The sequence below is a fragment of the Quercus lobata genome, chromosome 7 (genome assembly GCF_001633185.2).
Source record: "Quercus lobata isolate SW786 chromosome 7, ValleyOak3.0 Primary Assembly, whole genome shotgun sequence".
Taxonomy (NCBI): Eukaryota; Viridiplantae; Streptophyta; class Magnoliopsida; order Fagales; family Fagaceae; genus Quercus; species Quercus lobata.
The window spans coordinates 45,201,663-45,265,187 of NC_044910.1; the positions used below are offsets into that span (position 1 = coordinate 45,201,663).

Genomic DNA, 63,525 nt, shown 5'->3' on the forward strand with positions numbered 1-63,525 from the left:
TTCATTCTGTCTTGCAATGCATTTTTTTCCTTTTCCTTTTATTATGCTTCTTTGAGATTTTGTGTGTAGATTTTTCTGTTTTGGATAATGGGTTTTGCTAATTTTGTTTAAAAAATATTGCAACTTCAACGTATGAGCGATACAGTATTTTGATTGAAAGCTGTTAGACATGTTGAATTTGGATTCTTTTCCTTTTGCTTGTTGAGAAAAATGTGAGAAGAGAAAATATAGAAAGGGAATGTGTGGTAGATTTAGTGTCATTTCTAGAATAGAAAAACGCCTTAAACGGTCAAACCTTTGTCTGACTGTGCTAAATTAACTTTTTTACCTTAGTGGAGTGGAAATTTAATGTTATGGTGAATCGACTCAATTTAGAAAATAAGATTCATGAAATTGTTGTCCTTTTCTTCTAAGATTTAGAGTTTTTTTTCTTTTTGTTTCGTCTAGATTTCTATTCATTAATTTGAATTCAAGTGTTGCTTATTTGGAAGGATTGTGTCTTAGGCCACTCTTTCCTTACTCTCTTAGATTTTACATATCCAAAAAATGACATTCATCGTGCTTTGGAATTTGTTAAATTACTTATCCAAAAGGGAATTTAATTGCCTTTAAAATTTTCAAACTTTTGAATGGTTTACATGAAGGATTGAATTAAGGAATGATAAGAAGATGGGAAGGAAGGGAAATTGGTTTTCTTCTGTAAAGAAAGCTCTCAGCCCAGAGTCCAAGGAGAAGACAGGCCAGGTTTGGAGAAATCCCATTATAGTCAATTTGATTTTCTGGAAATTTTGTAAAATTAATTGGGTTTCTCATAGTGTCAATGACTGTTTTGCAGAAATCAAATAAATCAAAGAAGAAATGGTTTGGAAAGCAAAAACACTTGGGTTTAGAATCTACCTCTTCAGAAACTGTCACAGTCCCCACTCTTCCTCAGCAAGAAGAGGTGAACTTAAACAATGTGGAGAATGAACAGAGCGAACATGCTTACTCTGTTGCGGTAGCCACTGCTGTGGCTGCTGAGGCTGCTGGGGCCGCTGTTGCTGCTGCTCCTGTTGCTGCTGCTCATGCAGCTGCCGAGGTTGTTCAACTCCCTACAGTTACTCGGTTTGCTGGCAAATCGAAGGAGGAAGTGGCAGCAATCAAGATTCAAACAGCATTTCGAGGATACCTGGTATGTGTTACCCTGATTTTTTGTCTTTCTTTTTTCTCTCTCTCTCTTTCTTTTATTGTTGCAGCTGTTTGGTTCAATACAAGCTAAATCTTTAAAAGAGCTCCAATATAAGTGGATTTTTCATGCAATGTCCACCAGTGGCAAACCTAGTGGTTTTCTCAAGATGTGCTTGCACTTTTGATTGATTATTTTCAGGCAAGAAGGGCATTGCGGGCATTAAGGGGGCTAGTCAGGCTGAAATCATTGATGGAAGGACCTGTTGTGAAACGCCAAGCTGCAAAAACCCTCAGATGTATGCAAACTCTAGCTCGTGTGCAATGTCAGATCCGTTCCAGGAGGGTCAAGATGTCAGAGGAGAATCAGGCTCTCCAGAGACAACTCCTACAGAAACAAGCAAAAGAGCTAGAGTGCTTGCGGGTCTCTATTGCTTCTCTTTAATTTTGTTGAACTCTAGAAATTTTACTAATCACTTATAGCATATTTCATCATCTAATTTATTGCCACTGAATTCAGTAATTATATTTGTATGGACATGAAAATCTCAGGGGTTCTTATTGAGATTAGAAATCTGGAAGATAGGTTTACTTTGGGCCCATATCCCTGAAAACTTGTTCTATATATTAACAATTGAGGGTAGGTTCAAAATTATCTGCAAAAAGAACATCAAAAGCATGTGGAATTTCATTCCGGTGCTGACATAGACTGTACTAATGGGGCTTTACCTCTTATGTATTATAGCTCTGTTTCCTCAATGAATCCTTCTTTTTATTGTTATGTGAATACATTTTTGTTGTAGAAATACCTCATTTAGCTGCCTTTAACTTCTTTAGATATTATAACAGATTGGAGAGGAATGGGATGACAGCATACAGTCAAAGGAACAAATTGAAGCAGGTCTACTTAGCAAGCATGAGGCAACTATAAGGAGAGAAAGAGCACTGGCTTATGCTTTCTCTCATCAGGTGATCTATGTCTCTTATTACATTACATACTTCAGCTCCCCTGAAAGATGATATAAATATAAAATGAAAGGACAATGATCATAAAATGCATGGTGTAAGGCAAGAAGAAGAATGAGAGGGAATTAATTTATTCATTTGATTTGCAAGTAATGTTTTAAAAGTGGCTAATGAGACATGGCTCAAATGACACTTCATTCTCTCACAAGCATGGGCGGAGAGTGAGGCTGTGGGTTGTGGGTTCAAAACCCATTAAGTGCATATATGACTTACCAATAATATCTATATTACGTCTTAGTGACCAATATTGCTTTTTATTTCATATTGTAATAGATTCTTGAGGCCTCTTGTATTATGAAGCCTTAGAAGACACCTGGCTACAGTTTTTTGTGAGAGGTTCTAGTTCATAGAGTGAATAAAGCGAACATTGATGGCATTATATTGCATAAATATTTTTATAGAACACTGTCAGGACTCAGAATGCATGAAGGTCTTTACCATATATTTTCTTTTTATCCTTCCTCTTTGTGTTTGTGGATGGATAGAGATGCAAGTTTGGTTAGTTCACAAGCTTTTCTGATTTAGTGCATGTTCAATTGGATAACTTGGTGACTTGTAATTGAGGTTGAATGTTCTAACTTGATGTCTATAAAGTCAAAATGATAGCTGATCTAGGCAGAAAAACACTAGTTGGGGACCTTTTGCATGTTTTTCCGGCCCAGTTAGTAAAATTGAGCTGGAATTAGTTGTCAGTAATATATTTGCAGATTATTAACCTTATTTGAAAACACTATGATGCATATCACCTATTATGTACTATACCTTCGCATGTGATCTGTGCTTACTATTTTCTAGTCCAATAGTCTTTTGAGCTCCAACTTAAGTTTTCTGAATGTTGAATGAACCAATATCTGAGTCTTGACCCCTGCAATGAATCACTCAACAGCAAACCTTGAAGAATTCTTCAAAATCTGTAAACCCAATGTTTATGGATCCAAGCAATCCCTCCTGGGGTTGGAGCTGGTTGGAACGATGGATGGCAGCCCGCCCGTGGGAAAATCGTGGTTTGATGGAGAAGGAATTGAACAATGACCACTCATCTGTAAAGAGCGCAAGCCACAGCCTTATTGGTGGAGAAATCAGTAAGTCTTATGCTCGCTACCAGCTCAATGCTGAGAATAATTCCCCAACAGCCAGACAAAACCCAGGCCATCCTAGCTTCCAGTCCCCTTCAACTCCTTCTAAGTCAGCTTCTTCAAAAGTAGCTAAAAAAGTGAAGGCAGCTAGCCCAATGGGTGGCTGGGCCCTGGAAGATGACTCGAAAAGCATAGTCAGTTTGCAGTCAGAGCAGCAGTTCCGAAGGCATAGTATTGCTGGATCATCAGTGAGAGATGATGAGAGCCTGGCAAGCTCTCCAGCAGTTCCAAGTTATATGGTGCCCACTAAGTCTGCAAGAGCTAAGTCCAGGGGGCAAAGTCCATTGGGGGTGGAGAAGAACGGGACGCCAGAAAAGGGGTCTTCAGGGCCTACAAAGAAACGGCTATCATTCCCACCCTCACCAGCCAAGCCAAGGCGACATTCAGGTCCACCAAAGGTGGACATCAGTCTTAAATCAGAAAACAACACAAGCAATGGGGTGGCTGGTTGATCATTTCTAGTCCATGAGGAATCAAGGGAAAGAAATCAAAATGGATTTGGACAGTTTCTGGAGGAAAGGAAAAATAAAGGGTCTATTTGATTTGTGAATTCACTATGTTCTTAAAAGCTTTAATTCATTATTGCTTTGTAGGTGCTCCAATGGGGTTGATATTCATCTCCATTGGCAGTCATGCATTTTATTCATTCCTAAATTTTTTATTTTTTTAAATTTATTTTATTGGATTCTCTATGTAGTGATGATAACAAAACCTATCTGAACCCAACTCTGCCTCTTGAATATTTTCTTCATGAAAAACGATTGATGGTCTGTTAAATTTATTGATTCCACGAATTGATGTAATGGATATTCAATTTCTTATTTGCTCAATTGTTGGTGCTTAGAGATGCTGTCTTTATTGATTTATTTCTTTGTTGTAAATTTAGAGCTAAATAAACCAGAAGTTACCATTGATGACTAATTTCTCCAAATGTATCTCCTAGTTACCACCATAACATCTTAAAAGCACAATTTATTAGTGGCAATTTTTTTTAAGAGTTTTATCATATAGTACTTGTTCCTGATGATATCATTGGATTAAGATACCAATCAGTTTTTAGTATAGGCGGGTATTGAATACTAGATCTCTTATACAACTATTAGAAACTTTACTAATTGAATTAAATGGAACCCACTTATTTGTGCTTATTATGAATGTACATGATGTGGATAATCTCTTTGTACTCTTCTTTTTTTTCTTTTCTTTTTTCTTTTGAAGGAAGAAAGAATGAGATTCAACTCAATGTAAATGTGAGATTTGTGAAGATTTATAACTAAAATAAGGGAATTAGGGCTATTAGCCTATTACAAGAACATATTTCTTCATGCCCATATTATCTTCCCCTTCACTAAGAATTATGTGGCTGTAGGAAAAATTAATTTCTGGCATCTGTCAATTACGCTGACACACCATCTCATTTTTTATATGCATAAGTGCGTAAATTTATTCTCTCAAAAAAAAAAAAAAACGTAAATTTATATATAATGCTGAAGTTTGAATATGAGAACTTCAATAAACCCTGTTCTCACAATAGTCTGGGAAGAAGAATAAATTTTCTTTTTTGGCTGGAAAATAAATAGATTGCTTCATATATATATTTACTGAAATATCTATTATTAATTTAATTATAGATTAGAATAAAAAATAAGTATATAAAATCATAAACCCTAAACACTGACAATTACCTCCCCATGCTCAAGTGCAAGGGTGAACGTACAAGCCTCGGATTGAGCTTGGGGAAGGTTGGAATATTTATGTAGTATATTTAACCAATACAAAAATAAAAAAGTAAAATCTAACAAGTATTTCACTCGACTTGGTGCATAGACCAAAGTACTGTTTTTTAATATATAAAAAAATTATCTTATGAGACAGTTTTATGAGACATTTCTCTCACAATATGCGTGGGTCTCATATGTTATTATTATTAGTAATATTTTGTATGAATAAAGATAATTATATAGATAGAAAACAAAGAAATGATCCAATCCATCTCAATCTTCTGAAGGGAAAAAAAAAAAAGAAAAAAAGAAGTGAGGGTAGTAATTCATAAAAAAGTGAGGGAGATGGTGGGGATAAATGGCTCAAATAAGGGTATTGGGCCATGGGCCGTGCCCAAGGACATCAAAAAGCCCGAGGACAAACCAGTATTAGTGAAGGAAAGTAGGTTATCAAGTTGAGGACGAGAGCTGGTCACGACAAGCAGGTGATATTGTTTGAGGAGACAAACCTCCTTGGAAAGCAGGGTGGAAACCTGAAGCCTGACTACCCAACAAGTACTAGGAAGTGGACAACCATGCTTGGAAGAAGGATACGCCTTGGAGAGAGGAGAGTCAACAGAGAATTGAGAAATATCTAGGAAGAAAGCTACTACAATCACATTGAATGCTTTCCACCTAACCAACTGGCCGCATTAATGTGGAGATGATACCTGAACAGTGATTTCTAACCTTACAATTACCTACAAAGACTTCAGGAAGGTGTTGATGGGACAAGTATTAAGGAGATTAGTAATCTGATCTACATGTGAAAGACTAAGATGAAAATAGGGGAGTATAAAAGGAGAAGGATTCCATACAAAAGAGGGCATCAGAAACAAGAAAGAAAACCATTTTGTAACCAAGAACTTGAACATTTGTATAAGTCTGAGATATATATATATATATATATATATAAGAACATATCATCCTCGGACTTGACCAAGGAGTGTTTTTCTTTTCAACTTATTTGTCTTAGTCATTCCAGCACCAACTAACCTATTGTGATTTACATTTTGACTCATTGAATGTTCAAAACAAACCTACTCTCTAACAAATTTATTGTTGTGGGCTCATTGGGCCATTGTCCAAATCTTTTGGACTATGGATCAAACCGTGTCCTTACAGAGATAATAAGACTTTTATTCCAATAAAACAAAACTATAGAGAATGTATAACTTAAAGAACCGTAATTAAAAAAAATTAAAAAATAAAAAGAAAAAAGGAAAAAGGAGTGGGAGTAGTGATTCATAAAAAAGTGAGAGATAATAAGACTTTTATTCCTATTAGCCTTTAAGCACGCGCTTATGTTTATGCTCATGCTTAAAGACTCTTCTATTTAAAATTGTTGGGTAAAAGTTTGGAGTTATGTGTACGATGAAAATGTGGGTGTAAGGAATTATTTTTTTTGGTTGCAATAATGGCAGATGTATTTTTACAAGCAAACGAGCAATTTGAAAACCAGGAGAGTGGTCTTGTTTTGTAGACAATGTTTCAGTGGGAGTTAAAAATATATTTTTAACGGGTTGTTTTTTAGTTTTGTTTCTACTTAAATCTAAGGATATAGGGGTATTTTGGAAGAAAAAAAATACCTAGTCCAAATAGGAGAATTTTTATTTTTTTGAGGGAACGTAATGAACTTTATCAAACAAAAACCAGCAATATCAACTAGAACAACAAGAAATAAAGATGGTAAAACATCTTCCATTCACATTACAAAATTTGAAATACTTAATGCAAAATGAGCTAATTTGTGGGGAACTACTAAAAGTCCCTTAAATAATAATATAGATAAAATAAAAATATAGAGCATGTATAACTCTTTTTTTTGAGATCCAAGTATGTATAACTCAACTTTTCAAAAAAAAAAAAAAAAAAGTATGTATAACTCAAAGAACCGTAAATACTAAATGTATCTATAAAAGTATATAGTACGAAGAATTGGCCAATTTTGTGGGCGGTGCTTTACTTTAGTTTCTGGACCGGACTGGAATCTCTGAGAAGTCACAAAACCAAAAACCCTATAAAGCAAGTGCTCACATTTTAACATAATAATAACAATCAAATCACCCTGCGATTCTTCATTTCTGCTTCTCACTCTTTTTTACATCACACCAAAAATGGTGAGTCCTCTCTCTCTCTCTCTCTCCTTTTATCTGCTTTATTTATTTACATATTTTGCGTAATTAATTTTAATTTTAATTTTTTTATTATTGGTTTTTTTTGGGCAAATGGAAATTACCAGTATACTAATTTCTTAGGGCAAACGATAAGGATTCCGATTTTTAAGTTTTTGGGTACGATTCCGAGATCAGGGTTTTTGTTTTTTTCTCTTGCCTTAGGGTTTAGGGTTTTAGCTTAACCCTCCGTTTGGGTTCCGAGAAACGATTTAGTTTGGACTCAGCTAACAGAATGGTTGTCTAAACTATTATGCCTGATGTGTTGAAAGCTCTTTTATTTATTCATTAAATTTATTCAAAATTTTTTTTTTCTTTCTTTCTTTGTTTGTTTATTGGATTAAGAAATTGAGGTCTGACTATCAAAATTATATGAAAAGTTGAAAACTAATGAAGCCCAAGTGTTCAAAAACGTAGGATCTAGACTCGCATTTTAAGGGTTTCCTGTTTTTGGAACTCTTTTATAAGTTTGTAATATACGAGTATACTGATATTTTGGGTTCATTTAAGGGATCATAAAGTTTAAGAGTGATTTTGATTGAATATGACCATTTTTCATTGATGCTTAAAATGTCCTCGGACTTCGAATTCTGTTACATTGAGGGATGTGGGCTATTAAAGCAACGAAAAGAGAGGAAGAGTTATGTTTCTTGTTCGTTTTGACAATGATACTTCAATCCTGTGAAGTTCCCCAATGTTGCACTGTCTCTGTTGCTTGCTTCCAAGGCAATATTTATAGCTTCATAGAAAAAAAAAATTATTTTGTGGCCAAAACTGCTCGGTCTGCATCTTTCCAACATTCTTGACCCGCTCTTATGATTTTGATTGGTGTAATTACCTTAGCTTCCATTAATTACTTAGCTGTTCCCCCACATTCCTATGCAAAATCTGAGCCTCTCTATTATTATGCCACTTTGCAACATCTTGGAGACCACTAATCTATCCTTGTTTCGAAGAAAATCTAGAGGCCACAACCCTACATTTGACCCACATATATGTGCCTCATTTGTTAAACAACCCAAGTAGCTTTAAGATTTGTTAAGAGTTCTCAAGTGCTCTGCCTTCCCTCTAGACCCCAATCCTCCCACCTTTGTTATTGTTGCCGTGTGATGTGTTTGGAAATTCTGGAAAAACAAAGATTCCCACTTAGGCAAGATATGATTGATTTATTATGCTTTTTCTATGAAGAGTTTCCTGTTTTATGCTAATATTATCCATCACACATGTTGCCTAGCCTTCATGATTTACATTTGGCACTTTAAACTCTCGACTAAAAAGCCTAAATATAAAATCTGCATAGGCTGTTCCATTTGTAGCTGGACTTGCAGTTGCAGCTGCTGCTTATGCTGGTAGATATGGAATTGTAGCTTGGCAGGCATTCAAGGCAAGGCCACCAAGACCTAAATTTCGCAAATTTTATGATGGTGGTTTTCAGTCTACTATGACTAGGAGGGAAGCAGCTCTAATTCTTGGAGTCAGGTATATGTTATTTATTTTTCTCCAATGTATGTTCTGTGTCATGTTTGATGAGTTGACATATTTATTGAAATAGAGTATAAACTGAAAGTCCATGTTTCTTGATGAGCTTTAAAGCACATATGATGTTATACCTTTCTTTTAGCTTTTGTGTTATCTTTTATATTGTCTTTCTCTAATAGAGTGAATAATAATGGTCCTTCCTTGGGGTGAGAAACTCATTGAACCTCATTTTAGGATGGTAAATAGCAATGGTTGGGGCTAAATTGTGGTGGTTGTTCATTGCAGTCTCAAGTAGAGCTGCATACAAGCAAGTTTACCAAGCATTCAGTTGTCTAGTGTGGACTTCAGTTATGTCTGATGGTTTTCCAGCTCAGCTCAAGCTCAAGCTCAAGTGATGCTTGAGTTGAAATTGCTAGGCTGTCTTGACTCTTGTGTTCTCTCTGCCTGATTACTTCTACAAATCAAAGCACACAATAATCTTATTTCACTTTCTCATCTACAGTAGTCTTTGAGCTTACCATTACCTCATTTACTGAAATCATTCATGAGAGTGATTCTTAAGAAGAATGAACACTTAGAAAAGTATTTTGAAAAAGGGCGAAATTAGCTACTAATAAACAGAACTTGAGTATCATTTCACTGACCTCTTGAAGCGCACTAGGGGAGCTACTTTTACTATTTTTAGGTAATCTGATTCTAGTTTTCATGTTATGAGGTGGATTACTCCCCTCCCCTCTATTCCACTCGTGCGCGCACACACAAAAACCCCCACCCTTGGCTTTTTCCCCTTAATAACTCTAACATCACTTTGGCCTTGCCTCTTGTCTCGCTGGTCACTAATTATTCAGGAAGTTCATTCCTTGGAAGTTTGAAGGTTGTATGGATTTGATTCACTAAAGAATATTAATATACACACCACTTTGTCCAAAACACGAGGTGTGAGCACTGAACATGTTGAGGAATGGAAAGTCAACTACTGGTTTTCACAAATTTCTAGACCATAACGTAATTAGTGATGTAAACATGTGGTTCTTTCTCCCCTATACGTTTAACATGAGGGCATTATCAGTTCTTTTGTATTTGTTATTGTTGATCCTCTCTACCTATTTGTTTCACAGGGAAGGTACTCCACTAGACAAGGTTAAGGAAGCACATAGGAGGGTAATGGTAGCAAATCACCCAGATGCTGGTGGTAGCCATTATCTTGCGTCTAAAATTAATGAAGCAAAAGATATGATGCTTGGAAAAATCAAGAGTGGTGGCTCGGCATTTTGATGGCACAACCCCTTTCCATATATACAAGTCATTCTTAAAAAGTTCTGGTGAGTTTTAAGAGTCGTACATGCTCCAATTAGACAGTGTTACATGTTTTTGCAGATGACCCTCTTGGTTCTATAGTATTCATGCAAGACATATAGAGTACAAAAATCAGAATATTGAGGATCTTTTCTTAGTTGATTCTTGATAGCCCTCTAGTTGCGCACAATTTGAAAAAATTGTAATACATTTTGTTATATGAATCCAGCGATTACAAGGGAAATGCTATTTGCAATTCAGCTTGGGTGTCCATGGTATATTTATACTGATGGCAATAATTATGCCGTCAACACCTAATTATGGAACATGGCTCACCTTTTGTTATGATCAGAAAATTTGCCCACCAGATGTTGAGGCAACCGTACTCTTAGGATTCTCTCCTCTCCCGTGATATGTTTTTACTGCAAAAAGAAATAGCTAGTTATGCTAATGGGTGTTGCGATCACGATGAAGAAATGTATGACAATTGGCAGTCCTGTAGTTGAGTAGCCTTGTAGGTCTGGAATTGACACATTTACATACGACATCTACAATGGAAATGGCTGGCTTACACTTCCGGTAGCACCAAACCACCTAGTAATTGACTCGGTAGCTTTCTTCACTTTGACATTCAGTTCTGCCATGGCTGCAAAACTCTCTGTTCAGGGATCTGACATGCAGAATTTTCACTACCACCAACACACTCTTTTCTATTCCCTCTCTACAGAACACAATATCGATATTTGCTTGGCGGCAAGAAACCTTCTGGAACGTGTTGGCAAAAGTATGGACTTCCATACCTTTGCAGAATGATGCAGGCTTCTAATGAAAACAAAATTTATCGAGATGGGGTTTTAGAAATTGTAAATTGAGTTTGGACAACATTTAAGGAAATTTTCTCTACGAAATCACCTTTAAATAAATTCCACACCACAAAATACTCTCAATGACAACTTTTCTCTCTTTGCTTTCTCTCTTCACAAACCAATTACTCTTAAATTTTAACATAATTTCTGATTTGGGTCCATTCTCCATGTGAAACTCACATTTGATGTAAAAGTAAGTTTTCTTTCTTCTTCTCTCACCTAATCATTTGGGGTGTATTGAATGAGAATTTTGTTCATGATTTTTGGGTGTGAATCAAATAAAAGTTACCGTTTTCTAACTCATTATTTGGGGTGCAATCATATGGAACAGTAGTATATCTAAGTTGCTCGTGTATACGGCAAAATGATTCCTTCCAACCCCACATTTGAATATGGAACAGAGTTTCCCATTTGGCTGTCGACAGAGTACGAAACCAGAAGAACAAACGTACTCCTTCAACACACAATTTTGGGCCCTCTAGTGCTTTGTTCATTTTACCTAAAAAACCCATTCCTTTCGGTCATTCCAGGTACAATTGTTAATGGCCCACACCCCACATGATACGTTAAGATCAATTATCTCAGAAGCTCACTTCTGCCTCTGGACAAGGTAATGTAGCCACTGTTCTCCGGACCAGCCTAAAACATGTACCCACTTCAGATGGATTGAGTATTAGTTTAAACTGATTATAGGACCAACCCCAAAGGACAACAATCAGATGGTGGGGGCCAATTTTGGTTGATTGTTTGCTACTCAGTTCAAGGTTAAAGATAATTTAACTGAGAAATTGTTACAACTAATTAAAATGACAATGCCACTTTTACAGCAGAAAACAATAGGATTTTAGTAAAATTGCTGCCATCATGCGTTTCGACATCTCTCATCACAAGTGCTTATGGTCAAATTACAAATTGGGAAAGTAACTAAAATCTCTTCTTTCATGATCCATGAGCAGTGCAGCTAGGTATGGTATTTACACCAGAACTTCGGGAAAAAAAATATATATATTGCTAATAAGATATCATTAATAACCATACCACTACAGCAGAAAGCAAAAGGATTTCAGTAAAATGGCTGCCTCTGTGCTTTTCTAAACCTCATATCGTGTAAGTGTTTATCGTCAAATGGGATGAGATCTAAAATCTCTTTCTTTCATGCTCTCCCTGAGCAGAGGAGCAAGCTGTGGTATATACACCAGAATTTATTGTAAAATCTAATATATTAGTTATTTTGTGATAAGGTATCATCACTAATCATTCTGTTGTAGAACCAGCTACGGTTGACACCACTTCTGTATCTCCATTAAATGGAGTTTGATCCATTTCGACCTTCCTGTCAATTGGACCTTTAGAGACTCCAAAAAGAGTGGAAAATATCCGTCTATGACATTCATCACAGAAAAAGAAATAGGAAAAATGGCCTTCGTTTGGGAGCTTATGCATAATGGCCCCTGGTAAAATCCGGCCTATATAGTCCGTCATTGACGGTGGGACTGCCTGATCATCCATTCCCTACTCAGCATTCATAAACAAAACAAAATCAATCAAAATCTTAAAGCAAGAAGTATAAGAATTTAAATAGCTAAGCAAGTAATCTTAAAAAAAAACAAAAACAAAAACAAACAAGTTATGTAAGTATTCTTTTGATATAAATTAAACTTTAGCAAATGTCTTATCCTGGCTACTTTTACAATAAATCAACGGTGGAAAACCAGTCAGTAAAACCACTTGGAGAGAGGAATTGAATGTTTTATATTATTCTTTCGTGGAATTTCCAGAACACGATTTTGGCTGTTTAGGTATCTCTTTAAAGAAAAGGGCACAGTTCCTGATTCATTATCATCAGATCCCTTAAAAGAAACGTTACAAAGTGTTTGGCATTATTGAATTGAATTGCTTTGTTCCAAATGGCTGTGCAATGATGTGTTTAAAATTTTTGTTAACCTTCTGAATAGATCCATAGACTGTTGGGACAGCCAAGACATAATACATACATGTCTATTATTTGTGTAGTACTTATTCTCAGTGTCCTTATGAAGAAGGTCAACCAAAATTAGATTATAATTGATTTTCAAAACCAAAGAGTTATACTAAAAGGATCAAAGTATTTTGTTTAAAAAAAATTAACCAAAATTGAAGCAGAAACAAAGCAACTAAAAAGCAAGAGGTAAACCTGCCATATGTGTATTGGGCCTAGGAACCCTGCCAATTCACACTCTGCCTCACTGTACAAGGACTTGAGCCAAGAAAGAACACCTTTTCTCTTACACTTTTTGTGCACCTGAAGATCTGCTAATCTAAAACCCCAATCTGATACCTGTAGCACAGCTTCCTCTATGAATGGTTTTGTAGTTCCCTGGCGGATTGACTCCTCCACATCCCTATGCCAAAATTCTTCAAATTTTGGCTCTTCAATCAAAATTTCATCCTGTACACATCAAGATTTTGTCACACAAACCATCAAAAAAAATATCAAACCCTGCTTTACAATAGGAACTATAGCTTATGAAGGTTGCCACTTGACATTGTCAAATATAGAAATATTGTTTTGAGTTGTCTCTAAAATTTTTAATTGAAACAGGACTAAGTCATTCATTTTATAATTTTACAAAAAGTTCAGTTTTGGGAGACACTGTTAATAAATTCATGGAGCATGCTAAGATGAAGGCAAAATTTGTGTGTACCAGCAACAAGCATGGATCCCACCCCAATTCCTTACATATATATTTTTAAGTTCACATTTGTGGACATGTGAAGTTCTACAGATTTAATCAAAGATGATGACTCACCTTCTTTCCTAGTGACAGAAACAATCTATTATCAATTCGATCATGCTTTCCAGAAAGAAAGCTTCGGCGATAGAAATAGGAGAGAAACTTCGGAAATCTATGAGCTAAGAAATACAATAATCTTCTTCTTGGCACCCACTTTTCCCAAATTCTTTTTATCTCTTCTTTTGTCATGCCTGGCGCATATGGGTTAATCATTGGGGTCAACATGGCCGCACCTGCATATTCAGTGATGACGAATCACAAGTCAAATTATATTTGATTTTACCTACTTATTGTGTTTCCATTAAAAAAAACGGACAAGTGCTAATATAAGAGGGTAGACAACAAATATTATCAAGTTGAATGCCAATTATTTGTTAAAACATATCGATTGGTAGAACCGTTAATACTCTACACTTCAATGCATAACCTCCATCAAACAATCAATTCATATGCATGGACAAAAGTGAACTATAAGTTTATTGGCATAATAATATTACTATAACCAAATCACAGACACAGATAATTCAAATATATAAATTCAGTATGCCATAAGCCCAGAAACCTTGCCATAAGAGTTGGACTATAAACCAATGATCCCTGAGGACTAAATCTGCCATTCATGTAATTTTGGGGCAAGGGTTGGAAAAGGCCTCTGTGCATACTTCAAGCAATGTGTCCATGCTGTTCAGAAATTTTTTTGTAACTATAAAAAAAAACACTAGGCTTCATCATGATTGTCATATAGCGCAGACCACATCAGCTTTATGCACGTGTCCTTACTGGATACACAAGTTTAACTAGACATTCATTTCTTGATATATGTCAAACATGAACAAACAATCCTAAGGGAAAAGTTTTACCATAATCATCAGCATATGAAGGGTAAGGACATAAACTTCAAATTGTAAGAATCAATAATAAAATTGAATTCACCAATATCACAAAACCAAACAGAATTAAAACATAATGATAAATGTAATCAAGAAAGGGTTGATATACCTGCAATTCTATCTGGAATGTATCTGAGAGCAGCCCAAGCATGCATGGATCCACTTGAGTGACCCAGCACCCAGAACTTGCCACTAATACCAACTGCATTAGCTAGGTGCAACATATCGAATGCTGATGAGTTCAGATTTCTGTTGGGATGAGGATCACTCTCCCCAAAACCAGGAAGATCATATGAGACCAAGCGAACACCAAACTCTTCAAGCAATGACATTTTAACTCCCGGTATACCTTTCATACATAAATTATTTAGAAAATAAATGTCAAGTTTCCATTAGTTTGGAACCCACCTCGGCAGATAAAAGATTTATTAGTCTTTTACCTGCAAGTCGTGAGGAAAGAAAAGAATGTGGAGCAATTAGGGAAAATCTAGCTCTGTCAGCTGGGACACCTTGCTCACAATAAGCCATGTGTCTACCATCTGGAAGTAGTATGCGGTTAGCACTAGGAGGATGTATTAGCACCATCTTTACTGGTGTGACCAAGCTGTCATTGTTGGTATTTAAACCTATAGCTGCACATGGTTTTAACAATGTCAATTAATAAACTTTACCTATCATATACCACAAAAGAAAAAAGAACAGAAATAAGATTGAATGCACAATTGGGGCATTCAAGTTCTCATTTCTTAAAAGTTTTATACTTTGTAAGAACGGTAATTAGTAATTCTGGAAAAACTTTGTAGGACCATTGAGAATAGAAAACAGAGAAATGAATAGAGCATTACAGACAAGGGATAAACATAGGATGCAGAGCCATCAACTTAGGCTAAATTCCACCACATACGTAACTCCAACACATAGTTAGCCACATAAAGCACATATGATCCAAATGAATTCAGTGATGAACCAACTTTATGGATGCCATCACTGCCACATTTCTTCACATATGCATATATCCAAGGATGTCATTATGATTACACATAAAGTTATCTTATCTACAGTTGCTACTATGGCACCAGAATGTAGTACTTAGATTTCAAGATAAACAGTGACAGAGCGACTAATTGAGAAACATAATCACAACCATCACACTTTCATGGAGCACATATGAATTAAGTACAAAAACCTTATCGACAAATAGAATGGAGTCTTCCCGCTAATATGCCCGAAAAACAAAATCCAATTTTAATATTGGTTATTGAACATATAGTAGAAATTGTAATTTTTGATCAGGGATTGTATTCCAAATCAGATTTCTCTCTACACATTTTCCATGTGCCTTCTATAATTAGTTAGTTTGTTAACCAGTTGGTTAGTCTTGTACTCTTGTTTAGTTAGTTTTAGTTGTGTAATTAACACACAATCAATAATACCAAGAAGTTTATTTATCACTCTCTCTATCTTTCAAGAACATAATTGATCGAAATCATGAATCCTCAAACTGACAAATAAGGCAAGTGATTTTTCACAAAATTTGACCAACATAAACAACAATAAACAACCAAATTACATACAGATCTTAATAATTAGCACTACACTAAACTCAGGAAACACCTAAATTTGATTAACAAATCACATAGCATTGAAATTCATGTCACCTGCAAGTGCAACAACAAAAACGAAGAATATGACCGACCACGAGTGAACCGGGTCGCGATCCTCGGGCAAAAACTCATTCAAGTACTTCAACCTGTTGGAGACCTTAGCGCACGGCTTCTGAAGCTTCCGACCAACGTAGGAATCCTCACTCAGAAGGCTCTGCTGAACAATGTCCTTACACCCTCTTCCCAATTCCACCACTATTTCCCCCCAAGCCATAGCGAACCCCTTCACCTGATCCTTCAAGCTCTCCGGCTCCACCGCACGGCTCCGAGACTCGCCGGACACGACGTACGCCGACGAAACCCCGATCGGCTCTCCGGCGTACCGTATCCCCGTGTCGTCCACCAAGCTCGCCAGCTCTTCATGCCACGTGTTCGATCCTCTCATTTCTGACATTTTCGCTGAAAAAAAAAACACACACACACACACTCTCTCTCTCTCTCACTCTCACACTTCAGAGTTCACACCCATATATATCAGAGAGAGAGAGAGAGAAAGAGAGTCTGAGTAATAATGACTGAGGTAGAAGAAAACAGAGCACGAAGTTCAACTTTCTAAGCGTGAAATTCAAGCTTGATTTGTTAAATCCAAAAAGAGATAAAACCCTAACCGACCACCGTTCAAAACCAAACAGAAACTGTCGAAAAAGAAAGTTTATAGTACTAACCAAAAAATAAAACACTTACAAATACAAAGTAGACAAAAGGAAAAAGCAGCACTTGCTATATAATCATTTTTTCTTTCACTTTAAGACACTGAAACCGTTGGGTCTGAGTGTGCAAAACTTAGCATTTTATGATGTTTATGGTTTGTACAAACTTATATAGGAATTTGACTAATCCTCTTCGCCATTATTGGACTTTACCAACTCAGTAGTGAGCTGGGAGTTTATATGTTTTTTTTTTTTGGGTTTGGGTTGGTACGAGAGAGACTTGACGATGAGTGGTAGCCGTGGATGAGGTCATGTTTGAACGGTTTGGATGGGAGCCACGTGGATCTACTACTTCTCAGCCGTGCAATAAACGGCTTGAGGCGGTGCGTGACGTACATTGTTGCTGACGAGGATCTTTGTCAGTGATATGCGGTGCGGCGCATGTGACTTGCGAATGTTCTTTTTTTTTTTTTCTTTTCTTTTTTTCGTTTTTTTGAGAAGAATCTATTTTTGGGTTTTTTAAATGGGATTTGACGTGGTTTTGTTTATTAACTTTATTTTACACTTTTCAAAAGAATCCAAAACATACAAGCTTATCTACGGTACAGCTTTAACTATATTCAACTAATTTAAAATGCATAATTTAGATGATTAATATAATAATTTTACATAATTTAAAATATAAATAAATTTTAAATTTGATTAATTAAATTTAATATTTTTTTTTTATTATACAACTACCAATACGGTGTCATGGCAAGTGCTGTAAAGAGTGGATGTTCTTGGATCTTGAACGTTGTTATTGACAAGGTTGAGAGTTGGATCCGGATTTGTAGTGTAATCGTACGGTTGTTATTTTATGGAAAAAGGTGATTGCGAGTGAGAAGAGAAGATGATTTGCACTTTGCTAAAACAGTGAAAGGAAAAGTAGGAATGATGATGCGGTGAAAGAGTTGCTGGTGAGAGAGCGAGAGAGAGAAATTGGTTGGCTTCGTCGGCAACTGCCCTCTCTTCACTATCACTCTTTCCATATCATAAAAAAGACATTTACAAAATTGCAACGTTATCTACACCCCTTTTTCAACCTTCTTTTCTTTTCTTTACCAAAGAAAAACATTGAAATTTCAATATTTTTTTAGCAAAAATTAGAGATTTTTATTCGGCTCAAACTAATCACAGTTCATTAGCTGCAAATGTGGATGTGAATCTTCCAATCATACAGATACTTGCATTTTCATAATATACAAAATCGAAGAATCCTTTAAAAAAAATTATCGTTTGTTTTCTTTAAAAATTTCATTTTAATAATATTGTATACAATTGTAATGAACATGACACACCCTCACATGTGCAATAACTTCCCATTTGGTGGATGATGTTACTTTATAGATGTAGGGACTTGAGTTTGTTGAGAGAGAAGTTGTATAAATTGTGTAATTTGTCCAAATAATTTGTCTTAGGGTATTTATACAAGTATGCTCCCCTTGGTAAAATACATGTTTGTTGTGAATATGTATATCAATTCTAAGAGTCACACCCTTCAACAATGGTGGCTCTAGAAATTTTTCTTAGATGTTCCTTAAGAAGTATAAATTACACAATCTAATAAAAGAGATTGATCTTGGGTTTTTGTTCCTGGGGTCTATTTCGCATTTGGGCTTGCTATGGTATAATTTTTTTTTTTTTTTTTCAGATTTTTGTTCAATTTTTTTTTGGGCTTCTTTTTGCTTGAAAGCCCTAATATATTGTTCAGTAGAATAAATTATGGAGCAAAATTTAATTTTATTGGCATAAAAAAAAAAAAAACTAAAGTGTTCCCAAATTTTTTCAAAAGGTAGACAAATATAAAAATTTAAATTATTATATATAATAAAAAAAATTTCAAGTCAAGGTGGTCCTATGACCACCCGGCCTTCAAGTGACACCACCCCTGCCCTTCAACTAATACATTTCTAAATAAACAAATTTTATGTCTTGTGAAGCAACATCTTCTACCAAATGGGAAGTAATTGCACATGTGAGGGTGTACCATGTAGTAGGAATCGAAAAAGTAGGTAGAAGTACAATTATTGTCACTCTTCACCTCACCCACCTTAAGATTTTTTAAAAACTTTTGGGACCCCACAACTATTCTATAAAGGAAATAACATAAACTAAAAAAATTGAAAGTCTTATGCTTTAATATTATATTTCCTATATTTTTTTTACTTAAAAAACCAATTAGTACACAAAAAAAGAAAAGAAGAAGAAGTAAAACATAATAATAATAATAATAATAATAATAATAATAATAAAAGCATCCAAGCAATCCTTTAAGTCTAGTTAGACACACAACATCACTCAAAACTCGAAGTCTCAAACTTTTAACTATGAATTTCAAATATAAAACACTCAAATTATAATGACAAATAGTATTTTTTAGATTATTTTACATAAACATTAGTTTGTCATGGTTTTAAGTTTTAGAAGGGTTAAATATAAAATTTTTTAAATCCAAACTTAAAACAATTTTTACATATACTAGTAATATTAATATTGTGGGGCCCAAATAATTTATGGGCTAGGCCCATTTACCCATGGGGAGTCCAAAGGCCTAAGCCGAGGAGGGTTATAGCCCAAGCTCGATAGTATAAAACCCAAGATAGCCTTGGGGTACAGCCGAGGACAGTTCAGTCCTCGGCATACCCAAAATCCCACCAGAAAGAGGGGTAAAAATGGTATAGGATTAAAACTTGGAAGAAAAATCTAAAATATCTAGGGAAAGCTGCCCTTACTGCCATTCAATACTCTGAACCTGACAGAGCCGCATTCTTTGGCTTTTACAACCACCCCCAACGACTTTGGGTATGGACTGATGGGACAAGTATCAGCCTTGGAAAGGTTGACCCTATACGTGGACGAAGGACAGTGAACGCAGACGAGTATAAAAGGAAAAATAAGTAACCTAGAGAAGGGACTGGGAAAAATGGCCAAAAACCAGAGTCTCCCAGCCCACCTCCAGGAGAAAGATTCCGGGGGTGAAGAAAACTTAACCACGAATGAACACCACGAAAAACCCACCACCTAGTGACTAAGGCCTAGCCTTTCAAACCCACGCTCTGCAAATGATATTGTTTGGGCATTTTTACGTGCGAACCCAACACTGCTACGGTTCGTTACGAATCGTGTCCTTACAAATATTTTTAAAAAATAATGTTTCAGGGGTTCATGGTCCCCTTGGTCTAAACAACTCCCCTTGGGTTGCATCACATTACTTGGGTTGAAATCTTTTTCAATTCAATTCAAGATATAAAAGAAAAGAGGAAAAAATAAATAAATAAACCTAGTCTAACCCGGCCCGTTAAATTATGAAAAGCCAACATAAGACATTCAATTGGGTTGGTAGGTTAAATGCAAACTCTTGGTTCTCGTAGAGCGAATCCAAATAGATCTTTAATTACATTATTATTTTTTTTCAAATTATCTCATTTGAACATATATTTAAATAAGTAAATATAAAAATAATTTTGATAAAGTTAGCAAACTAGTACTTATAAATAAGTTATTGAACCAAGTCCAAGACATCTTCACAAACAAGCATTAGAATTGGACTAGCCAGTTAGTCCAGCTAAAAATTTGAGTGAAAACCCAATAGATGAGCCCATTGGACATTTGGACTAGTAACTACAGATCCAAAAGAACCGCCAATCCTCAAAGCATGCAGAGAAGTTGTGGAAACCAGTGACACTACAATCTTATAATCATGTCAAATTCAAATAGAATGGTATACTTGAAAACATTCAGCAAATAAAACAAGATATATTAGGGGTATTACAACTATTTTACTACAAGAGGTTTATAAACTGGCGTGTGATTCCTAGAAGTTTATCGTTTTTTTCTTTTCCATTCTTAACTTCTTAGCAATGAAAAACTTTTTTGTCGAATAATGAGAAATTATAAAGCTAATAGGGACATGCCTACTTCAAGTCGCCAGCCTTGGATAATAATAAGACAATTAATTATTATTAACCATCTTTCATAATTACAAGTTTGATTAGAAAAGGGAATGACACATAAACAATGTGTACAAACCCTCTTCAAAGAATACAAATCACATAAAAAGGGAGTAACAAACATCAACAAAAGGCATGGAAAGGACGCTGCCGAAGTCACGCATCCAATCAAACAATGAAATAATAAAGCAGATAGGAATGCCTACTTCAAATGACCAGCCTTGGACGATAATAGGACAATGAAATTATTACTGACCATCTCCTTTTTTGATAAGTAAAAGTTTTATTAGAAAAGGAAGTGGGAAGATACAGAAAATGATGTGTACAACTTCAAAGAATACAAATAAAAAATAAAGGGAGTAAAAAAAATCAACAAAAGACATGGAAAGGACACCGCCTAAGGCAAGCATCCAATCAAACAAAGTGTGCAAAATATGCTCTTGAGTACATAAGGACGCTCCTCCATCAAAGACCCACTTGTTCCTCTCAAGCCATAGATTCCACATGATGCATAAGGGCAAAGCTTGCTGCACCTTAGCTGCTCTATAGTGCTGATTCCGCTGAAACTAACCTTGCCAAAATTGCAGCAGCTCTCAACTACAGATTTGGGCATCACCTGACTTAGCTCAAACAGAGGGAGGACACAAGATCAAATGTCCGATGCCACACAGCAATGAAGAAGCAGGTGATCAATAAATTCCCCACTATGCTTGCACATACAACACCAATCAACTATCAATTTATACCTCTTAGAAGGTTGTCAACAGTTGGGATTTTTCCAAGAGCTGTGTAGTCCACCCGAAGAACACCACCCTCCATGGACCTTGGCCCTTCAGATGCTCTTCCAAGGAAGGGTGCAAATTCCTGTATAATTCCTAAGGGCATCATAGTGCAATCAAACCTTAAATACTCCATTTCTTTACTGGCATCTACACTGCTCTATCCGGACCAGAAAAGGAAGGCAGGTTAAGATAAAGAATCTCAAATTCTGGAAAGGCTGAAGGAATTGAGGATTCCAATGTCTACCCTCATTATTGACCATCTATTTGAAAATCCAATTTGGACGTTTTGAACCATATTGGGGTCACTGTGGAACATTCAGTAAACACCTCCCCCCCCCCCCCCCCACCCCCCACCCCTACACCTCTTTTTTTGGGTTGGCGGAATTCTCATGATTGCCTACATGCAAGAAGGAAACAACAAAGCATGCAGAGAAGTTGTGGAAACCAGTGAAACTACAATCTTCGCTTCGCTGACAGGTCAAACAAGAAAAAGATTGAGTATGTTACATGCTATATCGTTGCATGGCCCATTACTTATATACTATGAGTTTTGGTATGTAACAGAAACCATTAAGTGAACAATAATGAGGAACCAAACCTGGAGCTTGTTGACAGCAGTAGTATCATGATATAGGAGTACACATGCATTTCTCCAGCAACTTAACACCATCCTCAAAGCCCAAGTTATCATGCCACTCATCACGAAGAATTGGCCTTGCAAGGTGATTCCCAAATCCAGTGGCCACATGGTTGTCCTCAAAATTTACGCCTATCATGCTGACCTGGATAAGAATCACAAATTACAGATTGATTAATATCCTTAAATGCAAATTGCTTACAGTTCTGCAACAAATAAAAGGTATAGTTGAGGTTTACCATGCCAAGGTATTTCTGTCCATTTTTCACTCCACCAAGTATAAGTGAATTCCATAGTGGATTGAACTTGTTACGCCTATTATACATCACTCGGGTTAAATAGCTGTGCACCTCTTTAGGACCTAAAGAGTTCCTGTCATCCCACATGTTGTCATATAGATTGCAAAAATAATCCCGATACCAACAATCACTTAGCAAGAAGTTAAAAACAATACAAGCAAACACAAATACCCAGAAAAGATAACAAGGAAGGGACAAAAATTGTGATGTTCCAGCTTTTGCTACTTTCCAAGTACTTTTTTCCTCTTAAAACAACCTGCTTACATTAGCTCATCAAGATAACGGAGAATCTCCTGAAAATCACTAATTTCTCCGCTTGCACCAAGAAGAGAATGTTTTGCAACTGGCTTCAATCGCTCAACACTCTTGTATCGCAGGGTATATCCATAAGAACCTGCCAATTAATCCATACATGATAATGAAAAACCAATAGAAAAGTATCTCGCTGTTATAGATGAGCAAGAAAAAGTGCATATCCTCAAATGTTTCTAATGAGTCATGACATCCAAAATCAGAAGTTCTGGAACAAGTTAATAGCAATTCCGGGTCAGGAGAAATACAATATATCTCACAAATAAAGATGCACCTCAGGCAGTATAGAAAAACCAAAACAGAAAGAAAAGAGTTGATGGTAGATGATGGTAACAATGGGTGATAGAACACATCTAGTCACAACTCTAACAAGTAAACAAATTGCCATATGATTCAGACAGAAAATAAATTGCCATGTGCATATCTGGGATCTAAGGCAGAAGAATCAATTGCCCTCAAATCAGCAAACACAATGTACAACCACCCTAACCCTGACTCCAAAATGAATTACTGAAACTTTGGAGTATGTGCTACATTGCCACTCCTTTGAAGTTATTTGTTGCACACTACGCATACCATAGATGATAGTATTTACAAAACTGGAAAGAAAGCACTAAATAATAATAATAAAATCCACCAATATGGAATGGTCAGCCACAAGGTATAAAAAAAAAAAACCATGGTTGAACAGGGAAATCAAAGACTTAATAAATTCAAGAAACATAACTTCATTAAAAAAGGACCAAAAGGGGCACGTCTCCAAAGTACACCATGATTATACAAGAGGGATGCTTAAAAATTAGCAGAAAACTTATCTTCCAAGAGAAGCAATTAATGGAAATCTTTAATAAAATAAAATAAAAATAAAAAAGTCCCAGTGAAGGAAAGTGAGAAATCAGCCACTTAGCAAAATGTAACCATCTTTGGCTAGCATTCATTCTTTGATTTGACATGTTTCACGCATTTTGCAAGTGCCACGGACTGAATGTGTCCAAGCATTTGAAATTAAAGTATATCATAGAGAAAAACACTAGTAGAATATGCATTAACCATGTCAAAAATAGAAGATAAATAGCAAATTTGCCTTTGTGAATATAAAACCAAAACCAAAATTATATTCTTGTTATTTTTTTTTTCTTTTTCTTAAATTTCTCAGCAGCCAAAGGGGTCTAGGAACGATATCAATCAAGTCATAAAGAGAAGAAAAAAAAAATGAATATATGAAATTGCAATTAATTATGAACTGATTTAGTATCTAACCTCCCATGTCAGCAGCCATAAGAATTCCATCCTTGTATTTGATAGCAACTATAGATGTACCAGTGACATATGGATTCCTAAACAAACAAAAAGGGGTTAAAAACCTTTTTTTTTAACATAAAATTTATGTTGTTAAAGATAACAAGCCCAATCCAAGTCAAGGCCCCAATCCTACTTCTACTTGATGTGCAAGCAAAGTATTATACTTGTAAAGCAAGTCTTGTAACCATGGTGAAATGTATGATTAGTCTAGGGTTTAGCCTCCTCTAAATATTCCACATTTAGAGGTAGAGCCTCTTTTACAAATTGAATTTGCCATAACACTGCTTATTCAGAGTTGTAAAAACTCAAAGCTTTTAAAGATGAAGAAAACTAAATAGAACTTAGTTTTCTTATTGATGAGTAAAAGTGATTACAAGCAACTAAGAATTGATAGAAAAAATCTAATCCCTTATATACAAAATATGGAAAAGAAATAAGCAAAACTAACTAACTTCCTTGATTAAGCAGGAAAACTATTTTAATCTAACCACTAATTACAAGCTAACATGTGGACTTAATTCATAACAGAAATTAGAACTAATTTGTCTAAGTGTTTCACTAAAACAATTACTAAAGAGATTGCAAAACACAGTTGTGTCACTAAGTGTCATCAGGTCCTCATTTACACAAAACGACCTCGTTTATTCTTCAGTCTCACTCAGTCTTCTTTTGCGCTTTGTACTCTGGACTTGTATCTTCATTTCAACAGTAGTTAATATGCCAAAGTTGGTTTCCAAATTTTTTTGAGTCTTCTTTTGCACGCACACCTCTCCAAGCAAAAAACAGAAGTCGGCTAGATCCAATAGAGATACACGTAGCTTTAAAACAATGGCCTTTAATGCTTCCAAATCATATCAGGATTAGCATTCACAACAACTGCCCTCCCAAGTACGGAATGTGATCCAATGAACAATATCTACATGGAAAAAAAAAAAAAAGGTTAAGAAAAAATTAAGATATCCAGGCCAACAATTTAAGTAAACTAACAAGTAATAACACCAATAGTGACACCAAGGAATTGTAAAAGGTAATAAAAACTTAAAAGCCATTTCAAGGAAAGACCCTTCACATAAGTTCATGATATTTGCAAACAATTTAAAGCACACAATTCCAGGAAGATAAGGACATGCCTGGTCCTTCTCATATACTATAGCCTACTCTCTTGACATATAAAATAAACATATTGCAGGAACATATTTGCAAGAAAATGTTTCCCGAACAGCCTATTCACTGGGAATGTGACAAGGCTTTTCTAATATTTTTAATTCCTCCTTTACTCTATATTCCCTTTTTTTTAGGAAATATTTGAAAACAGAAAATGACCACTCTAAAATTAAAAATGCAAAGGGAGTTCAAATCTCAAAAATTCTTGAACGCGGCGAATAACAGATTGGAAGAACATTGTAATCATAGAAAACTGAACTAGATGATCATAAGATTGAATGCCTGTTAGATTGGGAAGATTATTTAACATCTTATGAACTCAACTTACTGTCTTCCCGTTACTAGTTTGAATCTCAGCTTCCTTTCCATTTACATTTATTATTTATCCATCAATCCAAACTAATTCTGGATCTCCAACCCAAACGTGAGAGCCAATAACAATGTTCTTTGGCATGCCCTGCAGCAGTTGGAAATTTACAATATTATACATGCTTAAGATCAAAGCTGATACACAAATATAAATTTTCTCATCATTTTTTTCAGGTAAAATAGAACACACACACACTTAAGTAACATAATAGAAATTTGTTATATGCATATACAAATGCTAGCATTGGTGTGTACCACAACAGACATTGATGTTTACATTCAATAAAAAGGAAGCTCAAGAGGGATTTCATGTTTTAGCTCATAAATTTCCAGACAAAGAAACCATGCAGATAGAGATCTCAATGGGTATTAACACACTTAGATATAGTTCATTCAAGATTTTATAGCAAAAGTTTAATCCTTTAGTTGAAAAATAGCCGAGCATAGATATCATTACGATCATTTTTTATTTATAACATTATCAATCTACCGAGAAATGAGAACCATATGGACATCCCTACTACAATTGGCACTATTGTCAGCTGGCCCCAATATATTAATTTGAATTCAGATGATGTATATATTTCAAATATTTCACACGCACACTCTACTGGTACTGGGCTTCATACCCATTATGAAAATCTCAAAAACATTCAACAATAAATGAATCAGATTAAAAAAAAAAAAAAAAAAAGCAATGAAAGAAAGAAATAATTTTTAGTGCTATAAATGAAACAAAGGGATGATCTTTGGCAAAGAAATCACACAAAGAAAAAAAAAAATTCATAAAATTGATTACCATATCTAATCACATTTGGGTGGGTAGCTGAAACACTGTTGATTCCCATTCATTCTGAGGCATGTTCGGCTGGAAGAGAGAGAGTCAGAGAGAGTTTCTGAAATTTTTGAATAGGGGTAATGAGGGCTCACACGGATCGCTGACGTGTCTAATTAAGCTGTCCAATTCTTGAGCATTAGATCAATTGAATGGCTAGGATTAAAGCATTAGATCAGTGTCAGTCTCAGTTCTCAGCTTCAACTTCAAAAGCCATGAAAGCTTTATCACTATCAACCTCATCGACTCCACAAAATGAGGTATTTACGATTCATTTCACACATTCACAAATCTCTCCCCCAAAACCCTAGCCCCAATTTCTTCCACACAACTCAAAACCCTAATCCTAACCTCTTAGCCCTAATCCAATCCAAGCTCCCATCTTTCAAATCCTCTTCTGCTCAGCCACCAGCTCCATCAGAGCAAGTCTCGGCGATCGTCGATGAGCTCTCGGGTCTCACTCTCCTCGAGGTCTCGGACCTCGTCGAAGCTCTTCGCGATAGATTGGGGACCACTGAGATGCCGCCGACGATGATGGTGATGATGCCAGGGATGGTCCCTGGAGGACTGAAGGGGAAGGGCGGTGGTGCGGCGAAGAAGGTGGAGGAGAAGGCGGAGAAGACCGTACTCGATGTGAAGCTCGAAGGGTTCGATGCCGCGGCCAAGATCAAGGTAATCAAGGAAGTGAGAAAGGCGTGACTAAGGAGGAGGCCGAGTCGATTATTGCTAAGATGAAGGAGGTTGGCGCCAAAGTTTCAATGGAATGAGGTAATGTTGTAATGTAATGTAGTCTTGCCTTTTCTGTAAATTTCTGTGTTTTTGTATGTTGGTATGTGAAATGTGATTGAATTGGTTTCGTAAAAATGTTGGTGTTAACTTATGCTTGATATGTTTTTTGGAGATCAGTGGTGCTAAGATATTAATGCTTGAATGAAAGAGTTCTTAGAGATTATGGATAGTGTGTAGTAGTACGGTTTCCAGACTTTTAATATTTTTTCTCCTTTTTTGTTATTATACTAAAAAAACCATCCTTAATTCATAATAATTAAAATAAGAAAAGAAATGTTTGGTTTCAGAAAAAATCAACAAAATATTAAATTTTGAGTGTTTCTTTTATTTATTATTATTTTTTTAACATTTTTTTTAATTTTTTATCTTACTTACATGAATTTAATTTTTTGAGAATTTGGAGAAGAATTGAGACCAAAAAAAAAAAAATTAGGGAGAGCGACTCTATGAATTAACTCAAAAAATAGAGTCCTACTATGTAATTTAAATTCAAGTGTTTGCCCACTTACCATCCAGAAAAGGAAGCAAACCAAAACAAATGACAATAATTTCTCAATAAAATGCAGAATTTCACACACTGATAATTTTTTTTCATGACCATACTTATCCGTTTAGGAAGCAATGCCACTTTTAATCATGTCGTGAGATACTGGAATTTGCCGAGCCCATTGAGAATGCCTTGTCCATCTAATTTGCCAAACATAGAACCAATGCCACTCTCACTATCTAAAGTTGAGGACTGATCTTCACACTGGTCACAACTATTTTGTTTGTGATCTGAATTTGTAATATACAAATACTTTCTACTTGGCAACCGCAATCCCCATTGAACCACAGAGATCTGCCGCACCAAAGACCTCTCAGATTCTTTTTTATCTGGCAGAATAGAACGACGAAGTAACGGCCAGCCGGGTTTTGATTCTGCTAATTCTTTTATCAACACAGAAATTGAACTAGACGCTGCTTCTTCCTTCTGTGCTGGCATTATAGCCAAAGAATTGTCTTGGAATACCTGTCTAATCAAGAATGGAATTTTCATTACTGAGGTGCAATGGATAATGATGTTTATGGCAACAGAGGACAGACAGGGATGTAAGTGAATCTTGATTGGTAGTGATCATCTTCTCTTCCTATTCAAAGAAAATTTTGTTTTCCGTATTCATATGGCCAAAAACAGTGTGAAGCAACTCTTCTGGCCTTCTTTTTCTTCTGCAGATTAGGGTTTTAAGCGTGAAAATGTTGGAATTGAGTAGAGAAAGCCATAGAGAAATGAGAAGAAGGATGTTAACTTTTAAATTGATTTAGATGATTGTTCCCTAAACATGTAATGGGCAGGGGGGTACTAGACAGTCAGTGGAAATTGGGCAATTACAACGTCATTAACTTGCATTTCAATTGTTGAGTTGCACTAATGATCTGCATGCTCCATCTAGTATGAAATAGACTGCTTCTCATATGGCAACCGGCAGAAAATACATGTCAGTTATTTTAAACCTGGACGATATGTTTAGATGTATCACATAAACAGCCTAATGTTCCAAGGCAACAATGTTAAACATTTATTATCAATGCAATGTTACTGAACTACTATACTGGTAAAATAATGCTTGACAATTTCAATACCTGATCTTTGGTTTTTATTTTTGGTTTAGACTTGCTGGGGGTAATGAGGACGAAGAACAAGAAGTGCGAGGCTTTCTTGTATGGATTGTCAACATCAAGGGCGGCTGATGTTAATGCATCTCACTTGAATTACTTTTGGCAAGTTATAGAGATTAGTTTAGGTTTCTTCATAGTGCAGGCATTCTTTGTTATAACAGCTTTCCTTATTTTCTTTAACTTGCAAGAAATGCATTCAAGCAAAGTTACACTCAGTTGTCCCTACCTTGCTTCTCTTTTGAGTAAAAATTTCTTTTTGACTCTTAAGACCTATTGTGAAACTAGTTTTTGAGGATGAATTCATTCATCTCATGGACTATTTAAGAATTGTACCCTGCATCTATTTCCAGTGGCTTGTTTCTGCTGCCAGAAATAACCTCACCACTTGACATACCTGAATAAAAGGATGCCTAAAAGCTTGAAGAGGACTGGAATGGGTGTGTTTTTGTGTGTATGGGCTGTCTCATTGCCTGTTTATCTTCTAATGAACTATTGTTCATTACCGCCTCTTGAAGTTACATGTTTTTGGTCTAAATCTTATGTGAGTTAAGTACGGGTGATGCCACCCCACTCGGCCAAGTCAATAATTATTTGTTCAGATTAAAGTCCTTTAGTCACTAGAGGATGAAGGTCTTGGTTGTGCCATTTTTTAATGTGACTCACGCAAACTGTACTTGACCGTTTGATTAGGGTTGTGGTGGCTTGAAGTCAGTATTAGTGCATTGGTTTAATGTTTTCCTTTGCCACTTAAGACTGCAGGGACTTTTTGGGCACACGAATAAATGTTAAGGACTAAAATGAAACATTTGTAAAAATAACATACCATTCTGAAATTTGGGGCAAGGTTGAGTACCATAAGTGTAATTTAAACTTTCAAGTTTCTACTCAAGCGTCTTCTTTCAAATTATAGTGTGAAACAATTTAATGTTTCATGCTAATTGATTGTAATATGTGGTGCAAAGAAATCCGCAAATACTAGAAAAAGTACCAAGTTTCTAACTAGGAAGCTCCCAAAGTTCCCATTCCTGAGGCTAAACTATAAATGTTATGCATTTTTGGAAAAATCTTGATGGATTTTAGGATGGTTGACATGTAATGTAATATGGATAGTATGATTTGTATTTTTTTTTTTTTTTTTTTGGTAGTTTGAATAAATTGTGAGAATAACTAGTATCCACAGCAGTGGAGCTATTTTAACTTTTAACACAATAAAATAATATAAACACTACAATAAAATAACATTTCATTCAACCCCTAACACACCACCACAACCACCATCAAACTCATAAAAATCACTGCACAACCACAACCCCGCTGTGCCCATCAAAACCAGTGAAGAAAAACAAAAAAAGAAAGCAAAAAAATCAACACAGCCAAATTGAAACACAAGCACAACCTAATCCCAACCGTCTGATCTGGACTCTAATCGGAGTTCTTTTTATATGTCTGGAGGTGATGATCAAATGGGCCGCAGCCCAGCCCAGACTCGTACCAGTACGCAATCCGTCAATGGTGATAATTGTGGTGGTGCTGATCGCCGCTCTTTTCTTCATGGGCTTTTTCTCGATCTATATCCGCCACTACTCTTAAGGCCTGGCCAATTCGAACAGCGTCCGAATGAGAGGCCTCTCTCGACGCGCGACCGCAGCTGGACTCGTGCAGATTGGTGATGGATCTGTGGAGGAAGAAAGAAGGGTTTGGAGGAACAAAGAAGAGATGGAGAGGCAATGAGGAGAGAGAGACGGAGAAAGGAGAATGAAAGAATGAAAAATAAAAAAAGTAGTGTGAACATAGAATAAAAAATTATTTTTCTTTTTAGCTTTCAAATAGATGTGCACTATAGCAAAAAGGTAAAAAATTTTAAATATAGCTCCACTGTTACAGCCCTTTTTTTTGTGTTTTGGTGTAGCTAAAATAGCAATATAACTATTTAGTTACATTGCTGCAAACGCTCACGGGGGATCTTTCATGAAGAGTACAAAAGTTCTTTTGTAAATAAAACTCTTTTTTGGGGTACAAAAATAAAACTTTTTAAACATTTGGAAAAATGATTAACTTTTAGTATTGTTCACATCCACTATTATATAAATATATTAATCCTATTCTATGAAAATGTAGAATCTAGGCTATCTAGCAATGAGGAGTTCACCATGTCATATCCTATTCTTTCATTTCTATGCGGAGATGGGTCTTAACATGGATGATTGATGTGACAATTTTTGGTTGGCAGGCAGCTGAGACAGTTTTGGTTTTACATTTTAGACAGAAAAATATGACAGGAAGGACAAACCTATCTTCAAGGTGATTCCACTGCCAGGTGGTCTATCCTGTTCTTTCATTTCTTTGTTGTGCTTGACAGTACAAAATAGGCATGAGAAATGCTGTTTATGATCGGTCTGGAAAAACTTACGTAACTTGTAATATTTATTTATCTTTATATTTAAGTGATTTTAAAGGATGTGTTTTTGATCAAGTATTAATCCTTAGTTTCGGTTAAAAATAGCAACTCTCTTCCTCTAGTTTTTGATTTATAGAATGCTGCTTTTTACATCTGAAGAAGGCTATGGTAATGCATAGCTCCCTAGTCCTGGATTTATACTAGGATGCATATCTGGATGTTGTTATTGAGAGCTGCAGATGCTATAGGGCCCCCACAGTAGAAAAAGGCCATCACTTAGTGCTGGTCCCTCAAGGTGGGTTGGGTGGTGGCAAAGGCCCCAGTCATGGTTTTGTTAGATTTTCTGTTGCATAGTTAGTGAGTGGCATATAGTGCACTGAAAAATTGATTTTCAAATGCCAACAAGCTCTGCTATGCAGATGCTAGAAACCCCAAGTCTGGTCCCTCATGGTGGGTGGTGGCAAAGGCCCCAGTCATGGTTATAATAGATTTTCTGTTGCATAGTTAGTGAGTGACCAATAGTGCATTGAAAAATTGATTGTCATGGACAAAGTTTGGCTCCAATCCATATTGGAGCTATATTTTGATTATTTTCCAATACTTTATGTAGTGATTTGTAAGATTATTCATGTGTATTATTTAAAAGAGTCACATGACTCATTAAAAAAATTATGTAACTAAAAATACACATAAATGGTCTTTTCAATTGTCACATAGTAGGTTAGAGGGAAATAACTCCAAACCGAGCTAGAGCCAAACTTTTTTCCAATTGTCAAATGCCAATAGACAAAAGGGTACAGAGACTTTTACTAATTGTTGTGTTTTGCACTTGCGCATCTTTTTTTTCTCTCTTTCATTTTCCACTTAAATTTGGAGGGAAAAAAAGTCTTTTTGTTAAAAAAAAAAAAAAAAAAATTATACTTGCCTTTTTTCAGATAAACTCCAACAGACTATCTTTCTCTATTCCATTGAAATATTAATTCATCATCATTTCTGCATTCTTTCCCAATGGACACAAACACCCAATTAGAGAGAAATTATTTGATTTGGATTAATAAAATAATGGGTTAGAGAGCTGCCGTGCTCTCCAGGTGTGTAGAGTCACTATAGATCTCTTCCCCCCCCCCCCCCTTCTTTTTAATTTTCCAAAAAGCACCCAAGTAGAGAGGCTATTGGAGAGAGATCTAGCAGTGTGTTGGAGATGCTTTGAGCATACCTACAGGTTTTCTTTTATTTAGTGCCAGTAATGCAAGTTGACGATGCAATAAAGATTTATGATGCTGCTAGTAAATTCTACCAATACAGCCTCCACGGGAATTTTGTACGAGAGGTTTGGCTATAAAGTGGGAGTAATGCTACATACACCAAAAAAAAATTGACATCAATTTTTTACTCCAATTGAGTTGCTAAGTTTTTTCTGGTTCTCATATGAGTTCACCACTGACATCACTTATTACCTATCACTAACATTCTGCCACATCAACATGTGTCAAACTATTTGTACCTCTAGACTTTCTCATAAAGAGGTCTATGATACCATTACTCTGTTTGTAATGGCAATGCCAAGGTATCAAGCATTTTTCAAGAAGCATTAGTTTCAGGGTCTAACAAGGTCTGAAGATATTGTCATTAAGTCAAACAGGTCTGTTTCCGGTTAATATTATTTATAAGGATGCAGTATATTAGATTCCATCGTCAAATCAATTCAACTGTAAATCAGCCTGGGAAGATGCAATTCGAGTTGAATGGCAGCAAGTGGAAAGGTGGCAACTAATTTGGTTTTTCTGACGTTACTTCTGGGCATGCATTTGTGACTTGGTTTAGCTTGAATCCAATAACCACATTTTCTTTGAATTTCCCTTAACTATTAGAGTGTGGTTGCAAGTGTTCAAATTTGTGCCACTAAAAAGATTAGTTAGTTCTTCAGCTGGGATGATGTCGTGGATTGGGATGTCCATGATTTGGAAGATGTTTTGCAGGCTTAAATCTTGTTTTTATGCTGCCATTGTGCTGCATGTGAATGTTCAGTCTTTGTTCTCAATATAAATTGCTCATTTATCCGAAAAAAAGAAAAGAAAAGAAAACATGCACTATTCTTCAGTAAAACTCAGATCTGAGAATGGTATAAGAGTAAATTGAAATAGATTGTTGTCATCTCTGACATTTTGCTGCAAAGAAAACAAGATTTCCTACGACTTCCCTTTCCCAACAAAGGAAAAAAAAAAAAAGAAGTCATTTGTCAACTGTCAAACAATCATGGAAGACAATTGACTTCATATATGACCACAAAGCATGGAAGCACAGCCCTTGGATTTAAAACCATAAGCTTCTCCGAGCCATTTGAGTCATCTTCATTTGATGCCACCACAGAATCAAACCGACCATCTTCCCCAATATCCATGAGCTCATGTCTATGGTAACCACCAACACGCCCTGCAATTACTCTGCATAAAATGATAGCCCTCCTTGCACATATCCTTTTGGCAACATAATCATTTGTCACCTTCTCATGTGCCTTCCAACTGTTCTCATGGACTAATTCTGGTGCATCTTCAACCGTAAAGCTGAAACGGATCATTCTGCATACCCCACAACATTTCTTGTCACAAATGCTTGAATCTCCATCAGTTCCTAGAGAACAAGTTATAAGGGCACCTTGGAACCTTAGGAGTTCATTCCCATCAACAATCAGTCTCTCCATTAGCTGACTATCACATGAATTTGCAGCATTGAGTTTCACTTTGTTTCTAAACTCTTCAAACTTGTTTAGAACACTTTCACTGTGATTAACCTTCAACACCTTCTGGACTGTGAGGCCTATCTCCTTAGGCCATCCCGATCGGAATATGGTTTCCACAATACCTATTGAGGAATCTCCTTCTATGAGTTGTGTGACTCCTTTGACAAGTTTGCCAGCTCTTGATGTGGAACGAGAAAGAGGAGAGGCTGGAGGTGATGGTGTGTTTGTGTTAGACTGAGTTGAAGATGATGAAGAATGTGAATTTTCATGGGGGTCTAGTTTTTTCTTTGATTTTGAATGCACTTTCTCAAAGCGTGGATGGGAAACATTTGGCTTTGGTTTTTCTTTCTGTGGGGAGGTTGTGCATGGCTTAGGCTTGAAACACCTTATGGTTGCGCTGGGATGGCATACTAGAGCTGCCAAAGAAGCTGCTATTAGGCATCTTTCTACCATGGGTGGTTTTGTGAGAGTGATTTTTCTTACAGAACTCCATTAAAAAAATAAAGTTTCCGAGGTTTTGGTCCCATATTTACCTAATCTTTAATGCAGTGCATCTAAATTTGAAAATTTACATATTTGAAAGAGCTTAAATTATGGGAAAATTATGGGGAAATTTACATATTTGTCTCGGTGCCAACTGCCAAATCTTGTAGAGTAAATGTTGGGATTTAATTAATGTAGGCATAAATTTGATTTTAGTCAAATGGGCTTTATCTGGGCTAGAGATGGACTCTGTTTTTTTTTTTTTGGGGGGGGGGGGGGTTTGACTTATTGTAAAAATTATTATTATTATTTTATTATTTCACTTTAAAAAAAATTTAAACCGTGTTCTTTTTGGTAAGGAGGAGAAAATAAATATATCGTTGTTTCTTTTTGGTAAGGAGGAGAAAATAAATATATCGTTGTTCAAGTGCTTTTTTAAAGAGAAAATCTTAATTAGTGCAAATACTATATGAAGGGGTTGTTATAATCGATGGCTTACACTTCACATAACCATTTGATAGAGATCATAGGTTATTTAAAGGTTAGAATAAGGATCCCTCTTTTTTTTCTTTTTTTCTCATGGGAAGGGACCTCTTTTAATTAATATACAATAAATATTTTAGAAAAAAAAAAACTAATTCAAAATGATGTTAAAACTTTCTGCACATGAATTCTAGTTAGGTCAACTTATAAAGTTTCTTATAGTTAAATAAAAAATCTGAGATTCGTTCTCTACTTATACTAAAAAACCAATTAATATTTTGATGTAAGGATAAAAGACATTATCTTCTTATACTAAAAAACCAATTAATATTTTGATGTAAGGATAAAAAACAATTATCAAAAGCAAACATAATAACAAACATCATAGCAAAACTTTCTGCACAATTTTCGCAAAATGCAAAAGTGGAAGACTGCGTAATTAAAGGATACGTATAATTGATGCATGTCACGTGTATTGCTCTCTCTACTACGTGGCCTTCTTGGCTGCTTAAGACTAAGCAATTTGCTGTGTAACTAATCGCTTCATTTTCTCAACTCACACAAGAATATTAAAACACCCCTCTACCACAAATTAACACTAGCATCTTTTTTTTTTCTCTCTTTTGCTGTGAAGTTAATTAAGCAGACAAAAAACATGGGCTCACAGACCTTCATAGAAGTGTTGCTGGCCATTCTTCTTCCACCAGTGGGTGTTTTTCTTCGCTATGGCTGTGGGGTATGTAATTCTTTATCGCTTGTAAGATTGTGCTTTGTATGTGACTGGTTCAGTTTTTAAAACTATAATATTGAGTTTAAAAATGCAGGTGGAGTTTTGGATCGATTTAGTGCTCACGCTGTTGGGTTACATCCCAGGAATTATATATGCAGTTTACGTGATAGTTCGATGATCATGTCCCTTTGAATCAGATCAGCCTACATCTTAATCTGTTCATGCGATGGTCTTTCTTTCTTTCTTTCTTTCTTACCATTGGAGTTTTTAACCCTTTGTTTCTTGTTTTTTAAATTCTTTTGTTACTTTTATGGCATGGCATAGTATAATGTCTCTTCCATTTTTCATTTATATTGGATCACATTGGTGGGATTATTTATAATTAAATCCAAAACTATTTAATTTTATTTATAGACGGTAGAGATTGACAATTCGATATATATTGTTCAAGTGTATTATCAACATTGATGGATATCTTATCCAAAAAAAAGAACATTAATGGATATCAATATCATCCTTATACCTTATTATTTGTACCATTTAGGCTTCGCTTGGGAGTTCATAAGGGAATGGAATGGAATGATCATAAGAGAATGGAAATGAATGGAATGGAATGAAATGTATTTAAGTAAGGGAAAGGAATGGAATAGAATGAAATTAAGTAACCTTGATTAGATGTTTTAAAATAAAGGAATGGAAAGGAATGAAAATGAATGGAATGTAAGTAATCTTGTTTGGGAGCAACATGGAGGGAATGGAATGGAATCATTTTATGACAATATTACTTTTAGACTCTTATTTTAAAATAAAGAATTGAATATACGGGGTATTTTGGGAGTTTTAGTAAAAAAATCATTAAATCTAATTTCATTCTCTCCCATTTCTCCCAATTTCGGGGGGAATGAAAATTTGAGATTTTAAGGGAATAGAGATGAATGAGTGTTCCCTCCTACCCATTTCATTCTCTCCTACTTAAACTCCCAAATAAGGGAATATGCTTTACATTCCCTCCATTAAAACTCTCAAACAAGAGAAGGGAAGAATATTCTAAAATGATTCTTTTCATTCATTTCCATTCCATTCCATTCCCTCCTCCCAAGCGGAGCTTAGGGTGATGCATGCATTTCAACCCACCAACCCCAATGAATCCGAATTAATCTACCTAATGAGACGCCTTGGAATTTTTCATTGAGCTTCTTTTCTTTTTCCTTTTTTAAGTTTGGGTCGGGCTTCATGCTAAGTAGTAATTCAACCCAATTCATATTATATCAATAGTTAAATTTATATGGATTTTAAATTCGTTACATAGCAAACTACAATTCATTTTTATAATATAATAGGTTGGAAGGTGAGGCTGTGGATTAAAAATATATTATGGTTTTTGTAGTTAATCAATAACAAAATTATTAGTTAATTTTTTAAGTCTTAGTTTAAATTTGTTACTTTGATCTGTATTGGTTAACTGGACTTATTGTGTGAATTGTAATTATTAATTGAATTATTATTAGTTAATTTTTTAAGTCTTAGTTTAAATTTGTTACTTTGATCTGTATTGGTTAACTGGACTTACTGTGTGAATTGTAATTATTAATTGAATTATAGGTCTAAATAATGAATGAAAGTCAATTTTTTATTAGGTACAAAATTGCCTCAACCCGATGACCCAATATAACCCAATTCAAACCTACAGGTTAGTTTGTAGAGTTACTATGAGGTTTTTTTTTTTTTTTAAGAAAAAGGTTTACTATGAGTTAGGTGAGGATTTCTTAACCCAATGAGGTTAGGTTGAGTTGAAAAGTATCTCAAATTTGACTTAACCCAATCTATACACACCACTAATACTATTTATAAGATACAAATACCTAGTTTGAATATACAACTTATTCATTTGAAAAATAAGAGATAAAAATTACATAAAAAATTTAGAATTTATATTTTATATATATATATATATATATAACCGAAACCTCTGAACCTCTTACAATTTTTCACGTCAGCACAATATTTAAATAAAATTATTTTTGTTTAATCCAAACTTAATAAGGAGTAAAACTCCATTTCTCTAACAAGTCCAACTTAAATTCAAACTCATCATTATCATTTTTTTTAAATAAAATTATTTTTGTTTAATCCAAACTTAACAATCAAAATAATAATAATCCCTTAAATTAAAATTTGATAGGTTTTTTAAAAGAAAAATTAGAAAGGGATAATGATAAGTTAATGAATAATAATCATAACCTAAAAAATAAAACTAGGCAAAAAAAATTAATGAATTTTGTAGGGAAAAAGTATTGAATAATTTCATGATGGTTTTCATTCCAAATTATATAGATTTGATAAATTTCAAATTATAATGTTGCCAAAAATGAAAACCTTGGGAGATTTAAAAAATATAGTGGTTGAGAATTTGAAAAATATAGTTGCTAGAAATGAATAAAAGAAAAAATAATTTACCCAATACTTGATTTCTTGAAAGTAAAGTACCATACAAAAAAAAAAAAATAAAGACAAATCACTCCATAGTCCACACTCTAAATATTAATTACTATTTTAAATATTTATAATCCACTTAATAATATAAAATTTACAAAAAAAAAAAAGTTAACAAAAAAAATTACCCAGTACTTGATTTCTTGAAAGTAAAGCACTATACAAAAAGAAAAAAAAAAGATAAAGATAAATCACTCCACAGTCCACAATCTAAATACTAATTATTATCTTAAATATTTGTAATCCACTTAATAATATAAAAATTTACAAAAAAAGAGTCAAAAAAAAAAAATTTATCTAATACTTGATTTCTTGAAAGAAAAGTATCATACAAAAACTAAAAAGTTTAGAATAAATGAACATAAAAAAAAATATATGGACAATTTACATTTTCTACTTAATCACATTATTATTTTAAAGAATTAAAAAAGTATAAGAATAATTATCAATAATATTTAAATTATGTAAGGACACGATTTGTAACGACCCGAAATAATATTGGGTTCGCACGTAAAAAGGCCCAAACAATATCATTTATAGAGCGTGAGTTTGAAAGGTTAGGCCTTAGTCACCAGACGGTGGGTTTTTCGTGGTGTTTGTACATAATTAAATCGTGTTCGCCCTAGGAGTCTTTCTCCTAGAGGCGGGCTGGGAGGCTCTGGTTTTTGGCCATTTTTCCCAACCCTTTTCTTGGTGCATTAACCTTCACATTATATAGCCTTTTTTGGTTTGATCTTAGCCCTCCACTTGTTGGTCAGGCAGGTGCCTACTTCTGTACCCGTCCCATCAACTATCCCTCCTTGCTTTCTGTTAGTTGCGATGATCGAAGTCACCCTGTCCAGGCGTCTTTTCTCATTAACATGGTCAGGACGCTGGCGGGTGCATTTAATGCGGAGGGAACGTATTTACCCTGAACCAATTTTGCACTGTACCCCTATGTGGGTCCCATTCTACTCGCATCTCCTTCAGGGGGCTTTTTGGGGGCGTCCTTCATCGAGACATTGCTCTTCCCCTTGAAGTCCTGGAGTGCCGAGGACAGGGTCGTCCTCGGCTATTCCCCTCGACACTTCGGCCGTTCCCCATTCGTCCTCGGCACATACCCTCCTCGGCACGGGCCCCAAGCCCTAATAGAGCGTGGGTTGGACCATAAGTTCCCTGACCCCACAAATTATATAGGTAAGAATTATACTATACATTTTAATGTATATATTTTAAGTATATTTATGTAAATACATGGAATTACAAGCTAATTTTTTATTTTGTCAATTAAAAACCCAAATTATGAAATTATAATGTAACATTATAGCTGTGATTGTTTTCTTCATCCAAAAGACATCCATTTACTGGTCGTTTCTTTTTTCTTCAATTAAACGGCAGAGCTCTAGAGGTCGTTCTTTTTCGTTAAATCAAATTTCAAATTTATTTTTAGATGTCCTTATTGTTCTTGTAAACAAGGAGTCGTTTCTTTCGTTAAACGGCACCTTACTCTTAGTCGTTGGCCATCTTTTGTTTATTACAGTATTTTACAATGAATACTTCTTGATTTCTCAATTAATTACATTGAGATGCTTCCTTATTTTGTAATTGCATGCAGTTTATGTGTTTAGCGAGAGGTTTGACCCAATGAAAAACAACAAAAAAACAAGCAAACAAAAACAAACAAAAAAACAACAACAAAAAACACCAAATTAAGTCCTATATGTATTGGTTGTGTATATATGGATTGGTATCTTTCTTCAATTTGATAAAATAATGGAAATGATTCCCTTCTGTGATCTAATGCTGTTAGTTGTTAATTAACAATGTTCTCTAGCACCTCTTTTTAGTTCCACTATTCATTTGATTTTTTCCTTGCATATATATGTTTCATAATTAGTATATGGGAAATGTTAACAAGCACCATGCACTACTTGTTAAGATTTCCCTATATAGGTCCTACTTAATAAAAATGATAAAAAATTATTAAAGGGGTTGTTAAAAAGAAAAAAAAAAACTGCTAAAAGATTGTCAAAAAGGACAAAAATTTGCAAAAGAGTTGTTAATGGGCACCTTACGGTGCCGGTTAACACAACCCTTAGTATATATAAGTGATAATCATCCGCTATATATTATGTACATTTTTTTTATAAGTAGAAGTATGTATGAAAAAAAAAATATTTATACAAAGGCAAAGGGGCATCAACTAGTGCAAGAAAAGGGAAATATTTTGTTCATGATTATGAAATATCCTAAGATATATCTTGGGATAACTTAGAATTCCCATTCGATTTGAGAACCTAAATATTCTTTTTCGGAAAAAAGAAAAGCTGAAGCTTTTGCTTCCTGTTAATGATGCAAAAGCTTAACTATTAATTAATTTGTTTTACCTGTACAAACTACAAAGTTTACTTGATAATTAATCAGTTGATCTAGATGATTATGATTTCCAACCTTTAAGGAAGTTTCTTCTGCAATATATTATGGAAATATATCCATGCAGTTTTTTATGTCATACTTTATACTTTATATTTAGTTATTTACATCACTAGCTCCATCTCTAAGCAACCTAAAATAAATAAATAAAAATGAAAGGATAATCTTTTTTTAAATATAGAATCTTCAGGATAATCTAGTGAATGTGACATTGAGAAGAAAATACAATATACTATAATATTATATGGGTGTCTGAGTTGTTTAAACAACGAACAATTCCCATGGAGATCAAAGAATGGACATAGTCATATTATATGATGAAGCATATTGAAGCTTATTGGCCATTTGAGAATAAGGTCATCCAGTGATGAAAATTATTGCACTCCTACGTCTCATTGGCTACGTACCCTATACTTAAAATCTGTGGGCCAAACAGTGTTGAAAGTTGAAACTTAAAAATCCATTTTTCTTCGTTAAAATTTTCTTATGAGTAACTTTTGTCCAACTTAAAAGAGGCTCCTCATCTTAGCTTTGTATAGTTGTTCTATAGTTGGTTTGTTGTACAAGGGAAATGATCAAAATCACAAGGTATAAAATAATTGCTTGCTCTTTGCTTTCATTGTAAACAAAGCAAAGGCCTTGAAATATATATGTCTATGAAGACATAGTGCTTTCTTTCTCATACACTTTTATTGATTTGGTTTTTTGTATATTATCCTCTAAAGGTAGTAAAATTGGTTTCATTATTAGGCAAAGGTACTTCTCAACAATTGGGTCCCAACAATAATAATTTTCATTTTCCATTCTTAAACCCCCCAACTCCCTAGTCATTTTCAAAAGATCATTAATACAACTATAACAACTTTTTTTCCCTGCTCTAGTGGGAATGTTTGGCTTTAAAGTCCTCTATTTAGTGGAATGGTTTCTATCACTATTGGTATGAGAGCAACATTTAGACAATGTGTTATTTTCAAATGGTCCAATTTGTTCAATTTCGGTGACCCAATCAAACAATGACTCAGCTCACCGCTATCAGGCGTGATTTGTTAATGGGGCAATGCCCCATATAGGAGGGCTTAGCACATGCCCAATCGACTTGGAAGATGATCATACTTATATCTCCAATTCTCCATGTCCCACTAGGACTATATACTACTTGCAAATAAAACTTGGGGTCCTACAAAATTGAGATTTACAAATGGAGAGATTTTCCAAATAAAATAAAACTTGGGGTCCTACAAAATTGGGATCTACACATTTGTGATGGAATTTAAGAGTCTTGAAATTAGTCAAAAATCCTAAAGAAACCAGAAGGAAAACCATTAAGATTGCCCCTTTGTGCATGTAAACTTGTGCCTTAACAGCTAATGTGTGGCTAAACCCAAAAGATGCTTGATTTATCCATTTATTATACCAAATTTGAACAAGGAAACCTCAAGTTACGATTTTTGGGTTTCATTGTGTTTCTGTTTTCAATTATTTTCTAATGTTAATCATTTAGAAACATTTTATTGAAAATTAATAAAGCAATTAATTTTTATGATAGTTTTTTATATTTTTCATGAAAATAATGTTAAAATTTTCTTAATTTAGTTTATTAACAATTGCCTTAAAAATACCTGTTAACACGACCCAGTAAGTATAACAAGGAAAACGTCTTTTTTTTTTTTTTTTTTTTTTTTTTTTTTTTTTTTTTTTTTTTTTTTTTCAGGAAAACATCATATTGAGCAACGTTATAGGCAAGAGTTTCCATATGCTAATTAACGCTGTAACGCTAACTTCCACCAATAGATCCTGTAAGCACTCTCTGCATCATTGTACCTAACCAATGATTTAGTATTGGCTTTAGCTCTCCAATATCTTTAATCTTATTTGAGAACACCGATTTGACCCCCAATATTCATTGTGCAGAGGATCTATGAATAACTTATTACCTATTAAACCTATTATGTGACCAAATTTAGTGATTTAAGTAACCAATGAAACTAAAGCCATCAAATCCATTAAGTAAGCAGTAAAATCAATAAACGAACAAAAACGATACAGTGACAAGAAAAATCGATGGAAAATGTTTCGACAGGGAAAACTAGGTGACACACGTTAAATAAGGTAATGTACTTTGAAAAGAATTAGTATACAATCAAGAACAAAATCTTTCCCCGTTTACACCAAAAAACAATTGGTGTCTTGGTCTGATAATAAAAAACTATCATCAGAAGCGGACGTTATAGACTGAAACTCTCTAAAAAAAAATAAATAAATAAATAAATAAAAACAAAAAAACAAAATCTTTATTATCTAAACTTTACAATTCCGGTAAATGAACTTGCTATTGTGACCCATAATTGCTTCAAAACTTTCAAACTTCTTGTACATGGACCCCATCATAAATGACTTGTCCAAGTTCTATTGAATTGGCATCTCCTCAAAGATTTGATATCTCATTTAGCTTCGTTAGGATGTTGTTTCAAATCTCTTTGATCACAAGTATGGATATACACCTAAAGAATATCTATAATCCATACTATGAGATCCTATAATGCTCTCAGTCTATACCTCTCCCACTGCCGCATAGAAGTCAAGAATACAAATCCTTTTATGCGTATACTTAAGTAGGGTTTAGAAACAAATCCATCGACTTCAAAATTAAAACATGTCATTATGCCTACAATTCTCAATCGATTGAGTAACTATCGAAATCCATATCTTGAGTGATTGAATGTCAATCGAGCAATTGTTGAATCCTGCATCTCGATTGATCAAGTTTCGATCAAGTCTTAAATTGATCTTTAACATTTGAACAACTTGATATCGACAAATTGTTGGTACTCTATTCCATGTTGAGTACAAATGACAATTGGGCAAGATGAAGTTAGATCATTAGTGCTTCACCCCTACCTTGTAATGGCATTACCCCATTCTGTCCCCACCCCATCCCTTATGACCCATTACATCCACAAGTTTGAAGTTGTGGATTCGAGTAATGGTTAGCCCCACTATTGTGTGAGCAGACTCATGCCATGCATAAATCATATTTAAGTGGGGTGGGGGTAATAATCACACTTGCAAGCTCCCTTTTTTTCCCTTAAAAAAGAAATTTCTAATGGTTATAATGAAAATGCTGTAATCTTAGAAAAATAATGGCATTATAGTAAATATAAATAGAGCATGACAATGAAAATTCTTACCAACCCTCCTGAATGGTTGGGGCAAGGATTTTACCTTGTCCTTGCCTCTTTACTTCTTTTGGGTAAGCATATTAGGGCAAGGCAAAATGGGTTAGGGTGAAATTGTCATTCCTAAAATATGACATTTTTTTTATGAACAAAAAAGAGTCTCACGCATGTGATCATTGACCCTACCTACTTAAATCCACTATTGTAGCGTAAGGCACCCCTGAGCACGTTAGGACTATCCACATCGTGATACAACATTTTTGCAAAGCGCACGATTCAAACTCGGTAACTCCTGAACTCGCAGGTGTAACCAAATATAAGACTCCTACCAACGCATCACGCACCCAAAGGCCTAAAATATGGCCTTTTGAAAACTCAATCAAGACAATGTTAATAATTTTCCCAGCCCTATATTTAAGTTTACAATAGAGAATAGTTTGGAAAACCTCTACCTTTTAACTTAAAAACAGTAGATTAAATAATGATTTACGAAAAAGGTTGGATCTTCTAATAGAACCAACAATATGAGACAACATTGGATTTTACATCTCATAAAAGAAAGATTCACTACATGCTTTTTCTTCCACATGAATCCAAACAACATAAGGATTTATGATTCCCCATTAGTTTCAGCGTTAAACTCCTTTTTCCCCCTCATTTTAGTAATTTGAATCAGTGGAAAATTTTGGTCAAATTGTAATCAATTTTATTTATTTTTACTATGAAGAACACCATCTTTGAGTTGAAAATGTTTTATGCCCTCAAGGAGCATAAAACGTTTTAAACCTTAAGAAGTTTTTTTTTTTTTTTGAGAATCAACCTTAAGAAGTTAGTTAAGAGAACATAACCCTCCATTCTCTTTCTTCAATAAAAAAATATAATAAAACGTCCAAAATGATAAAAATGCCTCAAAAATCTCAAATTTTGATTGATAAATTATATTATTACGTATTTAATCCCCTTTTTTTTTTTCTAATGATGTGGTAGTTGGTGAAGGGGGGATTTGAACCTTCCACGTCTCACTTAAAAACTTCAAGACATATAAATTAAGTTACAGGCTTTTTAACTATTATATAATTATTATTATTTAAGTATTGAAACACAACTTCACCTTTCAGCTTTCAGCTTTCATCCTTTTTTTTTCTCCCCTTAATTACTTCACCTTTCATCTTACACTTTTTTTTTTCCTGGATCCCTTCATCTTACATATATATATATTTTTTTTTTGATGAACTGAAAATTTTATTCAACAAAAAGCAAATTACAAGGAAACAATAGAGACAACCTCTCTTTCTACATAACTATACACATTGGGAGGGTAACAACTTGGACGAAAAGAACCAAACCAACCTTAATTCCTAAATCAGGTGGCTAATTCATGAGCAGTTATATTAGCCTTACGATAAACCCAACTAAAAGAAACTGAAACTAGGGAAAAACATGCCAATTGGACAACTCGTACAAAATGATTTAGGGGGTGTTTGGTAAGTGTTTCCAAACAATAATTTTCAGTTTTTAAACAACATTTCACGCATTTCCACACATTTTTTCACCCACACGTATTTTCACAAAAAATTTTAAACAACATATTTCCACACATTTTTTCACTCACACGTATTTTCACAAAAAATTTTAAACAACATATTTCCACACATTTTTTCACCCACACTTATTTCCACAAAAAATTTTAAACAACAATTTTCAGTTTTTAAATACATGTACCCTTAGCCTCCAAGAAATACCATCCCAAGTAGCTAAGATGAAATTTATACATATTTATAATCACTTTTTATAACCACATGCGAAGCATCATAACAAGTTACAAGATTAGCAAGTGCCCATAAAATTACCTTGGCCTTGGATTGAATAAGGTTGATGGTATTCAATATCAAACGAGCAAATACTAATTTCCCTCTCCAATTCTAACTACCAATACTGTGCTTGAGAATTTAGTTCCAACTGCTGAATTACAATTCAACCTCAAGGTAGCTTGAGTTTGCATCTGCTCTTCTTGAAGAAGTCATAGGCTGGTACATTCCTCTACCAAAGCAAGGAAATGCCATTGACCAACCTGACTACTATTTCACTTACCATAGTTAAAACTAGAGATTTTTTATTCATGGTGTTTGCTATTGTTGTTTAAGCAGTTTTCAATATTTAAATAACAATAATATTTTTTACACGTATTTTTATAATATTTAAATAAGTATTTTTAAAATACTAAAAACTAAATAATAATACTTTCAACAACAAAAATAATAAGAAATGAGAATAATAAGCGGGAATATAGGGAAACAGTACATTGGATGCCCAAACTCAAATGGGTTTTGCCTTTTCCCAGAGCAGTAGATGTAGATGAGTAGATCATAATAGTGTAGTACTCCTTCCCCTATTTAGAGCATTTGTATCAAAGAGTATATAAATGCTATGGTCCTATTTTAGCCTCTAAAGCGCCAAAAAGCAAGCTACAACAGACATGTTATTCTTGGAAAGCTCACTGTAGCTCCAAACTTAAAAAAATATTATTATTTTAATGCTTGTGATGGAGGAGGTGATTTGTGCGGTTGTTTTTTATTATTTTAAGGAGTAGTTTATATTATTTTAAATGAAATGATGAAAAAAAAAGTTTTGATATTAGATGTATTTTAGAGTAGGATAATATAACAAAATAATTTTTTGAGATGTTAAATATCAAAATTTTTAAAATCATTAATATTTCTTTTTTTTGGATAAATTTTTAGAATCATTAATGAGAATACTCTTACTCAACCCAGCATCTCTCAGCCATGTGATTGACCGAGGTCTGAGGACAGGAAAGTGAAAACGCGCGTGTAGAAAGAGCGTAGAGTATTTTTTTTGAAAACCCAAGTCAGAGAAAGAGCGTAGAGTTAGTAAGAAAATAAACCTATGCTCTGTATACAGAAATGCACAGTAGCTTTCACTTGCTTTAGTGGTTGCCTGTGGCAGCAACGCTGACAAATACACAAGAGGTAGATAGCGAAAGAGACTCGGGAACTGAGCTACCCTCTCTCTCTTCTCACAAACACAAACAGCTGAGCTGAAACACAAAGCTTATATAGCCTATTGTAATTACCACCCTGTAGTCCTATATACCAATCCCACACCACGCCATACGATACAATACAAGTAAACGACACAAACGAACCCAAATCAAAACAAAACAAACTCCTTCTCTTCCTTCTTTTTTAGGGCTTTTAAAACTCACTCTCACAGTCTCACTCCTTGTTTTACTGTTTACCCACTATACCAAAAAAAAAAACATAGCTCAGTTACCTCCTTCTCAGGGTTCACAGTTCAGAAACTCAAAGACCTTCTGGTAAGACCAAACGCCATTTCTCTTCTCTGTTTTGTTGTTCAACAATGTCCCTTATTAAGAAAAAAAAAAAAGACTTGTTTAGTTTTTGCTTCTCATTTTCGAAGTTAGTAGTTTTTGTGTTTAAGGTTTTATGTTTAGAAGCTGAGTTTTTTTTTTCTTTAACCTTCTGAGTGATTTTGGAGAAAAAAAAACTGTTTTTCTTTTTGTGTGGAACTTATGCTATGGATGATAATGTATGTTTGTGGTTGGGATGAAAGTCTTGAATGGTGTGAGCTTTGGTTTTTGATGGGTTTTCGAAGAAAGTTTGAAACTTTTAGTTTTATGTAATTTTGATATTTCAAAAGAGTGATTTTTGGTTTGTTTGCTAAGCTCATGCCTCTGTTTCTGCTTCCTCTGTTTTTGTTGTTCACGTCATTATGTGCTTCAGATCAGTGATTTTTAGACCCAGATTGTGATTAGATCTAAGCGCTTCATACACAAAAATAAACAATAAAAAATAATTTGAACAAGTTAGAAAAGCCCAGAAAGTCTTTCTTATTTTCAAGCTTCTTGTGATTATTTTCACTTTTTTTTAATAAATTTGTTTAAAGTAAAAGTGCAAAATTTGAGAAACAGATATGGCTGGTTTTGTGAATTAACGAAAGTTGTAGAGCTCCAATTATTTTGTTCTTATATTTCCAAGCTTTTATTTATTTTTCCTGTTCTGGCTTATTATTTTCAATATTGTCTTTTTGTGCTATATATATATATATATTTTTTTTTTTTTGGATAACCCTTTTTGTGCTATATTGGGTTGAATATACATGCGCACACAAATATTGTTGAAACACAGTATGATTTGATTTCATAAAGAGCACAAATGTAAATTACAATTAAGACATCGTGATCTTCATGGGTTATTATTGTAATTTACTTCTTGCCGGCCCATACCGGCTTTCAATGATATGTTTGGTCCACAATGCAAAGAATATTTAAGTACTAGAGTGAAATGAAAGGAAAAGTTGGAATGAAAATTAAAAAAAAATGTGTGAAGGATTGTTTGCATAATGATATTTAATGAGATCTTTATGTTTCAACTTTTTCTTTTTTTCTTTTTTCTTTTTGTCTTATGGCTTTGGTTGGTGGTAGTGCTGGTTGTTTCTGTGGAGTTTCTTCGAAGCGATTGTGTGTCGTTTGTTTGTTAGGCTTTGTGCTCAATACTGATATAAGGTAGCTGTCTTTTATGAACAATTGCTTTTTTTTTGGGTACATGTATATACTATATATTCCATTTCGTGTTTCTTTCTCAGCCAAAAATTTCTTTGAACTAAGGAAGGTGTTGTGGGTCAGGGGGCTTTGAAGGAAAGGTCATTCACCTTTTGCTTTAATACCACTTTACTCGAGGAGATAAAAAAAAAAAAAAGATATGCAAACGCCAAAAGCAAGGTGAGATTGTCATTTTTGTTTTATGCGGTGTTGTGAATTACTTTATCTACTTCATTGAATTTTGTGGCTTGTAGCTTTCTTTTGTTGTATCTTTTAGATTTCAAAGGTGCAATCCTCACCCTATGGAGTTATGTTTCTCTTTGTCAGGAATAGAGTTGAGGTCCAATTAGATTAAAGCCCACCAGGTGGTTACATACTTGGGGGCAGTCTTTTCATTGTCATTATTTTTTAAGTTCACTCACATTTTTGAGCTGCCTTTTTTTAAAAAAATTGGAAAAATAATGGAGATATACATAAGGTGAAAGATCTAAGTGTGAAAAAAAAAACTTAAAATTAAATCTGTGGATTCATCTAACCAGATTGGGTGGTATAACCGGATTCTGGAAAGTATCTGAAAGAATTAAACTATGATTTAATGTAAGACTAACTTTCAAGATATATATTTTGGAAATTTGTCCAAATTGCATTTTATATGAGACATGCATCAAAGTATAAATAAATATTAGAATTTTGTTGGCCAACTTGCATAAAATGATATGCATCTTTGTCTGCCAAATTGAAAGAACTAACTTCTCTATTTTGTTAAACCTCATAATTCCATTTCAAGCAGTCAATCTGAGCGCTTTATCTGTATCTGAAAAATATTCTCTCAAAAATGCCGAATGTTTCTTAGCATGTCAATATCATTGTGGTTGGTAAGATTAGCAGATAGCTGATTCTGGATATGGTTGGTAGTCTATCCAAGAGGTGGACCACTTGCTATATTTCATAAATTGTCAAATGCAAAACCTGAAAATATGGTGCACCTATGCATTCAATTCAGAACAAATGTATATTAATGCCTACCAATACATTAATGCCTACCACTTACAGATATATATACTTTTTAGTATTGCTTTGCATCAGATTCTGTAAAGGCAATTTTTTGTTCATCTTTATACATTTTTTGCCATTCTGATTGTCACTCCACTGAATTGGAGGGCAGGGCTGGCTCTTTAGAAGTGCCACAAAGGAAATCTCCGGCAACACCTCGGACTGCCCGGCAACTCAAGACGCCAGGGTCAGAATCTGATTCAGTTTCCTCTCCGCATCCAGCCAGTAAGACGCCAAAAGACAAAAGCCCTAAAACCATTGAACGCAAGTCACCACGAAGTCCAATGTCTGAGGTATTTAATGATAACTCATAACTGAAAGCTATTTTAAATAAAGTTCACCTAAAGACACCCATACTGCCATTAGCAGTTTCATGAATGCTGCTTATCATATGCAACTATAACAAAAGCATCATATGAGTTCTTTTATCCCCCCCCCCCCGCCCCCCCCCCCCTTTTTTTTCTCTTTTAACATTTCTTTGCGTACCAAATTCTGAATGTTTTAGTTATTTTGAAGTCTTTTCTTGATATCTATACTCTCCCTTTGTTTTTGTGAGCTCCAGAAGAAGCGTCCAAGCAGAGTGTCTGAATTGGAGTCACTGCTTGCTCAACTCCAAGAGGATCTGAAAAAAGCAAAGGAACAACTGAACTCGTCTGAGTCATTGAAGAGGAGAGCACAACAGGAGGCTGAAGAGGCCAAGAAGCAGCTCTTAGCCTTGTCAGAACAGCTTGAGGAATCCCAACAGCAGCTGGAGGAGATTTCTGCTTCTGAAGAGGCTCGGCTTCTAGAGCTTCGTAAAATCTCCCAAGATCGTGATCGAGCATGGCAATCAGAACTTGAGGCTGTCCAGAGGCAATACTCAATGGATTCAGCTGCCCTAGCTTCTGCCATGAATGAAATTCAGAAGCTCAAAGCTCAGCTGGAAATGGTGGCTGAATCGGAAGCTACCCAAGCTAAGAAGGCAGAGTCAGCACAAGCTGATATTGAGGGCTTGAGAATTGAACTTTCTGAAACCCTGTCCCTGGTTGAAAAGTTGAAAACCGAGCTGAATGATCGCAAAGAATCTGAAGCTCAGGCCCTAGAAGTTATAAGTAAAACTCAAAGGCAATTGGAAGAAGCAAATGAAACTGCAGAGATGCTCCGGTCAGATGGCATCAAAGCCACGGAGGCTCACAATTACTTGTCGTTGGAGTTGGAGCAGTCAAAAGCTCAAGTGAAATCGTTGGAGGGACTTGTGAGCAAATTTCAGGCAGATCTGGTTAACAGCAGCAGCACAAAATTGTTGGATCCTGCAGACAACAAAATTGTTCAAGAAACTGAAGAAAATGAGGAAACAAAACAGCTAAAATCTGAGCTTAGTTTTGTGAAATTTGAAGTGGGTCAATTGCGAGCTGCTGTAGATGCAGCTGAGATCAGGTACCAGGAAGAATATATTCAGAGCACATTGCAGATTAGAAGTGCTTATGAACAAGTTGAACGTATGAAATCAGAATCATGCCAAAGAGAGGTTGAGTTGGAGTCAGAATTAAAGAAATCTAAGGCTCATATCGAAGAGTTGAGGGCTCAGTTAATGGACAAGGAAAATGAATTGCAGAGTATCTCAGTGGAAAATAAGGGATTGAGCTTGAAGAGTGAAAAAAACATATCAAATGAAAAAGAATCTGACCTTGCAATAGAGTTGAAAAGGTTGGAGGCTGATTTAGCAGGCTTGAAGGAAACTGTGTTGGACAAGGAGACACAGTTGCAGAATATAGGGGAGGAAAATGAAATGCTCAAGATGGAAATTAAGAAGAGAGACATGGAGAGAAGTAAAATTAATGATGAGGCTTTTGCTTCGGCAGAAGAAGCAAGGGCTGCAGAGCGAGAGGCTTTGATGAAACTTGGTTCTTTAACAGAGGAAGCAGACAAAAATAGCAGAAGAGCGGCACGGGTGACTGAGCAGTTGGATGCAGCACAGGCTGCAAATTCAGAAATGGAGGCTGAGTTGCGGAAGTTAAAGGTGCAGTCTGACCAGTGGAGAAAGGCAGCTGAGGCAGCTGCTGCTATGATTTCAAGCGGAAACAATGGGAAATTTGTGGAGAGAACAGGTTCTCTTGACATCAATTACAATCCTATGGATTCACCTTATTCAGAAGATATGGAAGATGATTCTCCTAAGAAGAAAAATGTGAACATGTTGAAGAAGATAGGGGTGCTATGGAAGAAGGGCCAGAAGTAGGTGCAATTGTGGCAGGTACTGTATTGTTCCTTACAAATTATTCTGCTGCTTATGTTATATTCTGCATATTGTCGGTATCATACAATACGATATTGTAAATAATTCCGTATTATATCGGCGTATCGTAAGTGCTCATGAATCGTACGATATAGTGTGTGTATCGTATGAATCGTATTATATTGTACAATCATACGTATCGTACAATACATAGACAAATACTTTAAAATGAGATTTTTTTGTTAAAATTTGTACTTTTATTTGAATCTAACAAGTTGTTAGACATGTTTTCAACGCAAAATTATTAGGTTACTTAATTTGGCCTAATAAAATCAGATATTCTTAAGTTTTTTTTCCCTCTCTTTTTCCTATAAAATTTGGACTACACAATACACACTTCACTTTAATATTTGCAAATTTATTTTCTATACTATGAATAAGATATTAATTGACAATATAATTATTTTTTATTTTTGTCATTATTGTTACAAGTCCAAGAAACTAGAATGCAAGAAGATTTTTTTTTATTTTTTATTTTTAAAATAAAAAGAACAAGAAAAGATAGTAAATGTTAAATGACGATGAAGAAAATTTTAATGAAGAAATAAGTTTGCAAAATGATAAACATGATGATAGCATTGACTTAGATGGGGTTTATTAGGCAATATGATGAAACTAAATTATGATTTTTGAGTTATTTGTAATATATTATCACTTTTGAATTTAAGCAATTTGAATGTGTATGTTATAAACACATGCTAATTTGATTTATTTAGTTAGCTTGTTAAACATTATTACATAAGTGATGAATAAATTAGTCATCAGTTGAATATATTTAAATTTTATAATGAATATACCATTTATATTACATCTATAATTTTTTATAAATTTTATTAAGTGTTTTTGTATTTTACGATTCATGATAGGATACGATACATGATAATGAAAAATTAAAAATCAATTCATGATACAATTCATGTACGATTCATGTTTTGACAACTATGATATTTTGTTTTACACAATTCACTCTTAATTCATTCTTGACAGGTATTTTGGTGGGTGCACACGGCTGAATCTCATTGTTGTAGAGAAATATGTATTGAAAAGACTAAGTTCTTGCAGACTGTATAGTAATGTGGAACTGGTGAACTTTGATAGTTCCATTTCATTTGGTAGATGCATTATGTATTTTATCTTTTTCCTTTTGACATCTTTCTGCCTATGTTTTGAACCAGTGGGTCATTGTGCCATTACACCAGGAGGGATTATGTATGAACATGGGACTAGCGATCTGAAATCATGACCATGTTATTTGTTATTTGAGAGATGATATGAACCCTTTTGGTGTATAACATGGGCCAATGAGTTTCCTTATCTTGTCTAAAAACAATTTTTCCATCCCATTATTTCCGCCTTCTTTACTGTTGCTACACTATGCAGATCAGTCTAGTGTGGAAAATATGACCGGAAAAATTGTTTGGCAAATGCGGAAGATTGAAGAAGCTATCTGTCATGTGAACCTGAATCAACCTGAAGAAAAATCTTAATAGAATTTGATTACCTTTAATTTTTTAGACTTAGTTTTACATTGATGACTGCCACTATCCAGCCGAAACTGTAGCAAATCCTGTACAAATTCACAGCATGCAACCAATGTGTGCATGGATGTACTCTTTCTGTTGAACCTTGGTGTCGTCCCACAAAGCCTTGAATTGAGATGTATTTTGTCTAATTTTGCATTTCACATAAACGTGTTTTTTTATACCAATATGTGTGCATGGATGTATTGTAGCAATTTGCATCTTGACACTAAGGGCTTATTTGAATATCATTTATTGCTAAAAATTAAAAACTTATTGTTGAAAACACTGTAGTAAAATAATTTTTAAAATATAAATAGTACTGGTGAGACTCGGTTTTAAAGTTACTGTTATGTTTTTCCATACTTGCTGGTCTATGAATAGTATACGGGACCTAGGAAAAAAACGCAAAACACACGCTTGTCGCAATGCAAACTCACACTAACACTCAACCTTCCTTGTAAGCTTTCCTCCAATTATGTCATGAATATATCATGTACATGTTTCCTCTATCATGTGTGGATCCCACATATATCTTCTTCCCTTGTCTATTCTGAAAAACCATGAGAAAATACAAGAAACAAAGATTTCAAGTAATCGTCGCATGTTTTGGAGATGGGGGGAATCTTATGGAACAAAGGTGTGGTGTATGCTTTGTCATGGAGGGATTGAAAATAAATAGATTAATAAGTAAAAGAAGGGTACGTTACATCATCATCCTTTTAGATTTTACGGGAGGACACATTCCAATGTTTTGAGAAATAATACTATTTCCTTGAGATTTTTATAAATATATCAAATAAGTTCTTGTCTTCTCACATTGTGACTTCTTTAATGAAATATTCTATTCTTTATATAAAAAATTTTAACTCATCTTTAAAAATACAAATCTCATACGGGAGTGTCATTCATCCACAAACATTAAGGAGCGTGTTATTTCATTCATGGTTTGGGTATGAATTTTTTGTTTAAAAAAAAAAATAGAACATTATGTGAAGTATCAATGTAAGAGGACAGTGATTGACCTATGTCATTTATACAAACCTCAAGTAGAGTCATTTCTTGAAACATTTAGGGAAAGTACATGTTGTAAAACATTCGAGTCTCCTTGATCTGCACTAGTGAGTGTGTTGGTGTCCATTTTTCTTTATGTTACTCTAATCGTGTAGGGGACCAAGGGTTGCCACCCTCCTTTTCTATGCATTTTTCTTCTACCAAAAAAAAAAAAAAGGATTGAATGACTACAATTAGCATATAGCATTTTCTTCATTATATTGTTCGACTGCTCTATGCTCTCTTTTTTTTTTTTTTTGGTCTATCAGCCTCATTGAAAAGAGATTTTAAATTGTTCATACTTCTTTTTATTTACTTTTAATTCAATAGTTATAATAGGGAGGGGGATTTAAACCCCAAATGTTCCCATTAAAAATACCTAGAAATGCTAATTGAGGTATAAGGCACTTGGCTTAATTGCTCATACTTCAACCTTTATAAATCCACAACTTTAAAGTACTATTCATTGTAATTTGTCAAACACTGAAAACATGGTAAAATTTTTCAACTAAAACCAAATATTGCATACTCTACTACTAAAACTTTATAGTTAAAACTATACTTCATATGGTAATGCCAAATGGGAATTGTAAATAAATTGCTTCAATTTCCTATTTAAATTGTTTAAAGACTAGTGGCTCTAATTTTGCTTTTTTATTTTTTAAATAATTCAATACTCGCAATAGGGGATGAAGATTTGAATACTATATATCTTCATTGAATATACCAAAAAGTAACAACTGAATTACAAGACTCTTGCCGAATTTCTTCACAGTATTTGACTTATTTAAATCCGCAATCCTAGTCCTTTTTTTGGGCCTAAAACCAGTAAAGGTTTTTATTAGGCTCAAAATAGGTCCAATGATGAAACAAACACTATCTTACTAAAAAAGCCCAAATTTATCGTAGCAGGCTGGGCCCAAAGAGACCTCCTTGGGCCGATTCGGCTATATACCCAAAATAATCTCTCTATATATATATGCACCATCTATTTCATTTCTAGGGTTAGGGTTTTACTTTGCGGCAGCTTCAACTTGTTCATCTCCAACCTCTCAAATCCTCGTCGCTGTCGAGCAATTTCTCTCAGTCACCATGGGGTACGAAACCGAACTCTCTTCGATCCTCGCTGATAATATATTAATATATAAGCTTTATTTTTACCGTTTACTTTTAGTTTCAAAATCTAGGGCTTCTGGGGTTTTTTTTTTTTTTTTTTTTTTTTTGTGTTTTAAATCCTGAATGATATGCTTAGATCTTGTTCTGTTATGGGTTTCCTATACTACCATGTTTGGGTGCTGGGAAAGTTGAAGAATATAGATGTTATGTGGAATTATGAACTTATGATTGCTGTTGTTTTTTGTTGGTTTTTTTTGGGGGGGGGGGGGAATAATTAAATTTGTATCAACTGAGATGAATGGTTGTGTTAGGCTTGTTTGATTGAGTGGGATAAAGGTGGGTTTTTGGTTTCTGCATTTTCTCTGCAACCAAACACTGAAAAAGGGGTTTTCTTCTTCAGTGTTGGAAGTTAGCTGATGCAAAATGCTTCCTTTTCAAATTTGTTATGGGAACTTATGTTTGGAAATTTTTTTTAAGAAAAGTGCTAGGGATTCTAACATGCGAAAATCGTCTTATATGTTTTGATTTGGGTTGATATAATTCTTGCTAGATGTGAAGACTAATGTGGTGGTTTTGTGTACTGGATTATTACCGTTAGTATTTTAAATAGTAGATTGTCCCGTTGATTCGTGGGTGGATGTTTATTAATCTCACTAACAAATTTTTTTCCAGAAACCATTTCTCTTACAATATTTTTCCTGTATAGGAATATTATAGAATCATAGGATTTCTCTTGAATTAGATTTTGGGAAATAAATCAATATTGTTGTTTGGAATGTAAATGAATATTTTCTTAAACTAAATTTACTGTTGGGCTGGTCAATGGAGTAAAAAGTGGCTTTATTCAACTAGTAAAATATTGGGGAAAAAGGAGTGAGCTTGATTATTATGTTCTTCTGAATTGTTAAATTACAAAGCTGGCTGTGCTAGTCACTGAGTGAACAGATTGATTTATTTCTTTCCTTGACATGTTTCTTGGTATGAATGCCTGCAAAACAATTATAATCATATTGAAAACTGAAATTATGTTACAGGTTTTGGTTTGAGTTTTCCAATACATTGCCAATTGGCAACGTATTTGGGCAGAATTTAATTTTTGGATTTAAATAATAGCCTGCCTTTGTTGGGGTGAATGGGTTCATGATCTGAATAACTTTTGTATTTCAGGAAAACACGTGGTATGGGAGCTGGTCGTAAGCTGAAGTCCCACCGTAGAAGACAAAGGTGGGCCGACAAGTCATACAAAAAGTCTCACCTTGGTAATGAATGGAAGAAGCCATTTGCTGGGTCTTCCCACGCAAAGGGAATTGTCCTAGAGAAGATGTAAGATTACATGCTTTTATGTTTTCATTTGCTGTGACTCAGTGATTAAGCATTTGATGTCAACTCATACAAATGTTTTTTTCTGAAATGTGCAGAGGTATTGAGGCCAAACAGCCAAACTCTGCTATTAGGAAATGTGCTAGAGTTCAACTAATCAAAAATGGGAAAAAGATTGCTGCATTTGTCCCCAACGATGGTTGCTTGAACTACATTGAAGAAAACGTAGGTTTTCTTGGTTTGGAAGTTTAGCATTGTCTTGTCTGTTGGTTACTAATTATATTCAACTAGCAACTGTGTCGTTTTTTTGTATCTTACCATTGATGTGATATGTGAATGCAGGATGAGGTTTTGATTGCTGGATTTGGACGTAAGGGTCATGCTGTCGGAGATATTCCTGGTGTTAGATTCAAGGTTGTGAAGGTTTCTGGTGTCTCCCTGTTGGCTCTCTTCAAGGAGAAGAAGGAGAAGCCCAGGTCTTAAGTTGAGGGGAGAAGAGCGTATCTTCTGTTTTAGATGGTTTTGTTAAAGGATGTTACTTTATATTTTTGAGTGAATTTTGTGAACAATCTTTATTAATTTTAAGCTTTTGTTTTGAGTTTGGGACAATGATTTTTTTACTCCAAGATCTCCTTTTACAAGCCTGTTTAATGGATTCACTCTGTCTCTGCTCCTCATCACGCACACATGCATGCATAGATGCATAGTAAGAATACTAATAGATTTTCTAAAGATTTGCTTCGTAAAGATCTTCCACCTCTTCAACCTGCTTTGATAGACTTGTACAGATCTGCCAGTGGAGTCTCTTGAATATCCACTTTTTTCTGCATTTTGATTGATTTTAATTTCTTTGTGTAGTAACTAGTGACTGTCCAATCACACGGCACGTCATTAGTTGTGAAAAATGTTAAGGAATTTATATATATCGATCATTAAGCATGTTGCTTGATCTCTCTCTCACAATGAGCTTAGGCCACACCACTCCCACTCCGCTCTCCACAAACGCATCATGGCTGTCCACGGTCGGGTTGGCTCGGGTTTGGGCTTAACTCGAACTCGACCCGTTTGGATCAGGTTACCAAAAGTGTGACCCGCAATCGACCTGCTATATGGCGGTTTGGGTCATTGGTTGAACAGGTCGGATTCCTCGAGTAGGCGAGTTTGGGCTTCGAATTGGGCTAAATTTGTGAATTTGGATGATTTTTTTTTAACTCATCTTTGACCCAACAAATCAAATCAAGACGATTAGGGTTTCATATTTGAATCCAATCACTTGGTCTATTTTGGTCCCTTAATCTTTGAATCAAACAATCGAACAGAAAAGTATAGAATCAAGCACATGCAACTTTAGGGCAGTACAGCTAAGCAATCTTTAAGTTGAACAAGATGAACCCCTAATTTTCAATAAATTGAAGATTAAAAACCCATATCTCAAAATATTAAACAAGATGAAATGCCCATATCTCAAAATAGAGAAAAAGATAGATGAAAAATGAAGAAAATATATCTGAGGCTGAGAGTCTTGAGACTAAGAAGCTGATTCGTGAGCAACTGAGCATGAGAAGGCACCCATGGTGGAAAGTGAGGTGAAGCTGTGAGCCCGTGACTGTGGAATGGTGATGACGTGGGGGCCAACTAGGGTTTGGAAAGGAGTGTATCCGTGGAGGTGGAGGGTATGGAGTGAGGGGTTGAGAGTTGAGACTAGAAACTTGAGATTGAGAGCAGAGAGAAAGGAGACTGAGATTGAGACTAGAGAGACTTGAGAGTTGAGATTGAGAGTAGAGAGAACGAAGATTGATATTGAGAGTGAGATTTTGAAATATGAGAGAGCTGTGACTGTGAGATACTGTGATACTGATATTGTTTGGATAACCGAGTATAGGGAGAAGTTTGATGGGATTGAACACTGAGGCCATTTCAATTTTAGGCTTTTAGTTGTTCTAATTCTTCTGAAGTTCAAGTGATCTGATGTTTGCTTTGGTGATTTGTTCTCTGCTTTTGCGTGGAAGGAAGACTCTAGATGGTAGATGATGTTGTGCAGTGCTCAGTCTTATCATCCTCAGTTCACACGTGACTAGATGGTAGATAGTGATTTGATCTGATATTGTAAATTTTTTTTTTCTCTAAAACTTCTGTCGGATTGGGTTATACAGGTTTTTAAACCCTTAACCTACTACCCGAACCGAAGAGTCGGGTTTTATGAGAGAAGGACCCGAATCCGACCTGCCAAGGGCTTCGAGCTAACCCGCTGGGCTTCAGGTCGGTCGGATTCAGGCGGTTTGATCGGGTCCTAGACCTGTTGGACTGCCCTAATCATGAGTGCACCAATACAGTATGTCGTACCATCATCGAAATAGTGGACCAATGGAGCTACTCTTGTTTGGGTTATAGAATTGGATGGCCTAGGGTCTTTTCTTTTCTTTTCTTTTTTCTTACAAAAGTTTTGAAAATACATTTCACATTTGTCTAAAATACCTTTAAGATTTTTGCTTTTTTTAACATTTAACTTGATTTGATTGTAAAACCATAAATCTCTCTAATGTAAAATTTTTCGTTCTATGGATTTGAAGGACAAAGCTAGGCTGTTTCCACACAAGCACTTGACAAACTCTCCTACCCCATTGACACTAAGGGTCCGTTTGGATTGAGCTTATTTTTGCTGAAACTGAAAACACTGTAGCGAAATATTTTTTAAATGTGTAAATAGTACCGTGGGACCCATTTTTAATAAAAAAAATTGTGAAAAGTGAAATTTGTGGGTTCGTGAACAGTGCACAAATGCACTGTTCACAGTGAACAAGTCAACATATACGGCTGAACAGTAACCAATTACTCCTGAAACGCGAGAAAAAAAAAAAAAAAAGGACGCGTTTACTGTGTTACTGTAGCGTGGGTCCCATGCCAAAACGCAAACGCGTTTCAGCAGCAAAACGTCCAAAGCAAACGCTCACTTAGTCGCCCACTACCCTATTTGTCGAATAGTTTTGGAGCATGCTTTTTTCTATATTAGGGGTTTATTGGGTTATATTGAAGGGTGTTGTGGAGCTTTTAGCAAGTTAGTGGGACAAGTATGGTAGGTTTCATAGTGTCTTCATTTGAGGAGTGATTTCCCATTGTCTCACCTTGGTTATTTGGAATTGCAACACTTTTAAAAGGTATTTCCCTAGAGAGTAATTTTAAGACTTTTGAAGGATGTAGTATACATCGCATGAGTGATGGATCTTTCCTTCAAATAATGCAATGTGACTAATGCTTGTTCATAAATACAAGCAAGACTTGTACAATCTGATAGAACTATTCCTAGCATTTCAAACAAGTTTATTAAGCGTGAGTTTGGATAGCAAACGCAGAGCTACGTTTGTGTTTTTCCCTGGGTCCCGTGCATTGTTCACGGAACTTGCAAGTACGGAAAAATGCAAATGTCACTTTAAAACTTAACTGGGTCCTATGGCATTATTCACACTTTTAAAAATTATTTTGCTACAGTGTTTTCAGTAATAAGTTTTCAATTTTCAACAATAAGCGGTATCCAAACAAACCCTAAATAACCAAAATTAATATATATTCAGAATATTTCTCTAGTATTTCTTGGACTTTGAATTTTGGACAATATAACAAGAAAAGCAAATACTAGGATTTGTTAAATAGAGTCATTGATATTTATTTAATAAATGACCAACTGTTATTTAATGAATGGCCAATTTCACGATAATTGCAAAATTAAAAAATGTGAGCATGGGCACTTGCATTTAGAAGTATACATAGGTCAATCAAACTCAAGTTTGGTGCCAACTCGGCAACAAATCATATCATGATGGATCTAAAAGCACCCAACTTGTTATTGACCAGGGTATGTTTGATGTCGATAGATCTAACATAGAAGACTTCGGTTGCGGATTCAGATTCAGGTGCGGCAATTTTTGAAAAAGTAGAGTGTAGGTACGGCAGAATACGTTTTTATTTATATTTTTTATACATTATTAAGCATAATTTTTCATATAATGGTAAACACATTCCAATTTAAGAGCAATGGTAAATAATAAAGAGAGAGAGAGTTTCAGATGAATTTAGGGTTTTTTTTAGATGCCAAAACGGTGTGTTAAAAAAAAAAAAAAAAAAAAAAACCCCATTTTTTAAAAAACACTTATTTTGGCCCATATCGCAGACCAATTTGGTGCCTGTTTCAGACCGAATAGGACAGTATCAGCCTGAATTGGAAAACAAGAAAAAAAAAATCTGTCACAGACACCCAATCGGTGCACCCGTGGTGTGCGGCAATCTAGCAGCAGAGATTTCAACAGATGTGGCCATCAACGTGATTTTTGTGTGGAGATCCCAAGATCTCCATCAAATCTCAAGTGAAACTCAAGCTGAAAAATGGAGGACAAAGAATGGCATCGCGAAGGTGGTCAGGAAGAAGAACGTTGGCTATGCACTTCGAATAGGTTGGGTTCATCAAATTTCCATATAGGAAATAGTACGAATCTGCTATTGACCAAACCAATGCTTGGACTCTTCTTGCACATATAACACTAATTTATAACTAGTAGAGTTCTGCACGGTGTGCGGTGTATTTTGTTGTGAGTTTCCTCCAATATTTCAATAAATTTATACATAACTGTGGGAGTGGGAAGCTTGAAGATTATTAAATAGGCTCGACTCGAGGAGCAATTGGGCCCAATTATTCATCAGCTCGGTCCAGCACAATAAGGATAATTCAGATAGTGAAACCAAGGAAGGCGGCCTGCCCAAAGAGCATACGTTCCTCGGAAGACCTTAGACAAACCACTAAGGCCATAGGATTTGAAGGCCGAGGAAAGAAGTAGAGACATACAAGCAATGAGAGGAGAAAGCTTCCAGATAAAGCATACATAACAGCTATATTTAATGTACTGTACCAACTCAGCTTGCCGCATTAATGACAGAATAACCCCTGAATAGTGCTCCCACAACTTGCATCCTACTCTACCACCACCAGCAAGTGATGGGACAAGTATCCAAGGAAGGATCAATGACCATCCAAGTGGAAGGCTAGGATGCAATCCCAATAGCCATATATAGGAAGGAAGATCCTCCTAGAAAGAGGATTAGAAATAGTAATAGAGAGGAAAAGGGAAAGAAATTAAGAATTGTATAACGAGACGCATATAATTCAAAGAACCATTGCTCCTCGGCTAGCTTGAGGAAGACCTTGAATAAGAATCTCTGTTTTTCTTTCTATCATTCTCTTCTTAAACTGTTGACCTAGACAATTTCCTTTCTTTAAATCACCCATTGAAGCTTGTAAGGCTCGAAAGGTTGGGCTTGATAATCCATCTCTACAAATTAATTGCATCAGACATGCTTTTCAGCCCATTCCTCTTTTGATTAGGCCTGATTATTGGTTACGTCCCCTACAATAACATTTTGTAATATTTTAGTGTTTTATTTTATTGAAAAATAGAAAGACAATAAGGGTGGTATAGTGATTTGATAATATTATGTGTTTACATATTTGGAAATTGCATGATAATTTGATTGATATAGATATACATATCTGATGCCTACTCAAGAATGCAAATATCATTTTGAAAAAATAAAAATATCCTTCAATTATTTGTTTTACATTTTTTATCATATGTTATTGAATTTTTTTTCTTTTGTTGGACTTTCTTTCAACTATTGCAAAAGTGATTAAATTAGAGCAAAAAATACAATATTTTAAATCAATTGTTTCTCATATAAATCTTAGAAAAATGACATTAAATGTTCATTATACTTAAATAATTAGTGCATCACCTAAAATAATTAATATAACAAAATAAATGTATTTATCCTATTAGTAATCTTTTTAACTATACAGAATAAAATACTACAGTGTTGGCTCCAATATGTATATATTACATGTCACTAAAAGAAGGTGGAAATCTAAATAGTTAAAGACTAATTTTAGTGAATTCACGGATATTTAATTTTTATAGGTTTTGTCTCAATTGTTGTCAAAGCAACAATGTCATATTCCTCAATTAATAATAATAATTGTAAGGACACGATTTTTAACGACCCAAGGATGACGTTGGGCTCGTATGTAAAGGGCCCAAACAATACGATTTGTAGAGAGTGGGTTTGAAAAGGCTGGACATTGGTCGTTGGGCAACGGTTTAGTCGGGATTTTCATGGAAGCCCATACGAAGGTGGGTTTGGCCTGTATAGCTAAGCCTTACACGGATGTGGTTTGAAAGGTCTGACTCCTCGGAATTAATCCGAGGAGCAGTATCTTCTCACCACTCTTCCTCTTTTTTCTCCTTCTTTTTTCCCCCAGGCCCCTCCTTCTTAGCTCTCTTTTCCCTTTTATACTAGTACTCCATTCCCTTTCTTCATCTACGTGTCAGTTTCTCCTTGTTTTGGGCAATTACTCGTCCTATCAATCCTCACGTCAGAGTGGTTGGGAAAAGCTGGATAGTATGGTATGGGGTATGGGCTTGTCAGGTGCTGGGCTCCACGTTATGGTGTTGGCAGCTTTCTCGTTTGTACTGCTCTTGCACTGAGTTTGTCCTTTTCTTCAGGCGTTTTGTGAGGCGTTGAGCGTGAGGTTGTCCTCGGCTACATTCTTGGGCCATTAAGGGGTTCTCATCATACCTCCTCGGTAGTGGGGCTCCTCGGCCTGGGCTTTGGGCCCTTAATACAAGGTGG

The 63,525-nt window shown here is 35.0% G+C and overlaps 8 protein-coding genes and 1 pseudogene across 18 annotated transcripts in view; 6 read left to right on the top strand and 3 right to left on the bottom strand.

The window, feature by feature from the left end:
• LOC115952985 (protein IQ-DOMAIN 1-like) overlaps positions 1-4,169 on the top strand; it is a 4,487-nt gene extending 318 nt beyond the window's left edge. The window contains exons 2-6 of the mRNA XM_031070381.1: positions 645-744; positions 836-1,171; positions 1,367-1,588; positions 2,014-2,133; positions 3,077-4,169. Coding sequence (XP_030926241.1) covers positions 670-744; positions 836-1,171; positions 1,367-1,588; positions 2,014-2,133; positions 3,077-3,778 — 1,455 coding nt within the window. The 5' untranslated portion in view covers positions 645-669 and the 3' untranslated portion in view covers positions 3,779-4,169. The remainder of the gene's footprint in view (positions 1-644; positions 745-835; positions 1,172-1,366; positions 1,589-2,013; positions 2,134-3,076) is intronic.
• Positions 4,170-7,016: 2,847 nt separating this feature from the next.
• LOC115954194 (mitochondrial import inner membrane translocase subunit TIM14-1) lies at positions 7,017-10,306 on the top strand. Its single transcript, XM_031072105.1, has 3 exons — positions 7,017-7,206; positions 8,561-8,739; positions 9,858-10,306. The coding sequence occupies exons 1-3, from the start codon at positions 7,204-7,206 to the stop codon at positions 10,012-10,014; spliced, it is 339 nt and encodes a 112-aa protein (XP_030927965.1). The 5' UTR covers positions 7,017-7,203; the 3' UTR covers positions 10,015-10,306.
• A 1,414-nt stretch (positions 10,307-11,720) lies between these two features.
• On the bottom strand, positions 11,721-17,074 carry LOC115953280. The gene is made up of 7 exons (XM_031070877.1): positions 16,914-17,074; positions 16,224-16,679; positions 15,006-15,197; positions 14,675-14,914; positions 13,691-13,908; positions 13,075-13,329; positions 11,721-12,413 (listed from the first exon to the last, which is right to left on the bottom strand). The coding sequence occupies exons 2-7, from the start codon at positions 16,621-16,623 to the stop codon at positions 12,156-12,158; spliced, it is 1,563 nt and encodes a 520-aa protein (XP_030926737.1). The 5' UTR covers positions 16,624-16,679; positions 16,914-17,074; the 3' UTR covers positions 11,721-12,155.
• Positions 17,075-21,146: 4,072 nt separating this feature from the next.
• LOC115952888 (proteasome subunit beta type-4-like) lies at positions 21,147-26,624 on the bottom strand. Of its 2 annotated transcripts, none has more exons than XM_031070220.1 (7): positions 26,536-26,624; positions 25,696-25,824; positions 24,162-25,119; positions 22,854-22,983; positions 22,530-22,689; positions 22,252-22,435; positions 21,147-21,735 (listed from the first exon to the last, which is right to left on the bottom strand). In XM_031070220.1, the coding sequence occupies exons 3-6, from the start codon at positions 24,178-24,180 to the stop codon at positions 22,277-22,279; spliced, it is 468 nt and encodes a 155-aa protein (XP_030926080.1). In that variant the 5' UTR covers positions 24,181-25,119; positions 25,696-25,824; positions 26,536-26,624; the 3' UTR covers positions 21,147-21,735; positions 22,252-22,276. The 2 variants fall into 2 exon arrangements, with proteins under 2 accessions (XP_030926080.1, XP_030926079.1); XM_031070219.1 differs by lacking the exon at positions 21,147-21,735 and adding an exon at positions 22,034-22,123.
• A 180-nt stretch (positions 26,625-26,804) lies between these two features.
• On the top strand, positions 26,805-29,353 carry LOC115952887 (annotated as a pseudogene). The gene is made up of 2 exons (XR_004083586.1): positions 26,805-27,339; positions 29,013-29,353. The product of XR_004083586.1 is annotated as a 50S ribosomal protein L7/L12-like (transcript).
• A 4,308-nt stretch (positions 29,354-33,661) lies between these two features.
• Positions 33,662-34,636, bottom strand: LOC115952191. The gene has a single exon (XM_031069268.1). The coding sequence runs from the start codon at positions 34,608-34,610 to the stop codon at positions 33,672-33,674; it is 939 nt and encodes a 312-aa protein (XP_030925128.1). The 5' UTR covers positions 34,611-34,636; the 3' UTR covers positions 33,662-33,671.
• Positions 34,637-35,690: 1,054 nt separating this feature from the next.
• Positions 35,691-36,218, top strand: LOC115951211 (low temperature-induced protein lt101.2-like). Its single transcript, XM_031068398.1, has 2 exons — positions 35,691-35,859; positions 35,948-36,218. Exons 1-2 carry the CDS (start codon positions 35,779-35,781, stop codon positions 36,029-36,031), a joined length of 165 nt encoding a protein of 54 aa, XP_030924258.1. The 5' UTR covers positions 35,691-35,778; the 3' UTR covers positions 36,032-36,218.
• Positions 36,219-46,915: 10,697 nt separating this feature from the next.
• LOC115952755 (interactor of constitutive active ROPs 2, chloroplastic) lies at positions 46,916-53,201 on the top strand. 9 transcript variants are annotated; one of them, XM_031069991.1, is made up of 6 exons: positions 46,917-47,271; positions 48,400-48,480; positions 48,561-48,696; positions 49,682-49,862; positions 50,126-51,802; positions 52,832-53,201. In XM_031069991.1, the coding sequence occupies exons 3-5, from the start codon at positions 48,677-48,679 to the stop codon at positions 51,785-51,787; spliced, it is 1,863 nt and encodes a 620-aa protein (XP_030925851.1). In that variant the 5' UTR covers positions 46,917-47,271; positions 48,400-48,480; positions 48,561-48,676; the 3' UTR covers positions 51,788-51,802; positions 52,832-53,201. The 9 variants fall into 9 exon arrangements, with proteins under 9 accessions (XP_030925854.1, XP_030925851.1, XP_030925850.1 ...); XM_031069994.1 differs by lacking the exon at positions 48,400-48,480 and having other exon boundaries at positions 46,916-47,271; positions 48,601-48,696; XM_031069990.1 differs by lacking the exon at positions 48,400-48,480.
• A 2,021-nt stretch (positions 53,202-55,222) lies between these two features.
• LOC115951264 (40S ribosomal protein S23) lies at positions 55,223-57,510 on the top strand. Its single transcript, XM_031068449.1, has 4 exons — positions 55,223-55,514; positions 56,701-56,856; positions 56,952-57,078; positions 57,196-57,510. The coding sequence occupies exons 1-4, from the start codon at positions 55,510-55,512 to the stop codon at positions 57,334-57,336; spliced, it is 429 nt and encodes a 142-aa protein (XP_030924309.1). The 5' UTR covers positions 55,223-55,509; the 3' UTR covers positions 57,337-57,510.
• The last annotated feature ends 6,015 nt before the right edge of the window (positions 57,511-63,525 follow it).

Bases quoted from the DNA above. Each gene is read 5' to 3' on its own strand.
- LOC115953280 (XM_031070877.1), bottom strand. From the start codon at position 16,623: ATGTCAGAAATGAGAGGATCGAACACGTGGCATGAAGAGCTGGCGAGC. The intron at 14,915-15,005 runs GTAAAAGACTAA...TATGTATGAAAG, and splicing joins TCTTTCCTCACGACTTGCAG to GTATACCGGGAGTTAAAATG. The intron at 13,909-14,674 runs GTATATCAACCC...CTGAATATGCAG, and splicing joins CATTCCAGATAGAATTGCAG to GTGCGGCCATGTTGACCCCA.
- LOC115952191 (XM_031069268.1), bottom strand. From the start codon at position 34,610: ATGGTAGAAAGATGCCTAATAGCAGCTTCTTTGGCAGCTCTAGTATGC.
- LOC115951264 (XM_031068449.1), top strand. The intron at 56,857-56,951 runs GTAAGATTACAT...TGAAATGTGCAG, and splicing joins GGAATTGTCCTAGAGAAGAT to AGGTATTGAGGCCAAACAGC. The intron at 57,079-57,195 runs GTAGGTTTTCTT...ATGTGAATGCAG, and splicing joins TGAACTACATTGAAGAAAAC to GATGAGGTTTTGATTGCTGG.
- LOC115952888 (XM_031070220.1), bottom strand. The intron at 22,690-22,853 runs GTAAGCAGGTTG...TTATTTTTGCAA, and splicing joins CGTTATCTTGATGAGCTAAT to TCTATATGACAACATGTGGG. The intron at 22,436-22,529 runs GTAAACCTCAAC...ATTCTTATCCAG, and splicing joins GACAGAAATACCTTGGCATG to GTCAGCATGATAGGCGTAAA.
- LOC115954194 (XM_031072105.1), top strand. The intron at 8,740-9,857 runs GTATATGTTATT...TTTGTTTCACAG, and splicing joins GCTCTAATTCTTGGAGTCAG to GGAAGGTACTCCACTAGACA.
- LOC115952755 (XM_031069994.1), top strand. From the start codon at position 48,677: ATGCAAACGCCAAAAGCAAG. The intron at 48,697-49,681 runs GTGAGATTGTCA...ATTGGAGGGCAG, and splicing joins ATGCAAACGCCAAAAGCAAG to GGCTGGCTCTTTAGAAGTGC. The intron at 49,863-50,125 runs GTATTTAATGAT...TGTTTTTGTGAG, and splicing joins CACGAAGTCCAATGTCTGAG to CTCCAGAAGAAGCGTCCAAG.
- LOC115951211 (XM_031068398.1), top strand. From the start codon at position 35,779: ATGGGCTCACAGACCTTCATAGAAGTGTTGCTGGCCATTCTTCTTCCA. The intron at 35,860-35,947 runs GTATGTAATTCT...TTAAAAATGCAG, and splicing joins TTCTTCGCTATGGCTGTGGG to GTGGAGTTTTGGATCGATTT.